Raw genomic sequence first — 71739 nt, 5'->3', positions numbered from 1 at the left:
TCATCAACTTTGTGGATTCTATGCGGCTGTTGTGTTTGGCCCAAGGTGTGTTCAGTAATCAGAGAACAGTGGTGTCAAGGACTTAACTTCAGCATCTGGCGGTTTGGATTGTATGGATTAACCGTTTTCTTTGGATTACCTCACTTACGTGGACACATCATCACTGCAAGGGACAATTGAGGCTATATTACTATGTCTATATAATGTCTTTGGATAGGGTTTTGTTTATGAAAATATATTTTCCTCATCTATCAAATCTTGTATTTGATTTATTCTGTAAAAATAACCAAGTTTGGTCGGTGGGTCCCTCTCTCTAATTATCTTGTAGCTCGTCTTTCTAGGGTGTTCGTAGGAAGATTGTTACAAGGAAGATACCCACGGTAAATGATGCAGTGCCAGACCTATCCATAGGGGATCCAGAAGTCAAAAAGGCACAAGCTTTGCAAACAAAAACCTCAGAAATAATGAGCCTTGCCGACCGTCTGTCCAAGTTCTCATCATGGTCCCGAGCTACCAGAGCCGTGGCCCGTCTGCTTCGGCGAGCTAAAAGGGTCGCATCACATGCTCTTTCTACAGTGAGCGAAAGAGAAAGTGCCGAGCGTTTCATAATCCGGGATCTGCAAAGGCAAGCATATGAAGAGGAAATCAAATTGTTGAGCAAAGGTAATCAACTACAGCGTTGCAACAAATTACACCATCTTGATGCTTTTCTTGACACAGACGGTCTCCTCAAAGTGGGAGGACGGCTCCGCCACTCGTCGCTCGCTGACTCTTTCAAGCATCGAATTGTCATTCCCAAAGAGCACCATGTAACAATGTTAATAATAGCTCACAACCATGAAAAGACAAAACACCAAGGGAAAGGCTTCACAATCAATGAAATCAGAGCCAGCGGATATTGGATTCCTGGAATGAGCAGAGCAATAGCGACATACATTCATCAATGTGTGAATTGTCGTAAACTCAGAAGAGCTGCAGAGGGTCAAAGAATGAGTGACTTTACCTGTAGAATGTGTCGAACCATCCCCCCTTTCACTTACTGTGGGATGTATTGCTTCGGTCCTTTCACGACTACACAGGGAAGGAAACAGCACAAACGATACGGCCTGCTCCTTACCTGCTTTTGCTCACGAGCCATTCACATAGAGATGTTAGAGGATATGTCCACTGATACCTTCATCAATGCTCTGCGATGCTTCATTGCTGTTCGAGGTGCAGTCCGTCAAATTCGGTGTGATCAAGGCACTAATTTCATTGGTGCTAAGAATGAATTCAAGACAGCTCTACAAGAGCTTGACATACAGAGACTGGGCACATTTCTGTCACAAAACCAGTGTGACTTCGTCATGAATGCACCCCACTCCAGTCACGCAGGGGGGGTGTGGGAACTCCAGATAAAGACTGTTAAAAGCGTTCTGAGCTCTACTCTGTCACCTTCTCAAGGCAGACTCAACGATGCTTCATTACGAACTCTACTGTATGAAGCCATGGCCATAGTCAACAGCCGACCCCTCACTGTGGATAACTTAAACTGCCCCGACAGCCTCGAACCACTCACCCCCAATCATCTAATCAACATGATCCAGTACCAGTCCAGTACAGCACTCCCTCCACCAGGCATGTTCCCTACAGAGGACTTGTATGGAGTAAAAAGATGGCGTCGTGTACAGTTTCTAGCAGAACAGTTCTGGAGTAGGTGGAAACGGGAATATTTGCACAACATCACCATAAGGCAGCGGTGGCACACACCGAAGAGAAATCTAATGGTGGGTGATATAGTGATGGACAAAGATGAACTGTCACCCAGAGGTGAATGGAGACTCGCAAGGGTCATAGAGACTGTCAGCGGTAAGGATGGATTTGTAAGGAGAGTAAAAATCTCAGTAGGAGATAAGAGACTGAGTAAGAAAGGTGAACGTCCTTCCATATTGGAACCCCCAGTGCAGAAGTTAGTTCTGCTGGTTGAAGCTCCTTAAACTTTTGGCTACACAAGGACAATGACATTCTTATTGAGAAAATTATTTGCAGTTCATATCACTTAATATGAAACACTCATAATTTTGGTGGGAGTGTAGCAAACCCGTTTTGTTATTGTGCTTGCTGTTTCTCATTTTGTACACTAGAGGGAAGTTGGCATTGTTTGCAAAAACAAATATCTGCGTTAGATGCATTTGTTCTTTTCGATTTAATTTCACTACATATAAATTTCATAATTTGGGGTTGGTTCCAAGAAAATGTAATTCCATCTGTTTTATATATATATTCTTGCCTGTTTTTGAAGGCCTGTTTTGAAGGTGGTGGTTCCGTTTTAAATTTAGTGACTTTTATTTTGAAAACCACTTCTTCCTACGTCAAAGGCTGAGTGTATTTTTTTTTTACAAAACCCCCGAGGAGTCACAAGTTCTCACGTAGGTTTATGGAGCTGATTTTCTAAACAGCAATAAAGATTAAAACCATCAGTCGAGTCTCTTACCATCTTTCGGAGGGTATGTCACACACTACCTCCTTCCATCCCTCCCTCCCTCAGTCACACACTCCCTCCCTCCCTCACTAATCTATTCATCTACTTAAATTGCTGATTGAGGAACATGGCATTGACCTTTAGGCCGTGTTTATCAATACACTATGCCAAAAAATGTTTCCATGTCTTCTTGATACTGAAATACAAACAAAAAGTCATCATTCGCCTTGGAAAATTGACCCCTCAGGACTTTTCTGATGACATTTTGTTGATCGTCCCTGTGCATCCGCAAAAATACAGGCTCTGGCACCTCCCCATGGAATAAGTCTCTGTGACTTTGTATTCAGTCCCATGCTGAATGTAGGTCTCTGACAATGGCTGGCTGCTGCACCTGGTAAAGTTAAGACACAAGTTTGTATTCATGTATGTATATGTGCATGCATGTATATAGGCACATATTCAGCATACATGCAATATGTATATGCAATATTCACTCCGCTGCCATGTTGAAATCGAAAAGGTGGGAAGAAAACCCGAAGGACAGATAGACTGCAATGGTTTGGACTACCATCGGGTGTCTGTTACATAAAACAAAACAAATGATGCGTTTAAAAACAGCGTTAGATTGGCTGTGTGCGCGTGAATGAAACCCGCAAATGGCAGTTTAAACAGTCACTAATATGTTCTCACTTTACCAACAGTGACTTTACAGATGTAATATTATTATCTTGGCTGGATAGTCAGTCAGTCAGTCATATTTATTTATAAAGCACATTTAAAAACAACAGCTGTTGGCCAAAGTGCTGTACAAAAATTAAAACATATACCAAAATACAAAGGTAAACAAAACAAAACAACAGATAATACACTACAGTTATGCCACTGTGCTTACTTGCGACCGTATGCAATATTGAATAAATACGTTTTAAGAAGGGACTTAAAATCAGTGTATGTTGGAGCAAATCTTATGTAAGTTGGCAAATTGTTCCAAAGCTGTGGGGCAGCCACTGAAAAGGCACGGTCGCCTTTCGATTTCAGACGTGACCTTGGAACAGTCAACTGAAGACTACTAGTGGATCGTAGATCCCTGGAAGCATTACAGTGAAACAGGAGATCAGAGATATATGACGCAGCCAGTCCATGCAAACCCTTATAAACAAACAACAATGTTTTAAAATGGATACGATGTTTAACTGGGAGCCAGTGAAGAGAGATCAGCACTGGTGAGATATGTTCCCTCTTCCTTGTTCCGGTCAACAATCTGGCAGCAGCATTTTGAACAAGTTGAAGACGTGACAATAGGGACTGTGAAACACCCAAGTACAATCCATTACAATAATCTAATCGGGATGAGATAAAAGCATGTATTACAGACTCCATGTCTCTTAATGTTAAGAATGACTTCATCTTTGCAATATTCTTTAACTGATAAAAACAACTCCTAACCACAGCATTGATCTGTTTATCAAAAGTCAGAGTAGAGTCAAAAATAACGCCTATGTTTCTAACATGTGAATGAAGATTACCAGATAGAGGTCCTAGTTTACTGGCCACAACCTCTGAAGAAGCAGGGGAGCCAAAAAGTAAGACCTCAGTCTTAGACTCATTTAACTGGAGGAAGTTGGCAGACATCAACTGTTTAACATCTCTTATACAATCAAACAAATGCTGCAGGCTGGAGCCATCCTTAGGGTGCAGAGGAACATAACACTGAGTATCATCTGCGTAACAGTGGTAAGAAACATTGTGCTTTTTAAATATGGCATATAAAGGAAGCATGTACAAAGAAAATAAAACAGGACCTAAAATTGAGCCCTGTGGAACCCCATATAAGACTGGTGCACAAGTTGAAGAATATTTGCCATTCTCTACTGAAAAAGTTCGGCCCTTTAAATAGGATATAAACCAATTTAACACACAACCTTGAATCCCAATTTGCTGTAGGCGATTTAAAAGAATGCCATGATCAAGAGTGTCAAATGCCGCACTGAGATCCAGCAGGATTAAAACAGCACAACTTCCAGAATCATAGTCTACAGTATATAGTAGGATAGTCTATCATACACTTGTTGAATGCACCACCACTGGCAAATCAATAGAACCTCCTCCTAAAACACACACACATGCACGAACGCACACACAGTAGTTTGATGGCATTATGTTTTCTTGTGTGAAAATCCAGCTTACCTCTGTGAATGTTAATGGACACGATGTGCAGGTGCATACTGTGAAACACAAAACACTGTAAGAGTTTGCTTTTATTATCTAACAGCTCTGACAAATGAAACATTCTTACCATCAGCATGCAGATAATTAACTAAGGCCTAGTCCTGGCGTAAGCTAAAGCCTTGTCTGTGAAACCGGGCCACAATAGTACACAGTAAATGTTGTCGTGCAGCTTCTCCTACAATCTTGAGGCAAGCATTTCCCACCTGAAATTAAAGGCAGATCGTTTACATCCTTGTGAAAGCTGCCAGGTTTAAAATTATGCATTGTCTCAGCTTCAGCTGCTGTCTTAGACTGCATGGGTTCTGAAATCACCCACTTGGTGTACAGGTCAGTCATGGTACGGACATACTTGTTGCTGTGTTCTGTTTCTAGTAGTGGTCCAATCAATCTAAACCAAGCACCTCCCAAGCTTCTTTTAACTGCATGGGACAAAATTAGCATCAGTCAAATGCTGGTAAAACTGTACACAAGCTTGAGACTAGCTTGTTAGTCTCATGAGTATGCACAAATATTGTAAGCAGTACCTTAATGGAATGCAAGACTGGCACAACAGTTTGATGGGGTCATTCAGTAAAGTAAAGTACCACCTCTGTAGTATATTACCCATTCTTTCACGTCGTTGATTATTGTGGACCAATAGTAGCCAGCAATAACCCACACCACTCTTGATTGCCAGTTCCTGGGTTATTGTGGCACTCTGTAAGATCAGATGTTTTCTCTTCCTCTGACAGGACAACTAGCCGTATGTACTGCCTGCTCTGCTAGGGCCCGTGTAGAAGAGTCTGTCATCTGTTTAAAGAGGAAAGGTTGCAGTTCAAAGTAAAGAAAAATAAATCATATTAATATCTGACTCAGATTAAACTATATTTATGATCACTTTTATCACTATATGATCACTAATATAATATTAATACCCTGCTGAAAAAAATAAGCAATTCTATTGGATTTAATGGTTGTAATAGAAATTGTTTTGGTTGGGATGGAAACTATGGTCTATGCACTGTGGCAGATGTAAACCTCTGAATAACCCCCAAAACAATACAAAACAGTAATTTTGTAATGGTTTTAATTGTAGAAAGAAAGCTAATGGTTCTGTTATCAAATCTATTTTTATTCATTAGGGCACCTAAGTACAAGAGAGAGCTGAACAGGTAATTTACAGTTAACATATAAATTAAGCACATGACATATTGTGTAACGTTAGACAGTCAGTTTCTCGGTATTTAGTTACCTTTGAGGGTATCATTCGTAGACGCCCGTTTTACCTTCCGACGCTCTGTAGGGCTGTCAGGAATTTCTCCTTTTAAGAGATAATATTTAAGTTGTACATCAAATGCAAAAGAGTCCATACTGCTATCACATATAGGCCTACTCATCACCAAATATCTAATCGAGCACATTCGCAGGACAAGGGTCGTGATGCGCTTTTGCACATGCACAGTACAAATCGAGCAACCCCTGAACGGATCAAGTCGACTGTCGTAAGAACTGGATTAACCGGAAGTGGCGTCACTTCCTGTCTGAAAATAAATCGAAACACTTTACGGCAGTTTCGGGTATGTAGGCTATACCGTGACTGCTGTTGTTTTACACTCAGAGTTTATTTTTTATACATTTTGTATTACATTTATTAATAAATGTATTTATTATATCTGTATAAGTTTCTTTTTTCTTAATTTGTTTCTTACAATGCTTTGAGATATTTCCTGGCTTGTTAAATTGTTGCTGAATTATAATGCATGTTTGTTTTAAGGTGGTCATAAAAAATAACTACCCGATCCATTTCGGTTAAAATTTGGTTAATATGTGGCACAAATTAACTTCATTGAATTAAATAAATGGTCAAATTAAACTGAATTGTTTAAATTTGCTATACACAATTTGGAAAATACAGATGTGCATACAGATGTTTTCTTTCTATTCATTTTATAAAGATAGGTTCTACATAACTGTTCTAGATATTTAACTGCATTTAAGAAACACACAGAATACAGTTATATATATATTCTTTCAATTTATTTATACATTTGTTCCATTCCTCACTCATGCTCGCTCGCTCGCTCACTCCCTCGCTCGCTCGCTCACTCACTCACTCACTCACTCACTCACACACGCGCACACACACACTCACACACTACATTTCTCTTTGTAGAACATAGCATTGACCTTTAGGCCTTGGTCATCAACACGTACGACAAAAAATGTTTCCATGTCTTCTTGGTAATTAAATATAAACAAAAAGGCATCTTCGCCTCAGAGAATTGACCCCCAAGAGGTTCTTGATGGCATTTTGTTGATCACCCCTGTCATCTGCAAAAAGGCAGGCTCTGTCACCTCCCCACGGAATAAGTGTCTGTGATTCTGTACCCAGTACCACGCTGTATTTAGGTCTTGGACAATGGTTGGCTGCTGCACCTATTGAAGTAAATGAAGTTTATGCTTCATTCTAATTGGTTGACTAATTAAATGGCCTATAGTCATTTATTCCTTACATAGTAAAATGGCACAACAGTTATACTATTTATTCAGCAATCATGCAAATGCTTCATGTATAACCACTACTGTATAATCATTAACCTTATCAATGTCCTTGTCATCCACAACTCTTCTGCTGGGTGACAGTTTGGTGGTGGTGAATTTCGACACCCTAAACACAGGCTCAACGATCCCCTGAAGGAGTTGGGATGCTTCTTCGGTCCAGTATGCAAACCTCTGTCCATGCCTTTGAAAATATATGTAAATGTATATGAACTCTATGTAATAGCTTTAGCTAACTTAATACAGCCAAGATACTGAAATTATATCTGTAGAATCTATCATACCCTTCTAGGCAAAATCTTTCCATGAGGTTAATGCACCACCACTGGCGAATCAATGGCACCTCCTCCTAAAACACACAAACACACAAAAAAAATGCACACATACCAGTAGTTCAATGACATACTTGTGTGAAAATCCAGCTTACCTCTGTGAATGTTAAGGGACATGATGTGCAGATGCTGAGAGCATACTGTGAAACACAAATAACACTGTAAGACTTTGGTTTTATTATCTAACAGCTTTGATAAATTAAACATTCTTACCATCAGCATGTAGACACCACAAGAATCCCCACTGGACTGTTGAGGAAAAAACTGGAAAAGGAAAAGTGCATCCACAGTTAGTTTAAAAAACAACTGCAATTTTTAGGTAAGGGATGATGTACAGGCAGCAGGTTGTTATCGCAGAATAAAGCCTGACAGTGTGATAAAGACTGGGTTACCATGTGTTATTAGTTTTGTGTGCTTGTTATCTGGGAATATCAAACCTTGGAATGTTGCAACTGGCCAATCAGAATCAAGTATTCCAGAGCACAGTGTAATTAACATGTTTTATATATACAGTGCTTGCAAAAGTATTCATCCCCCTTCATTTTATTCACATTTTGTTATGCTGCTGCCTTATCTTAAACTACTTTAAATGATTATTTTTTTACATTAATCTACACTCCATGCACAATAATGACAAAACAAAAAACTGATTTTTGACAGCTTTGCAAATTTATTAAAAATAAAAAACAAAAATAAGTACATTGCATAAGTATTCACACCCTTTTCTGGGACACTTGAAATTTTGCTCAGAAGCATTAGTTTTGCTTTTAATGTTTATACACTTCGAGTGGAGTTAACCTGTGCCAAATTCAATTGAATAAGTATGATTTGGAGCGGCACATACCTCTCTATAAAGGGTGCAACAGCTGAAAATGCATATCAAAGTAAAAACCAAGACATGAGGTCAAAAGAACTGCCAGTAGAGCTTTGAGACAGGATTGTATCAAGGCACAGATCTGGGGAAGACTTCTGAAAAAAATCTGCTGTATTGAAGGTTCACAGAAGCATGTAGCCTCCATTTATCCTCAATGAAAGAGGTTTGGAACCACCAGATCTCTTACTTGAGCTGACCTCCTGTCCAAACTGAGCCATCGATGAGGAAGGGTCTTGGTAGAGCGGTGACCAAGAAGCTGATGATTACTCTGGTTGAGCTCCATGATCATATATGGAGATGGGAGAAACTTACAGAAGGACAAACATCACTGCAACACTCCACCAATCTGGGCTTTATGGCTTAGTGGCCAGACTCAAGCCTTTGCTCAGTGAAGACACATGGAAACTTGAAATATGCAAAAACGTACTTCAACGAATCTTTCAAACTGTCAGAACAAGATATTCTGGTCTGATGAATCTCAGATTCATGCATCATGTCTGGAGAAAAACAAGCACTGCTCAACACCTGTACAATACCGTCTTAACAGTAAAGTGTAGTGGAAACAGCATCATGATGTGGGGTGTTTCTCAGCTTCAGGGACTGTACACAAAATACGGAATAATGATCATGAAAACCTAGCCCAGAACATTCAGAACCTCGGACAGGGCAGAAGGTTATTGGTAATGTAATGTAATTGTAATGGTTTTAATGGTAAAAGCTAATGGTTCATAGTAGTATTTTAATGTAAACCATTAGCATCTCTGTGAAGGTTTCTATCGTTTTCTTATTCTATAGGGAATTTAACAAGTACAGTTAATGTAGCTCGATATTTTAAACATAACTTTGTAAATTAAGCACATGACCCAGGTTGTAACAGATTGTCAGTTCTCCTTTTAATTATAAAATCGCTTAACGCAACTTAATTACCTTTGATGATAAAATTCGAAGACGCCCGGTTCACCTTCCGACGCTCTGTAGGACAGTCAGGAATTTCTCCTTTTAAGAGAAATTTTTGAAGTCTTTCATAAAATGCAAAGGAATCCATACCGCTGTCACACACATTGAAAGGGGTTTGGCTGCACGACGTAACCGAGCTGGTCCCAGGTCGAGAAGACTGTCGTAAAACGTCGGCGATAACAGGAAGTGACGTCAGTTTCGCGCATGCGCGGAACAAATCGTGTTTCCGGGACGGATCGGGTAGCCACAGCCACAAGCCACAGCCACAAGCGACACTTCGGTTACTTTTCGTCTTCTTCTTTTTTTTATTGATAACACGAACAAAATTTATTGTCCCACCTACTGTGTGTCTTACTGCTTCAATGTTAATGAAATTGACTATTTTACAGCCTTACATCACACTGATGTGGACGGGTTGGATCACACCGCAGCCCGCAGCGAGATACATATTTTTTTGAATTCACAGCAGTAATGAGCACATGGAATTAATTAGACACATAGGCTAATTTGGCTGGATGGGTGGGTCATGTCCCCACCACTTTTTGCCAAAGTCAATTTTGTCCCCACCACTTATTGGAAGAAATAAAAAATACGGAGCGTCTATTTACCGTGCAAGTAGCCCGCTTTGTAAGCAGAGGCTATTTATACTAACTTCGCCCATCAGTTTCAGATTGGAATAGACAAAATGTAAGAAAGGCACACGAAGCTTAACTGCTCCCCTGTCGTAGAGCGTAAAACAAGTGTTACTCCTTCATGTCGTCGTGGGTTCGCGACTGCTCTTTGCTGAACTTTTTCCCTATCACATATCAGATTGTAAAGGTATTTATTTTTAATAAAATGATGAAAATATTTGAAAATGGCTGTTCAAGTCATACATGTACCAAACATTTTGCGCTTAATTGCACTTTGGTGCTATATATTCGTCCTTATTGTTCTCGACATGCGGTTGCTATCGCCTATTGCAAAATTAATTACATTTTGATACTTGATAGAAAACTCCAATAAATGGAAAAAGTCACAACTTTGTAGTTTCATGAGTTCAAAACAAAATTTAGAAAGTTTGTTGTATATTTGTAGCCTATCAGGCAATGCCCGTAGTAATTAGTGAAAATAAGATTTTTTAAAGATATTATTTTCCATCTGTTTCCCCTGTATACTTGAATGTTTGTCCTTATTAGCAGGGGGTTGTCAAACACCAAATTTTTAACATGGGGAAAACACACATTCGTTTCAGTAGTTTTTGTTTCATCACGAATTAATACGTTTAATTACGTACGGCAACAGCCATCCTTACATATAATAAAGCACAACATGCTTTAAATTATATATTGATGAAAACATGATATAGTTTAAAAACAAATGGAAGCAGATCTGATATGTGAAAATTTAGAATAGTGAGATCAGCGGATTCGAACCTGCTTCACGGCAGCATGCGTCTTTCGCACTAACGTTACACCACTGAAGCCATCGACAAAGCGGCACAATTTTTATACTGTTTTCTAGAGGAGTCACCTACATGTTTCGCGCTTGTGATGTTCATGAATATTCCCACCGAGTTCTTACTCGAGTCTTTGTCCCCACCACTTTTCAAAACAAAGTTACGCCACTGATGAGACATACAGTATATACATACAAATATAAACTGGATTTATTTTACGTTTAACCACATAACAGCACAAAAGTCTCTACAGTTTGTTATAAGAATAAACCTTCTTGGTTTTGGGATGAAAAGTGTCCTTTGTTTTATTCAGAATAATACAGATTGCTTTTAGCTACAGTATAAGAAAGTAAAAGGTGCAAGATTCTTCTTTTCATTCTTCTTTTCATAGCATTGTATTGCTATATTCGTAAAATTATTATTAGATTTCTTTTCTTTTGCTTTCTTTGGTTTTTGAGCACCGCTTTGATACGTGCGCTTCATTGCGTATATCTGAATATATAAATCAAGCGTCAAATGATTTTACTGCTTGTAGCCACTAGGGGGCCCCCAAGCTTGCTGGCCGTACGCATTTGCGTGGTTTGCGTGGTGGTTAACAACGCTACTGGTCGTCATGGATATAGACATTTTAAGGGGATTAGGGAGAACAAAACAGCACATTTGATCTGAATACAGGAAGAGCTATTGGTACAACAATAACTTGGAAAAACAGTTTTGAGCAATACATAAGAAAATGCAGAATGAATATGCTTTTACAAAAAGTGTTTAAGGAAATAACATGCAGTGGTGTCAAAACACATGTGATATCGTTTCTAAAAACCTGAAAATAAACTGACATAACCTGATTTACATAATCAGGTTTTGTTAAGTATGCTGTCATTAAAGCAAATGACATATTGACATGTTTAGGAAATATTGAAATTAACCTTATTGCAAAAAGTCAAAATGTATATGACTATATAAAATGCCAAATTGTTTTAGCTATAACTGCGATTAAGCAAATTTATCCTGCTTAAGGCATCTTTGTTATCTATAGTCTTATGGACAGTAATGATGAAAGGGAAGGCAGAGGGCAGTTCCACTCTGCGACTGAGCTTCTGGTGACCCCAGTGCAGGCAGCGGAGCCTTTCAGCCAGATCACGGCGACCTGCTCGATCTAGACCATCCTGCAGCAACTTGGTTTTGTTTGCTTTGTCCCAGGAGCGTTCATACCTGAATTAGAAACCAAAATTAATTTGGGTAGCCCTTTTAAAGGTCTTATTATGACAGTTTTGCTAGAGTTATAAATAAAGTGGTAAATAGTTGCCTTTTTTAAGGTTATTACCATCAGCAAATGAATGTGTCAGAAGTAGTCCATCTCTCCTTAGTCAGTTTGTATTAATTTATATTTCTGAACTTTGAATCAGTCACCTTGTTCTTGTAAAACACAGCATTAAATTAATTTTACACACCATGATTCCAGCATTCTCTGGGCTTGAACCTTCTTGTCTTTGGATGTGGCCTGAAACTGTCTGACTTCATTTCTGGTGAAATCAAGTTCATATGCCAGAACCGTCCACTCAAACCCTAACTGTTTAGCAATCTCCTGCACATATTTCTTATTGATCACAGCATCCTAGAGGGCAAAGTACAATACATCCACATTCAGTAAAGAAACACGTTTTGTCAATTTAGGTACATCATGTAACAATATTTTTCATTGACTAACCTCTTGTGCTTTGTTTGCCATTTTCTCCACTTATACAAGGATGTTAGTGCTGACTCGTTCTATAAGCAAGAAACAAGAGCTACAATGTTACAGTATGTTATAGTTTAGTCAAAACAGCACAATTTCATGTATTGCATTTTAGAGTTATTATTACCTAAATTCAATAGTGTATTAGCAAGCATATATATATATATATAAGTATAAATATTTAAAACACTTACAAATTTGACCTGACCTGCGGCATATGTAGGTAAATATAAAAGGAGTGACCCATCATTGTCATAGAGACCACACAGACAACACAACTTGGTTAAATATTAAAACCAGATAGGTTGCTCCCACCCCAAGAATTCATTTAGTGGAGTCAATTTAGATGATGGGTTATTTTTTGAAAACATATAACATTAAACTGCCATTTTTCACTGAAATGTAGTTTAGAAAGATGAGAAAAGGTTCTCCTTGTTGTAAAATGACCCCCCACCATTAATTTTCTTTTGTACCACAAATTGTGCCAAATCATCTGATCGATGCCATAGAAGAACCATTTTTTATTCCCCAAACAACCTTTTTCCAATAAAAAACATTTCTTTCTTAGGTTTTCATAACCTGAAGACCCCTTTTCTAGTACAAAGAACCTTTTGTGAAACGTTTTGTGAAAACTAAAAGGTTCTTTGGATGTTAGAGGTTCATTAAGAAACCATTCAGACAAAAATGGTTATGGCATATAGTGAAACTACATTTTTTAAGAGTGTATGTTTGTTCATTGGAGACATAAGGGCAGAATAATTAACTTCAATTTGAGAAATATATATAGCTTAATATGTAGGACTATAGGTTGGATAAATACTAAGCAAGAAGAAAAATTAAAATGTGGGAAATGGTGTATGAATATTGATGTAAATGTAATTGTATTGAAATGAATCTATGTATTATTTAAAGTAGTTGTTTGCAATGTAATTGAATTAAGTGTTATTTTATTGTTATCTATTTTACTTTGTTGTTTAATTCCACAGTAAGAATATATAATGTATTATAAACTTCTAAACTAAGAAAAAACAGACTCATCAAGGAGTGCCAGTTCTCTGCTGCCACTTTAACACTGTTAATACTGTTTTAACATAAGTTAATACTGCTTGTTTACTAGCTGGCTGAGCAGCAGCAATCAATCTGGTATATCAACCGGCAGATCAACTGTCTGTAAATTTCAGCAGTTTTGTTTATTGGTCCATGCTGACTTTATCTGAAGCCATATCATGGTTTGATACTTCTGGCAGCATTTTTCTACAGGTGTTAGATAATCTGAAGTCTTTGTGGGAGGCTGGATCCAGACAAGAGCTGGAATAATTTCTAGTTACCTTGGGATGGGCATCCCTAAATCGGCCGAAAGCTGTCATCGAAAAGTTATCAATTTAATATTGTTCCCTTTATACTCTCTTTGTAAAACTTTTCATTAAGTCATTCATTACTTAGGCGTGATGGAACATTCAGGTCAGGTGCCATTTGTTTATTTGATATTTTAGCTATACTGTGCTAAATAAAAACATTGTATTGTACAAATGTAAAATAAGGCACAGTAGCTGAAACATAATTTTAAAGTCTTTATGTTTCATCAAATTTATTAAGTGATTATGCACTAATCTTTTTAGATCATGGATGTAGTGGTGTGATCACAGCTGGAAAGTGGGGTAACACTGCTGAATTCAGTCCAAGGGAGTGAATTTCAAGGGAATCTTTCATTCACGTAATAGCCTCCAAGTGCTATACAAATTTCATACATAAAACAGCAGGGATAAGGGATTATCATTATTGCACAATTTTGAAAAAGTTTAATTTTGATAATTTTGTATTTTACAGTGATGTATTCTTGATGTACAAAATTATCCATAATCTTGCTCGCCCTCCTCTTAGGGGACGCCTGGCCCATAACGGCAGTGCCGGTAGGACAAGAGCATCTGCTAGGGGAGATTTAGTACCACAGTATAGAAAAACCGCCTTTGGTCAAACAGTGTTTTCGGTTAGAGTAGTGAGGTTATGGAATTCCTTACTTACAAACATCCAAAGCATTGACAGATTTTTGAATTAATCTTAAGCACTGGCTGCTATCAGAACAAATTTGCAACCACTAATGACTGTGTTGTAAGTCACATGTTTTTTTATATACTGTTTTTATTAATCTTACATCTTTGGATATATGTATTGTGATGTTATATGTGGTGTATATGTAATATTGTATGTTACTTTATTTGTTTACCTGCCCAGGGACAGCAGATGTAAATTATTAGCTAACTCTGGTGCAATTACTTTTAATTGTGTATTGTCCCTGTAAACATAAACAATAAAGTAAGTAAAGCAGGATGTTCTGCACCTATTGCTTAAAAATATAAAATATGTCCCCAACTAGAGTCCCCTCAGTGAACCTCAGCCATTTCCAGCACTGGGTGCGATGTAATAGTCAAAGCTCATTTCTGAAAACATCTCGGTTACGACTGTAACCTCCGTTCCCTGATGGAGGGAATGAGACGTTGTGTTGAGAGACAGACTGGGGTTTGATCTTGAGAACCTATCATCTCCGAGAGGAATTTAAAACGCCAATGGGCTTTGGCGAATGGCACACGCATGCCAGTCCCCGCCCCGTGCATACGGGTATAAAAGGGAGGCGGCGGCGGTCATTCACTCACCCTTTGGGCTGAGGAACCTGAGAGACATCTCCTGGATGCTGCAGCGGGTCGGCAAAGCGTTGTGGCATGAAGACACAACGTTTCGTTCCCTCCATCAGGGAACGGAGGTTACAGTTGTAACCGAGATGTTCCCCTTCAGTCGGTCTCTCAACGTCGTGTTGAGAGACAGACTGGGGACCTATCTTTACACGCCATGGTGCTGAGCCGTATCACGACCTCAAGTGGAACAACACTGACTGGACTAGCCACAAGTAAGCGCTACTGCGAGACGTAATCTTCCAGTGGGATCAGCACTAGTAGCATGCTGAGAAGCTTGTACTGACGGCCATCACGGGCGGTGGTGTTCGTCTCTATAGCGAGATGCCATCTGGCGCCGTAAGCACAACGGGGGGGATCACTGCTCTCCTCGTTGAAGAGTGTGTTACGGAGGCAACATCCTACCACAAGGGGAGGTTACATGTGGAGACACCAACATGGTCTCACCAGAGGGACTGTCCGCCCGGACCAGCACGTGTTTGTCCTGCATGAGGGGCTGGAGCCTCCTGAGTGTCATAAGGACAGCCAGCAACTCTAGGCAGTTGATGTGCCACCGCAGCCGGGGACCCGTCCACTGCCCCGATACTGCGTGCCCGTTGCACACGGCACCCCACCCCTGCAGGGAGGCATCTGTCGTGACCACGATGCGCCTCAATCCCAGGGGTGAAGGTGCGAAGGCACTGAGGCGTTAGTAATGCGCCTGGTGCCGGTGTGCCACGTCGCCCTTGGAACACGACTCTGAATCCAGTGCTGAAGCGGTCGCATGTGCATCAACCTAAGAGGGATTACCCCTGTCGAGGACGCCATGTGCCCCAGGAGTCTCTGAAATGTTTCAGTGGGACCGCTGGAGTCCGCCTGACAAGTTTCAGACAGTTCAGCACCGAATGCGCACGCTCGTTTGTGAGACGCGCTGACATACGGACAGAGTCAAGTTCCACACCGAGATAAGAGGAGCTCTGAGCTGGGGAGAGCTTGCTCATCTCTCGGTTGACCCGTAGGCCCAGAAGGTCTAGGTGCCGGAGCACGGGGTCCCTGTGTGCACACAACACATCTCGCGAGTGCGCCAAGAAGCCAGTCATCGAGATAGTTGAGTATCTGCATGCCTTGCTCTCTGAGGGGAACTAAGGCAGCCTCTACGAGTTTGAAAACCCGTGGAGACAGGGCCAGACCGAAGGGCAGGACCTTGTACTGATACGCTCTTCCCTCAAACGCGAACCGCAGGAACGGTCGGTGCCGAGGGAGGATGGAGACGTAAAAGCATGCGTGCTACAGGTCGATTGCCACGAACCAATCTTGGTGAAGAACTGAGCCCAAGATGCACTTCTGCATCAGCCTACTGAATGGCAGCTTGTGTAGGTACTTGTTCAGGAGGCGCAGATCCAGAATGGGGCGCAGCCCCCCCCCCCATTTTTTTAGGCACTATGAAGTCTGGGCTGTAAAACCCCGAAGACATCTCGGTTAGAGGGACAGGTTCAATCGCACCTTTCGCCAGAAGGGCGGCAACCTCGGCTTGAAGAACGGGAGCGTTCTCCCCTCGCACCGAGGTGTGGAGAATGCCCCGAAACTTGGGCGGGCGCCTGGCGAACTGGATCGCATAACCGAGACGGATCGTCCTCTCTAGCCAGCGTGACGGGCTGGTGCACTCTTGCCAAGCGCCCAAGAACCGTGACAGCGTAACCAGAGGGACGATCTGCTTCACCGTGCCGCGGGAGGCTGGTTCGGTGGCTGACAGAGTGGTCACCTCGCACAGGGTGGGACCCCAGGGAGGTTGACTGCTCTGCTTACTTACCTGCTTGGTGTTACCGCCGGCCAACGCAATGTCACGTGGAGATTGCGGAAGGCAGCGAGAAGTTATGTCACCCGGTGCACCGTCGTATCGAGAGTACGGAAGCCCGGAGAGAGAGAAGCTCTTTTGAGAGAGAGTGGGCGCCCGGCCCTAAAGAGAGGCACGGCTTGGGTGGGGGATGTGGCAGGCGATGAACTGGCCAGGGGGGGCGCCCGCTGTACTGTCAGGGCCGCTCTGTCTTTAGGCGGGTTCCCAACGGGGTGGAAACCCCCTCTCGCGGGGCTCTGCATCTCTGGTGGGCTATCGCCTGGAGGACCCAGTACCAGAGGGGCCACCACGGGGGGGGCGGGGCTGCTGGGGGGCAGGCTGTGCTCAGGACCTCAGCGACCGATAGGTGGCTGGGTCACGGCGGAGCAGACTGCTTCTTCACCACGGAACACCTCCACGGTGTCACCACACAGCCCTGCTTGTGAGATGATCTAGAAGGTGGGCCTTCTGAGCGTCACCACGCAAGATTGAGCCACAGATGTTTCCCTTGGACCACTATCATGGACATCGTCCGACCCAGGGCACTCGCCATGACCTCCGTCGCACAAGGCGCGAGGCCTGTGGCGGTGCGCAGCCGGGTCGACCTTCCCATCAACCAGATCCTAACGCTTTGACATATGACCCAATGGGTCGCCATAGCATTATGGGCCTGATGGACCGCCATAGCGTGGAGGGTGGACGCAGTTTAACCCACAGCATCGTAAGTCTTCGACACGAGTGTCAAAGAGCTTACATGCCCTGGAAGGGAGCCTTGGTCGAGCCCTCCAAGTGGCAGCGTCTGCGGTGCACCACGACTGCACATTCCACATGGGGGGGTCGACATATCCCTTAGCTGCCCCACCGTCCAGGGAAGTAACAGCTCCTGAATCCATCACATAGGAACACACCGCGAACGGCATATTCCACGTCTTTGTGAGCTCCTCATGCACCTCCAGGTCAGCCTCGAGCGGCCCGGACAAGCATGGCCGTCATCTCTGCGTCACCTCATCTTGGGCTCGGAGGTGGGAGCTCCAAGGGGCTTCGCATCCGATGCCAGGAGGTAGCTGTCCGATGTTATGACAGAAAGTTCGTCCCATCCCGTTGTCGAGTCTGCCCGCTATGGGACGGTACACCGCGGCCCATCGGGGACGAGCCAGGTGAGCGTGCCGGGGCATGGATGATCTGCGAGCCGAAGCTGGCGGAGTGACATCCATGGGAATCCCCTATCACCCCCGCCGCTCGCTGAAGCGGTCGACCTCGCTGAAGCGGTCGACCTCGCCGAAGCAGCAGTCGAACTCGCTCAAGAAGCAGACAGGGTTGCGGCTACATTCCGGAGAACATAGCCAACTGTGACTGCAACACCTTAATCGACGAGCCCTGCCACTGCATGCTGGACCCCCAACATGCAATACACGTGTCGTGCCCATCAGACTCGAGGATTAGTCTGTCATACCCAAGAACACAGCTGCAAGAAATGCCCGAAGACAGTGCAGACTGTGAGAGGAAATTTGCTCTATTAGAAATATCTGCAGCTCGCTGCCGAGATGCCCAGGGGAAGTCCACCACCGAGAGGGAGAAATCCGCTGCTTCACGTCGTAAATCCAGCAGTGTGGAAGAAATCTCGAAGAGATGGAGCGCTTGACATGTACGTCATGCAGGTTCCGAAGAACAAAGGATGAGTGAATGACCGACACCGCCTCCCTTTTTTACCCGTATGCACAGGGCGGGGACTGGCGTACGTGTGCCATTCGTCAAAGCCCATTGGCATTTTAAATTCCTCTCGGAGATGATAGGTTCTCAAGATCAAACCCCAGTCTGTTTCTCAACACAACGTCAAGAGACCGACTGAAGGGGAACCGTAAGTTTATGAGTTCAAATCAGATAAAAAACAAGCCACTTTCTAGCACCATTCTGTAAGTGTATTCTAAGTTGCTTTGAATAAAATTGTTTACAACAAACACTGCTTATTTCTGATATTTAAGGTTTCAGATAATCTTTGGTGAAAACCATCCAATACCAATGAACCTAAGTTAAATCTCACAAAGATTTTTCTTGTGAGATTAATCTATGTATAAACATCATAATGATCTTGCAAATACTGTCTAATAAACTTCTTGAATACCATATTTCAGCTTCTTTTTATTGACATCGTCAACATTTTCAAGCAAATAGTTCAGTTCAGAAGCCTTTAACTTTCCTTCCGTTGTAAACCTGTTCAAAAAAAGTTAAACAAATTGTTCGACTGATGTGCAAATGCATTAACCACAGTGCTCTATATTATGAGCATCATGTAAACATTCTAGAAAGGCTGCATTGTTTTGCTGTGGGACCCTTATCTCCAAACCTGCAGCTCCAACATTAATAATTTATGAAACAATTTATGATAAATGAAACAATTCATGAAACATGGAGATATGATGTCTTCCACCCAACAGCAACAATTTATACCTTAATTTATACTTTGTTTAATCCTTCATGTAAAATGTAGTTGCTTTAACAAATGCAGTAGTTCACTTAATTCTCTAAATCTCAAACCTCTGATCACTTTATTTGCTTGTTGCAAAATAATTACCAAACATTATAAAATGGAATGCAACTATGCCGTCACAAAAACGGTAGAATAATCTTGCACTATAGCTTTTCTAATGTAATAATGCAAGTTAACAGTAAAAGTGCTATTTGGGGGACAGCTTTTTACTTACACTTATTAAATCATAACATCAACCCAGAAACAATACTGTCTTTTCTGAACATCAACCCAGAAACAAAACTGTTTATTTAATAATTTCACTGTCTAATCAATAATATCATTTGCGGTTTCAGTGGTTAAAAATTGTGCTAAGGAAATTATTTGCATGTAAACACTTGCATGATGCTCTGGATTTTAGACATAGGCATAATGCAGTAGTTTTGTATTGCATTATTAACAATTGTATTGTTAACAGTACTTTCCAACTTCACTTTAAATTACTGTAATGTTTATGTTAGTTTCTTATTTCCACTTCTGTAAGTCTATAAGCAAAAAGTGTGCCCAGCCAGCTGGGTCTGAAACATTTTAGTTCAGTGGCACAGCAGAATTTCCTCAGTTTAATAGCAGCCATTCCTCCAACTTCCATCACGCAGGGTGCTCAGAGCAGCTACACTCTTTGGGGGTGTCAGTAAACTGCAATGAAAGTAATTGTAATTAATAACAACAAAGTCTCTTTAAGGAAGTATAACTCAGAAGCCATCTTTGCAATACCTCCTGGCAACTATTTCAGTCATCCAAGACCAAAGTCCTATCTACTTGAATGGGGGAGCGGATATCTTTAAAATCGCTCATTAAGGTCACAATTAAACAACATATTTTCTACCAGCAATTAATCATGCCATCAACTGTACCATAAATTATGTTTTTTAAGCTTCAATTATTCTAAATAAGTTATTTTTTTTAAGTTCTTTTTTCTCAGCATGCACATTTGCAACATTCTGTATAGAGCCCCTCCCTCAGAGAATCACCAATCTTTACCTATTAGGTCTTTTTACTGGACTTCAGTTGCTGGAGCAGCTATTTTTATCCTCAAAGAAAAAAGCTATATTTAGTATAACCACAGGAGGTTGACAATCAACATTTTCTGAATATGCAGAAACAAGTGCCACCTTGAAATTATAAGGTTCTACAGGTATCTGCATTCTGAGCAGTTTTGAGATATTGGGCCTTAAAGTTTTTGCATTCCACTTGATTTTGTAGAAAAGTCCCAAAATGTACTCAACGTAAATAAAAAACATCACATAATGTACTGTATGTTGTCACAGAATAAGAATATGTGAATAACTTGTTTCAGGCTTGTACCCTATTCCTAGAAAGTAGCAAAGTATAGTACCAGGTATACTAATTGTACAAGTTATGAAAAACAAACAATAAAAAAACAAGAAATACATTCACAAAACACTGGGTACTCAAAATATTGAGTAAAACATTTACAAAATCAAAATAGAGATAACTGTAAATAATTACCTGCGTACAGGCTGAGCGATTTTACTGCGTGAGGCACTGCTTGTCCCAATAAAAGAAGCTGGTCGAGGTAGAGAACTGCGACTTGTGGTGGAAGTGGTGCTGGGTTTGCTGGGCAGAGGGATACTACTACTAGGAATACAGTTGAGGCTAACTGAGGAAGACATTGTGGTGGCACTCTGTATTGTTGGGCTAACATAGGCTGTGGCTTTCAGATGTGGCCGTGCTGTCATTGAAAAGTTACCCACACTCTGAACTCTCTGCTGTAACTGTCCAGGGGAAGGAACTAAAACAGAAAAGACAGTAATAAGCATGACAAGGTGAAACATAGATAGACTATCTGCAACATTTCATTTATTGTAACACAATTTCCCTTTCTGTCGGTCTCTCGACGTTGTGTCGAGCCGACAGATGGGGTTCGCTCTTGAGAACCTATCAACTTCTGACTAATTTAGAAAAGGCCAATGAAATTGGCGAATGAAATTTGCATGCCGGACTCCGCCCCCGAATATCCAGGTATAAAAGGGAGACGGCGTGCTGCATTCATTCACCTTTTGTTCTTCGGAGCCTTCACACTGATCGACTTCGAGAATTCAAACTCTACGCCGAATTACTGCTGGAATCTTACAACGTGGTACAGCGGACGGTCCCTTCCTGCAGCGACTTCCCCTGGGCATCTCGGCAGTGCCAGGAGTGTTCGAGTGTTTTTTTCTAAAAGAGCAAATTTCTCCAGCGTGGCATGTCCCACTGTTCTCATGGGTGCAACACACTCATCGAGGAGGGGGACGGACACGGTGTCTGCTTCCAGTACGCTGGGGCAGACGTTGTGGTTACGTCCTGCCCGCACTGCGGGCGGTTGACGATTCAGACGTTGCATCACAGGTGGCTGTGTTTCCACGGGACTCAGCCACCACCTCGTTTGCTCCCCGTTCCGTGACGGCAGGACTACGGCCCTGCCGCCCGCTACGGCAAGCAGCGAGGGTGATATGAGGATTACTGTGAGCGTTAATCCACCAGCCACTGGCTCATGGACCGTTCGCACCTCGTCTAGCTTGTCTGACTGTTCCCCAGAAGACAGTCCCACCGTGTTGATGAGATGCGTGTTGATGAGATGTCTCTTGCAGCATCGGGGGGTGACGTACTGTCATCCGACTCCGACGATTCCTCGGGCTCCCTCCCTCGGGGGGTCGAGCCTAGGAAGAGGCAAAAGTCAAAATGTCAGCCATGCTTTCCCGGACCGCCGTGAGCATTGGGTTGCAGTGCCCGCACTGCCTCTCCCAGCACTCGCGGCTGGTTACATGATGCCTCGGGTTTGAGCGCGGCTCCAGGCCGCGCCTGCCACCAGTGCCGTGTTTACCGGAAGTGCATGAAGAACTTAGTAAGACCTGGAACGCCCCTTTCCGGCACATTCACGTCAAACAAGTTCTGTCACTCTCTCTTCCCTTGAGGGTGAGGCAGCTAGAGGATACGTCGATGTCCCCCAGGTGGAGCATGCCGCCGCAGTGCACTCGTGCCCGCAGGCGGCGGCCACCTGGGGGGCTCGACCTGGACTCCCGTCCAAAGCATGGAGGGTCTCGGCATCTCCGGTGTCGAGAGCTTACATTGCTGCGGGCCAAGCTGCCTACTCTCTCCACGCTATGGCTCCTGCCAGGCCAAGGCATTGAGAGAGCTCCACGAGGGTAAGACCGACCCAGCGCTTATGCAGGAACTCCGCACCGCCACCGACCTCGCTCTATGGGCGATCGAAGGTGACCGCGCTGGCCCTGGGTCGGGCGATGTCCACACTTGTGGTCCATGAGAGACACCTCTGGCCGAACCTTGCATAGATGATTAATGCTGAGAAGGTCCGCCTTCTCGACGCAACCATCTCGCAAGGGGGGGGGCTGTTTGGTGATACTGTTGGGCCGCAGTTCTCGACAGTAAAGAAGCAGACAGAGGATATCAAGCATCGAAGAGGAGACCATCGCACCGTCAGCAGACACGGCAAAAGCAGAAGCGGCCCTCATGGGAAAACCCCAGGGAGATCGAGAATGCCATCGGGCTCGACACCAGCCATTCCATCGATGGGTGGTCGATCTGGGACGGTTCCTGCCCCGTCCCAACAGCCCACTCTCTTAAGAGTTTCTTCTCTCTCTGGGTGTTTATCACAGTCGCTCTCACCCTCTACACGACGGTGCTCGGCAACTCGACGTTGCGTCACGGCGAGACCCAATGTTGAGGATAATCAGTAGCCCTCAGCACTCTCAAACGACAGTGCGTTGTGCTACATAATCGCCAGGCAGGTAAGCATCAGAGCCGATCTCCTCCCCGGGGGCCTCCCCACGGCAAGGGATCCGCAATGCTCGACATCGAACCACCCCCTGGGAGGTCGATGAAGCAGATCATACCCCTAGCCCCTGTCTCGGACTCCCCAAACCATCACGTGGCTACGGGATACGATCCGTCTCGGCTACGCGATACAACTTACTAGATGCCCGCTCAAGTTCAGGACATGCTTTCAACCTCAGTCAGAGGTTAGGATGCTCCTGTGCTTCGGGCCAGGGTCACCACCCCTCTGGCAAGCAATCGTGCTCGTCCTTCTAGCCGGGATGTTCAACGGGTTTTGCAGCCCGTACTTCATCATCCCCAAAAAGGGGGGTTGCTAGATCTGCGTACCCTGAACAGGCACCTACTCAAGCTGCCGTTCAGGATGGTTACGCAGAAGCACATCTGGCGTCCTGGCAATCGACCTGAAGGACGCTTACTTTCATGTCTTGCTTTCGAGGGCGGGCATTCAGTACAGAGTCCTCCCTTTTGGTCTGTCCCTGTCCCCACGAGTCTTCATGAAGGTCGGGGGAGCAGCCCTCACTCCCCCCGGGGAGAGAGGAGTGCGGGTACTAACTATCTCGACAACTGGCTCATCTGGGCACACTCACGAGATCTGTTGTGTAAACACAGGGACCTAATGCTCCGGCACCTAGATCGGTTGGGACCACAGGTCAGCTGAGAAAAGAGCAAGCTCTCCCCTGTGCAGAGCATCCTCTTTCTCGGTATGGAACTCGACTCCGTCCCCATGACAGCGTGACTGACTCCAGAGCGTGGTCAGTCAGTGTTGAACTTCCTGAAGCACTTCAGGCAGTCAGCGGGCCCCCTGAAACAATTCAGAGGCTCCTGGGCACATGGCATCCTCGGTGGGGTGGTCCCCCTTGGGTTGATGCACATACGACCGCCCCAACACTGGCTACAGAGTTGGGTTCCCTGGAGAGCATGGCACACCGGCAGCAGGCGTATGGTCATCACGCCTCTCTGCTGACGCACCCCAATCCCCTGGTCTTCAATGACCTTTTTGGTGGACAGGATCCCTCTAGAGCAGCAAGGCACGTCGTGTGACGACGGTTGCCTCCCTGCAGGGGTGGGGTGTCGTGTGCAACGGGCACGCAGTGTCGGGTCGGTGGACGAGCCCCCACCTGCGTTGGTATATCAACTGCCTAGAATTGTTGGCTGTGCTACTTGCACTGAAGAGACTGCAGCCTCTCGTGCAGGGCGAGCACATGCTGGTCCGGTCAGACAGCACAACTGCCGTGGCATATATCAATCGACAGGGTGGCATTCGCTCACGGCAGCTAACACAACTCGCCCGATGCCTCCTCCTGTTGAGTCAGCAGGTGATCAGCTCCCTGCAAGCCACACATATCCCAGGCGACCTGAACCAGACAGCCGACACACTCTCACCAGTCGACGCCTCGCGGAGAGTGGCGACTTCATCTCCGCGCAGTCCGGCTCATATGGGAGCAGTTCGGCCAAGCACAGGGGGACCTGTTGCCTCCACGGACTCCTCCCATTGCCGCTTTGGTACTCCCTGACCGAGGGACCCCTCGGCACGGATACCTTAGCGCACAGCTGGCTGCGGGGTAAGCGGAAGTATGCCTTCCCCCCAGTGAGCCAAAATTGCACAGGGCTTGTGCAAGGCCAGGGAAGAGGAGCATCAAGTGGTACTAGTTGCGCCCTATCGGCCCAACCGGACTTGGTTCTCGGAGCTAAGGCTCTTGACAACAACTCCCCCCCTGGCCGATCCCCCTGGCGAAGGACCCCCTTTCCCAGGGGAAGGGTCACGTTATGGCATACCAGGCAGACCCCTGGAACTTCCATGTCTGGATGGGACGAGGAGATCCTGAGTGGCCCACCCCCAGGGGTTGGGACACCCCTCAGACTAGGGCCTCGGCCACTAGTCGGCTATACGCCCATAAGTGGTGCCTCTTCTCGTCCTGGTGCTCTTCTCAAAGAGATGTCCCACGGAGTTGCTCGATCAGGAACGTGCTGTCCCTTCCTCAAGAGAGACTGGAGAGTAACCTCTCCCCCCTCCACACTGGGAGTGTATGTAGCCGCTACGGCCGCTCATCACGACCCAGTTGCTGGGAAGCCTCTGGGACAGCACAACCTGGTCATTAGGTTCCTAAGGCCGCGCGAGAAGGCTACCGCCTCATCCGCGCTCTGTACCCTCTTGCGACCTAGGTGGCGGGCCTCAAGAGGCCCCCCCCTTCGAGCCCCTCGGAGCTGCCGCTCTTTCTCACCTCACGATAAAGACGGCTCTCCTGATGGCGGTCACCTCCAAGAGGGTAGGGGACCTACAAGCACCCTCCGTGTCCACAGATTGCCTAGAACTCTGGCCCGGTGATTCTCACGTTATCCTGAGACCCCGGCCTGGCTACGTGCCCAAAGTTCCCACAACTACCCCGAGAGACCAGGTGGTGAACCTGCAGGCGCTCCCCACTGGGGAGGAAGACCCAACCCCGTCCATGTTGTGTCCAGTACGCGCACTGCACCTCTACTTGGACCGCACGCAGAGCTTCAGAAGCTCTGAGCAGCTCTTGTCTGTTCTGGAGGTCAGCAGAAGGGGAGGGCTGTCTCCAAACAGAGGTGACACACTGGATCGTGGATGCCGTCGCTACGGCATACCAATCTCAATATTGCCCCTGCCCATTAGGAGTGAGGCACACTTCTCATGGGCACTGGCTCAGGGCGCCTCTCTGGCAGACATCTGCAGAGCTGCGGGTTGGGCTACGCCCAAGACCTTCACGAGGTTCTAATACCTACGCATGGAACCGGTGTCAGCCCGCGTCCTGCAGGGCAACGTGTAGGACCGGCAGCCGGTAGGGCGTATGCCTGCAAAAGCCCTTCCCCCTTCCTCTAGGGGGATCAGTGGCTATTACGCCTCCCTTCTTTCCCCACTAGGTAAAGAACAGGCATTCCATCCATCAATAAGCACCCTCCTGGGGGCAGGCTGGGCAGAGTAGCCCTGCTTCCTTAGGCCGGGGAACAGTTGAGTTATCTACCACATAGCTCTAACCGGACCTAGTGCTCCAGACGTGGTAAAGCCCACCCCCACCCCCCCCTCCCCGTGGGCGGTTCCGTCTGATGTATCCTCATGAATGGTTCCCACCTCGGCAACCCATGACCTCCCTAGGTGGACCTCCACCTTGCGGTTAACTCCTTCAGTCCGCACGTTTTCCCATGAGTTCTCCCCTGATGGTGAGACCATGTGGTGTCTGCACTAATTCCTCCCTATGGTAGGATAGTGCTCTCTGTAGCGTATTTCCCCCAGGGGGGAATAATGCTTACCCAGTGGCCCTTACGGTGCCGGGCAGCTTCTCGCTGTTAGAGAATCAAGGCCTCCGCCCGTGGCAGGGGCTTCCCACCTTTTTCCAAAAAGCTCTGGGACCCCCTACCTCTCCACTGGACGGTTACAATTTCGCGCTAGCGCTCACGTCTGACTCGCCCAGGCCAGTCAGCGTCGCTCTGCTAGAGATTGTGACGCGGCACAGCGCTGTGGCGTTTTCCATAGGAACCCCATCTGTCGGCTCGACACATCGTCGAGAGACCGACAGAAAGGGAACGTCTTGGTTACGGATGTAACCTCAGTTCCCTGATGGAGGGAACGAGACGTTGTGTCCTTCTTGCCACAACGCTGGCTGCCCGCCGCAGCGGTTGAGGGATGCTCAGGCTCCTCAGACCAAAAGGTGAATGAATTCAGCACGCCATCTCCCTTTTATACCCGATATCCGGGGGTGGAGTCCGGCATGCAAATTTCATTCGCAATTTCATTGGCCTTTTCTAAACTAGTCAGAAGTTGATTGGTTCTCAAGAGCGAACCCCATCTGTCGGCTCGACACAACGTCTCGTTCCCTCCATCAGGGAACTGAGGTTACATCCGTAACCAAGACGATTTTTGTATTGTTTGTCTTACTTGCAGAATGTATTTTGATTAGACCATTGTGAGAATCAAAACTCTGACTGTTTCGGAGTAAAATCAAAGACGAGTATGATGTTGCAATGTTGCCAGTCAGAGCAGAAACATTAGGTCCACTGAGTACACTGGGAACGCTGGGAGCTCGAATTAGGTTTGGCATGCTCCTCCGTAACTTGTCTGAGAATGAAAGACAATCTGTTTTGAAACATGCAACCTAATAGAAATTCATGTAGGAAAGCATTTATGAAATTAAATGATCTATCTCAATATATTGATAAGGAAATGAATTACATTAAAGAGAAAGGAAGGAAAAGAAGAAAAGGAAAATGCTTGCTATTGAAACATCAGTGTTATTATTATATTTTACTGACCTGTGTTGCCTCTGTAAATCAGGGGCTCTGCTGTGCTGGAGCTGTGGCTGGATATGTGAAGCTGCTGGTGGGACAAGCTGTTCAGATGCTGAGGGGTGGAGGGGCTGCGTCTGCACTCTTTCATGCTGGAGAGGTTCTGTGTGTGAGACGTGCTGCGCTGCATCGAAGCCGTACGGAAGAGTCGCGGCTGAGGAGCCGACAGCTGATCATACTCCTCCTCTTCTTCCAGGTCAATCTCACTTCTCATACCTCTACGAGCACCAGTGTGCACAGAAAGACTGCCGCTATGGTGAGTGGCTGTGGCAGCGCTGGTCGCATATTCCTGCCGTAGACCTAGCACACATACACCACGTCAATGTATCAGGCAGCTTACTTCCAAAATAATAGTACAGAAAAAACTTGTCACCAAAATATATTGTAAATCTCTGCTGTCCAAAGGAATAGTTTACACATAAAATCTGTCATTATTTACTCTTGTGTAGTAGGCCTACCAAACTAAATAATAACACAAAAAACAACTGAGCAGTTTCAAAAGACTTAGAATATAGAGTACACAAAATGCAGAGACTTTCAGTTTGCTAACTGACTGCTGTGGTCACTATGAATGTCATTGTATGTAAAGGAGCTAGAAGAACATTCTGAAGGTAGAGGTGCATCTGCAATAGACACGTAATAATTTTTACAGTTTATACAGAAATGTTCATGTCCATAATATTTCATGTACTATAATTTACCTGCCTTTATATCTTTTTTCTTATTTCTACACTATTATTTCTCTTACAGTATGTCTATTATCAAGTTTCAAGTTTACTTTTATTTCTAAAGCACATTTAAAAACAGCAACCAGGCTGACCAAAGTGCTGAACAGTATGGACAATGATAAAAATAAATATAAAAAAACCCTAGAGCAGTGATATACAACAACTCATAACAATAAAACAAAACAGACAAAGCATACAAGAGCAAAAGTTCATCCTTAATCAAATGCCAAGTCGAAATAGTATGCCTTTAAAGATGATTTAAAAGCGTGGACAGACTGAGCTGCTGTGATATACGCAGGGAGGCCATTCGAGAGCCGGGGGCAATTATGCTCTATCCACCCTAAGATTAAGCCGTGGTCGAGGGGTGGATAGAAGACCCTGTGCCCCAGACCTCAGGGATCGTGTTGGTGTCACGGTTTGCGTGGCAGAGAACCCAAATGCAGGCAGCCAGAGGGATAAAGGGGTTAACACCACAGACTTTATTTAAACAAAGAAACAAAACAAAAGACCCACAATGGGGTAACGAAGACAGGACTAATTTTAAAAAACAGAAACAAAAATACTTCCCTCGAGGGGGCAAAAACAGCAGGACAAAGCAACAAGAACTAAACACGACCAAACGTCAAAACGTCAAAACTTCAAAACTTCAAAACGCAAAGCTTAGACTGGATGAGACAAGGAGCACAAGCACAAGGTACAGGTATACGTACATACACACAATCCACGAGCACAGGACAAAGAAACATGAGGGCATTAAATAGGGAAGACAAACGAAGGATAAAGACACAGGGCAGGTGAGGGTAATCAGACACGTGGGAAACAATACAGGAAACGAGAGGGGCGGGGCCAATGACGAGACACTGGAGAGAACACATATTATTGTCAAAAGGACAATAATATGTTTCTCTCCACACATAATCAAAGGCTTTGTCATGGCTCTGCCACAGGACCAAGAAAAACATGACTAATAGAGGCAGAGCCATGACAGTTGGAGTATAGGGATGGAGAAGATCGGACAAATAACTCGGTGCCAGATTATTTAGTTACTTAAAAACATAAGGTAAAATTTTTAATTCAATCCTTAAATGGATAGGCAGCCAATTTAATGATTTTAAGTTTGGAGTCACATGGTCTGACTTTCGTTTCCCCGTAATGAATTTTGCAGGGAAACACAATTATATTTTGTGCTAATTGTTTTTTTTCTTAGTCTTTTTTCTACTGTCTCTACTATTTGCGCTTAAATTTATTTTTAGAAAAAGTCTTGCAAGTTAACAATGCAAAATTGGGAAGAGTGATATAGAAATAAAATCTAACTAAAATCAGGATTAATCTGAATAACATCTCCCCACAACATGATATTGTATTTTAAATGTATTTACTCTCCTCCTGCAGTCGAGCCATGACCTCCACATCTGTCATGTCCTGAAGCTTATAGCTCATAGAAATGGAGTCCTCCTCCAGCTCAGAGACGCTGAGTTCACTGTCAATGGAAGACTGAGGACTGAGAGGCCGTGGCTGATGAACATTATCTGGAAAAAGAAATGCTAAAATGGACACTTAAGTCACAGGTAAATTCACAAGACTGCAGCATCTCACTAAATGACTACAAAGATCTCAATTTTGTTTGCCATGGGTGACTCCAAATTTGCAGGATTGATGTCCTAAAATTCATCAGCATCACTGTTTTGTTTCAAGATGCACACCTCTAATGTTTTTAGTAGTGATACACCAAAATTTTTGCTGCCGAAACAGCGGACAGAAAATGACACGCAAGCTCTGTATGATGCGCGAATGTGTGTGACCGGCTTTATGTTTCTTTTTTTAGGAGATCACGCACATTGACTCGTGCGCGTTTTAAAGCCGAACTTGAAATGCAACCGACTCTTCACAAGTGAATGATCAGCGGAACATTCTGTCAGCAACTGATTATGTAGATCATGTGGGCAGTCATTTGGCAGGTGCTGATATCGCTGAAGCTCATTTTAAAGCAACAACAGTTTTTCGACCTTAAAATAATCTCTTTAAAATAAAAAAATTTAGTGGTAGGACAACTCTTAACTGGACGAATTTTACTACCGCTGCTACCTAAGCAGCCCTCTATCGGCTGAAATCACACTTGTAACTTTGGTGTGCGGGTAGGTTCACAAGCCCCACCCATCACCTGCTTTACAGCATACGTCTACATCTAACAATAAGACGAAACGATATAGTTCAACGCAAGCAGTGTTGGGTAAGTTACTCTGAAAAAGTAATGAGTTACTAGTTACTAATTACATATTCAATAGTGTAATTAGATTACTGTACAAATTACTCTCTCCAAAAAGTATTTAGTTACTTATTACTAATTACTTTCTATATCCTATATCAACCTTGATTAGTTAAATGATTCAAGGATAGACATGAAACGGCTCTTTTAATTCTGCATAAAGTAGTTTTAACTGCCTAAAGTATTACAAATGTGAGAATTATACATTAAAGCAGGGATTTTAAAGTTAGACTTTGAATTTTGATGTCAATTCCACCATTGCACACACACATTTTACACATTTAGTATTTAGTTTAATTACATCAAAAGTAACTGTAATTAAATTACAGAAAAAATAAGAGTAATCCCTTACTTGACTTTTCCAAGGGAAAAGTAATTAAATTACAGTAACTAATTACTTAGTAACTAGTTACACCCAACACTGAACGCAAGTCTCCAAACCATGGCAGAGCCAGCAAAAAAAAACAAAGAGGAAAAGAAAGAGAGTGATCGGACACGAGCCCAAACACGAATCAATATCTGATGGACTTACACTCGGTGGCGCGAGCTGGAAGAGTCAACGGGTTGCAAAATGGATCGAGACCTAACGTTAGCCTTCCTGCTACTGGATTTGAAAGTCTTATATGTACATTTTTTCTTACTGTCCTGTACTTTTGAGCTTATTAGTAATAGGCTGTGCTCAGGTTGTTTATTGGCGCAACGTAACTGGTTCACAATTTATAACCATAAGGTAGACTAGAGATTATGTAATGTTGCCGGGTCTCAATAGCTTACGTAGTATGATCGTGCCTCGTCACAAATTGAGTGTTATGCTTGTAAACAATGGCTACCAAACCACAATAAATGTTTTATGGTCAAAAGTTGCTGATTCCTTAGTTCATGCATGTAGACTAATGTTATCGGTATCTACAGTTACTATGCTATGCACATTCCCATAGCGAATTGAGTGTAAGGTAGTGATTGCACCTATTACACAAAGCACAACGCCTGGTCGCAAGTGTTTCCAAAAATATAACTACAGAAAATTATTTGCGTTGGTTACTTAACACATTCACGTCTATGCGTTGTGTTTTGTATGACTGCAAATGTGTTATGTAGCTAACGCTAGCACGTTAGCTGCTATGTAGCTAGCACACTATGCACTAACGGCTAACAACCAGCTGCTACCTCAGAATCTAGAGCTATTAGTATAGCCCAGTAGTATGCCCCGTGGGAGCCAAAAGTCAAAGAGTGCTTTAGTACATGCAGTTTATGAAGTGACATGATGTAAAAGCGATTTCTGCTTAGTCAACAAATTAATGTGTATTGCACTGCCCACGTGGAAGCTTATACAGCGACAGTATTTACGACATTGATAACAGACAATTGCGCTTATCAACCACATGGAGGAACCATACACCAAAGTTCTCTGTTGTTGCTTTAAGCTTGTTTACATGAACAGACTTACTGCTCCTCTGTGTTTGCCTGTTGTTTTCATTAAAATGATTCTGCACAATATATAAACTTCTTGTATTAGCAGGAGCTTCTGAGTTTGACTATAATTTGACTACTGATAATAATTCTAGAATAATTCTAGAACTACAATGTTTAGATGATTGGTAAAAAAAAGTTTGCTTGAGTTGCAATGACCATGAAAAAATAATATATTTTGTATTGTTTTAAAATATGGTCTCCTTAATTTTTGTGGTTTTAACGTGTGTAATTAATGCAGTTAAATAAAAACTACAGTATTTCAAAAAGTTTTTTAAAGTAATTTTCAGTATCAGTTTTCGGCAAAGTGCATACTGAATTTTCAGTATCGGTGCATCACTAGTTTTTAGCAAGGCATTTTTGTAAAAACTACTCAAATGATCATGTTTTTTTTACCATTTAGTACTCATGATAGGTAATTTTAAATGCTATAAAATCCTTGACGTTGAGTACAGCCATCAAATATACAGTATCATTACTGTAACATGCTAATATTGCATACTGTATGCGCAGTGTTTGTATACAGACAAAACAAATTTAAGGTTCTCTCGTGCAGTAGTAATAAGCATTGAGCATTTCAGAAATATAACTGTGAAAACTGTTAAAAACGCCTGAAGAATTTGTTTGCAAAGTAATACACAAGTCAGGACATTCAAGGTTCTTTTAAAACAGTTAGAAACCTTATATTTCTTCTTAAAGGACGCCCTCTGCTGTTAATTCGCATCAAGTAAATGTGCCGATTTTTGTGGCGGCACAGAAATCTCACCAGCAAATCATTGTTAGGATACACATATTTTTTAAACACAACATTGCAGAAGGGATGTGTATGCCTCTTAGAACATGACAGGAGATGGCCAGGCTTACTGTGTGTAGCTGTGTGATAGAGGAATGTGGGAGATCTCTCCGTTAGACTTGAGCAGTTCCTCACGGTGACAGACTGCTGGTAGTTTTGAGAGGGTGAATCTGGGTCAGAAGAGACTAGATAGTTTACTCATGATAGTAAAAGTCAGCAGTTGTCATTAACATTGAGAATGCATATTGGCTCCCAAGGGGTGAAAAAGATGTATATCATAAAAAACACCATTCATATATTTTGTTGCTAATGCGAAAGGTTGTGCTTCCAATTAAATTCTATTATCTTTTAACATTTTAGCAAACAATTTGAGTACTGTGTTCAGTCACTATACTGTAGTGTATGATGTATAATCTGGTTCTCAAGGCTCCAGGGGCCTCATTTATCAACAGTGCATACGAACAGATTCACGCAAAGTGTGGGATTTACCAACTTGTACTTATACGTAGAATTGTGTGTAAATATAAGCACACCTCTGAGCATGCTTACGCAGAGAATTTAGTGGAATGGTGATACTACAAAAAGAAAGTGCCACTGTGTGTTTCATGTGATCTTTTTTGCAAATACTCGATTAGTAATTTCATAGTTCGAGGTACACATTTGCGTGTGAAACGCTATAAAAGACAAATGGGAAATCATTTGAAATGTAGTTAGTGTCATGGCTGATCTCGCTTTGCTGGAAGATTTGGCAAACCTTCTTTTATTGAAAGCACAATGTAAAGACACATTTAACAGAACAATATATGAAAAAATGAATAAAAGAAAAAAAAACATTCAAACTAATTGAAAAAGATTAAAAAGAGGTTTGCACATTAATCATTATTATAAAATTATATAAATATGTTTTATTTACATCTTATTGCTTTTCTATAACATCGCTTTACCAAATCATAATAAGATTTAACCAATTCCACCAAAAATAACTGCAAATATTGTTTCTTTTCTGAACAGTTTAATTTAGGCTATGGAAAATAAATCTCCTATAAATAAATGTAAAATTAACAATAAAACCCAAATTGAGCAAACCATGCATTGCGCAAATAATGCGTTTTCAAAATCCACTAGGTGTCACCGCGCTGCAACGGAAGAAAACACATGCAAACCGAAAATCTTCTTTAGTTTGGCGACACATGCCCTGCAAATTCTCGCAACACAAACAAATACAGAAACGCGCTGCAAATTCTCGCAACACAAACAAATACAGAAACGCGCTGCAAATTCTCGCAACACAAACAAATACAGAAACGCGCTGCAAGTACCACAAACGACAACGGAAGTGTTTCCGGGGGACTCGAAAACTGATACACCATGGCTGGGACGCGTGTCATTTCTGTGAGATTCCAATCCGAAGTGAAAAAACATGTTCAGTTCAAAGGGCACTATGAACGGCGTAACTGTTAGGGAATAATAGGGGGAACATTTACTGTACATCACTTCGCTAGAAGTGGAGAGGGAAAACCACCCAACTGCGCCGCATCACGAGTCAGAAAAGCAACGGACGAGTTTACAAATAGTGATAGATGATTTTACTATTTTAAATGATCTTTAATTCTATGATTTGTTTTACATAAATCTGTTATTTTAATTTTAGTAGCATTGTTATTGTATTACAATCATAATTGCTAATGATCGTGAACAAGCATTGTACTTGCGCACATGTGGGATTTATCAACAGTGATTGCTTACTCGTGTGCATAAGAAGTGCGTGCGCACTTTTGATTAATATGGATTTTTTTGTACACGCATTCTAAATTTAATTCGTACGACAAAATATTGAACCTTTTCTACTCACTTTTGATAAATGAGACCCCAGGTGAGCAGTACTGAGCACTTTAAAGATACTAAAAACAACATGGTTTGATTTCCTTGGATGTTTTTTGTAACATAATTCCCATAGTTGTGCTGTTTCATAGTTTTAATGAGATTACTATTATTCTAAAATGAGAAAAATATAAATTAAGAATAATTTATTCTAAACCTTTGAGGTTTATTAGGCTTACACAGTTAGAGAAGGAATATGAAGGATTAACAATGTGAAGGTATTATCAATCTTGTGTCACACAAAAAAATGGCAGATGTGTTACCTGTTTGTTCAGTTAGTGCAGGTTTAGTAAAGGGTTTAGAACAGCTGGTTACAGATGAGATTCCATCCAAATGGCTGTAAAGAAGGCTTGAAGACACACAGCTCGAGAGGAGCCCTCTCCATGTTTTGGCTTGTGTGAAAATGTTAGTGCATTTATTAACAAAAACATTATGATAAGACTGGAGAGTTGAAGGTCACAAGAAAAATATACACTGTAAGTATAAAAGCCTCCTAAATTACAGTACTTTTTGTACATTCTTTTCTTCAATACAAAATACTATCATCCCATACTAAAAATATCAAATAATCAAATTGTTGTTCTATCTGATAAACCACCCTGGCCACATTAAGGAAAGGGTTCACATTACGATAAAGGTAGATTGTAACTAAAAGGTTAAACTTTGTTTTCAGAACACGGGTATATGGTGTTGTAGCTGAGACTTCAGAACTGAGGGGAGAAGACTTGCATAGTGAAAAATATTTCAGCTTCTGCATTATTTGTAGGTCAATAATAAAAATAGTTCAGTACTAAGTTATTGGTATTCAAACAGAGCACTTACTGACAACTGCAGATGTTGTCCACAACGTTTTTCTGTATCAGTTATTCCTTTGGATCAATCCATATATAAATTATGTATGAGGAGCGTATACAGAGATGTGTGTTCTGAATTTGCAGGCACTCTTTGCAGTGCTTTTGAAAGGCCAGATTCAGAAAGCCTGGCTGTCTGCTAATGGGGTCATGAATACAGCTTTGTTCAGACGGTCTCTGAAAACCTTTGTTTTTGTGGGCAATCATGAATGCTTCTTTTTTCCCCTCTTGGACATGCTAATTGCTAAAATCTCAAAAGTATCATGTTTTGTTTGACTACCAATAACCAATACCAATATTTAACGTTTGCCACTTGTTATTAAATGCAGATTTTACAGACAGGTTTATAAATATAGAAATGGTTTCTATGGTTACCATTTTACCTGCCAGGAAAAGAATGCTTACACAAGTAGTGAAAAGAATTAATTTGCTAACCTCCTTACGCTGAATTTACGACTTTGGCGAAACAAATGGCACACAGTGATGCACAATGTGTTTAAAGAGGTGACAACAATGTTGGGATCCTTATGGATCAGATTACCACATAATCTACATGTCACGATCGGGCGTGGCGGAAGAACCCAAATGCAGGCAGGCAGCGAAGCGGTTAATGAAACAAGACTTTAATAACAAAAACACAAAACAAAACACCCTCGATGGGGGAAACAGAACTGAGAGATTAATACACAACGAAAGACTTCCCACGAGAGGGCAAAATGAAAGCAAGAACAGTAAAAACTAAACTAAAGGACACGACCAAACGTCTTAAATCAACACACGACAAGGGTAAAACACAACACTCACAGAACACGGGCACGGCTAGGGACAGGGCATTTATAGGTAAGACAAAAGAAGGATAACGAGCGAGGGCAGGTGGGAAACATTAGACACGGAAGGGAAGCAATACATGAAATGAGAGGGGCGGGGCCAATGACGAGACACGAGAAAACACATGAGAAGTAAAAACAAACAACTCATGGCTTTCTCACATAAAACCCAAGGGCTCTGTCCCGATCCTGCCACGTGACTAGAAATTCATAAACAAGAAGGTAGGACCGTGACACTACACTCTAAAAACAGTTGTGTTAAAAACAACACATTTTGTGTTCAGTTAAGGACAACACATTATTGTGTTTTCCTCAACTGAACATATCTCTGTGTTATTTCTTGGGACAACACGTTTTGTGTTACTTTTAACACTTTAAAACTTGGATAACACAAACAATGTGTTAAAATTAACACATCCATTTTAAGAGTGTATTTTTACTTTCTATTTTTAACTTTTAACTCGCAAGGTCATGTTTGATTGTCAAAGAATGTACGTAAACTTAAAGAATTGAACACACGCATACACTTTAATTTATTGTGCCTAACGTGTAATGATATGAGAATGGTTGATAACAATGCTGACACATTCCTTAGGTAGGCATATGTACATGTAATTATACTGTAGTACACAGTACTTGGTACCTTGGTCCAGTTTGTAGCACAATGAGCGTTTGGCTAATTCCACCTCTGCTCTGGGGTTGTCCAGCACATGTCTACACCACTGTAGAGGGCTCAGGAGAAAATGTGGGAACAGCTTGGCTTTTGGAGACACATATAACCTGGTCATATAAAACATAAACTTGGTCAAACAAGCATTATGCAAACAGTTTGATTTTATTATTTTGGGGAATTCCAGTTGAATTATCAGTTAACTTTACAAAATTACCACTAAGATATATAAATGTTAGCAAAGCTCTACAAACTTGTTTACGTAATCAATAAGTGCAAAAACACAAGAAACCATCTCAATAAAAATCGAACCTCTGTGATAACTGATTAAGAGGTGTCATGCTATCCATTTTGCAACACTGACTGACAAAAACTGGTCTAGGATTATGATTCAGGATGTAAATCATGTTTACAAACATAGATCACTTAAATTGCCTAAATTGACAGATAGGGGTAATGGGTTAAAGGTCAAGAGTCCACATTTGTATGTGAAATATGTTTTTTAATATCCTGAGACCAGTGTTGGGAGTAATGCGTTACAAAAGTAATGTATTACATTAACATATTACTTTTTGCTGTAACGCAGTAGTGTAAGGCATTACTAATCAATTTTCAGTAATATTTTACTCGGTACATGTTCAGTAACGCTTGCGTTACAACAAACTTTTAGCCCGCGACATATTAACAAATCAAAAATCCCGCAAGTAAGTTATATTTCCTGTTTGTGAATAGACACGTGTGGTGTCATTCATCTCCCTCTGGCTGGTGGAACTTTGTATTTTGTATCGTAACGCGGGATGATTTCAGCCTCTGAGCTAAAGGTCCGAGGCTGTTGTTGGCCCCGCCGGGTTCACTGTAAGCCCTAGCGCCAGTGTTGCCAGGGTCGTGGTATTAATGGAACCGCAGGTTGTGGGTTTTTGGGCTACTTTCATAATGTACTGCAGCCGCCAATATGTTTATTTATATTCTAAGGATAAATGTTAATTGATGATATTCTTAATGTGTATTCATACTCAGATGAATACCTGGCAACTCCAGTACCGGCCCGTTCTCTAAAGCAGTGGTTCTCAAACGGGGGGCCGTGGACCCCTGGAAGATCCAGGGGGGCCACAGATGTTGTGGCATTATATGAAATATAGACATTTATCATACATTTTATATAATCAAACATCAGAAAAATAAGACAACCAACCAAAAGTATTGATGTCCCAGGATTGTATAACAGAATTAGTTTTTGGGTTTAATTAAAATGATAAGTTTAAGATAATTCGTTTTTATAAGGGAGCCCGCAAAGCGATGCACTCTACACAAAGGGGGCCGCACAACGGAAACGTTTGAGAACCACTGCTCTAAAGTGTGGGGAACGAGCGTCTGACAGGCAGGCTACAGTACAGGGAAGGACGCAGGAGCTCAGCTCAACCAAAAAGGGAAAATATAGCGGTGGTATTAGAAAATGCATTCGAATGATGTTTTTACCAATGTTTCGTACTAAGGTGCATGTCATGTTACACAATGAAAGAAATCACGCATGAGTGTACAACAGTTGATTCTTCCGGCTGCCAAATATCACGTTTGATCAGCGCTATACGCAGTCTAGAACAACTAAAACATTGAGGTGCTTGTACACATTATACATATGCAATAAATTTAACCATGCTTATTTCTTAAGCAAGTTTTTGCATGTCTTGCGAATAGAAAACACGTTTCTCGTCCATTTCCGTGCGTGGGCTCGAGCACACATGGGATCTTTTTTAAAGGGACACTCCACCCAAAAATGAAAATTATGTTATGGATTACTCCTCTAGTTGTTCCAAACCTGTATGCATTTCTTTGTTCGGTTGAACACAAAAATATTTGGTAGAATGTTAGCATCTGAAAATTATTTGGCATCATTGACTACCATAGCAGAAAAAAATATAATGGTAGTCAAAGGTGACCCAGAATTGTATGCTTTCCTAAATCCCCCAAAACATCTTTTGAGTTCAACAGAACAAAAAATATATACAATACCTAGGAAACCATTCAGATAAGTAAATATAGCAATATAAACGTCTTTTGGCAGGTATTAAGTTTGATTTGACACCGGAAAATAATTGGGCTAGTTTTCATTCCTTTTGGGCTGGTTTTGAGGGGTCATTGGGCTGCTTTCAGGAAGCTAGTTAGCAAGATCCCCGTGACCAGCAGCAATGAAAAGGTAAGCTAATGTTTACATGATGACTAGCTAGAATTCTATATAATCTAGTTCAGTGATGGGATGGGACTATTTTGTATTTAAGAACCTTTGAAAAAAATTAAATGTATTTTGTATTTAAATGTGTTTAATCTTAATTTTTTTTTCAAACTAAAATACTTTTTGCCAATCAACCTCCGTATTAGACATCATGGATGGGCAGTGTTTCAAATACATCCATTTGAAATACAAAATACTATTATTTTGTAATTAAATGCATTTAATCTTAGTATTTTTTTGTATTTATTTTTGTATATCCTAGTTAATTCAAGAAATCAGTAGTCTAGATGTTGAGTGGCAAAAAGTATTTTGTATTTTGAAAATACAAAAATACAAAGACATTTTGTCATTTTAGAATGTTAAGTTCTACTGTAGTTATTTTGGTGAAAGTAACTCAAAAGTAATACAGGAGTCATGTAACGTATTACAATTCTGAGACAGTAATATTGAAAGGTAAGGGATTACTTTTAAATAACAGTAACTAGTAATATGTAATGTATTACAGTTTGGAAGTAACTGCACAACACTGCCTGAGACATGCTGTATTAACTGGGTAGCACTTTATTTTCAGTCCTGTTTCCCATTTACATACTGTGTACTTATTACAGTAAATACAATAACTGAGTAATAACTAGGTACTAACCCTGAACCTACCCCTAAACCTAAACTTATATACCATGTAGTTACATTATACTACCCAGTACTTATTAGGTAAGTACACTATAAGTACACTATGAGAACACATACTGTAAAATAATGTGCAACCATTAACTGTATATGAGGTGAGTTATCACAAAGAGAGTGGAACAGATTTTGCTTTTTATGTCTCCCTTCATAAAAAGGCAAAATGCAACAGTTCAGTTCCTTTGTTATGGTAAAATGAAAACAGAACAGTGAAACACGTGTGCACCTTCCTGTTCTAACAAACACCAAAAAACATCTCTATAAATTTAGAGTATTGCTGTCCCCAACAAACAAAATAAGATATCCCCCAACCATTTGGGCTTTTCATACACATAACCCAACAACTGAGCAAGAGATTTAGTCAACTTCGCATTCTGTTTTTGCGATATTTGTCACATAAAAGAAACGGTTCTTGTAAACAAAAAAGACCGTTATACATCATTATCAATGTTAGGCTCTGTATAATATGAATGTAGATTCATATCCAAAATCAGTACCAGTTATGATCAGACTCTCCATCGCAGGGAAGAATAACATCAAGGTTCAAAATTTCAACCTCATCCAATACAGTACCATCATCATCCACATCAGCATCACTCACTGACGGCGGATGTAAATATGGATAGCGTTCTTCTGAGTTGCCCAGTCCAAACGAAAGTGTTGACAGAGGTGAAATGCAGCAATTCCCTGCGTAATACGAAGCAGTGTCTGGGCCGATGATACAGGCCGGTGATGGTGATGATGATAGTCGGGAGCTGGAGGTGCAGTTGTTCGCAGCGTTTGCTCTCGTTCGCAACTGTTCGTTTTGTCTCTCCAATTTTCGTACGAGCTCTTGCAGCTTTTTTACCTCCACCTCTGCAGTCATGATCTTACTGTTGCCGTTGATGTCCGCCATCATTCGTGGATTAAACAATAGTTCGTCCATTGAATAAAAAAGCATATGAACAGTAGTAAAATGGTGGCGGAGTGTTGTTTACCCTATACCGCTTGCACTGCTTTCAGTCGGTTTACATGCTGCCTCATTGCTCAGATGCTGATCTGTGTGTCGCTCACCCGCCCACCCCCCTCGAATCGATTCAAAACATGAACCATTCACAGTACAGTTCTTAAGAATTATTTTATTTTCAAATAAAATAGAATTTTATGTAATGTAACCGTAAAAGAATTTCAATCGTTTTTTATACATTTTTTATTAACGTTTTAGCATTGTTTACATATGCAGAATGACGCAGACACTCATCTTAACAATAGTCAATTTATATAGAAAATAATAATAATAAATGAATAAATAAAATTAATAAATAAAATAATAATTATTATAATAATTATGATAATACAAATAATAATAAAAAGTAATACTGAAGAGTGAATGACAGAAATATGCAAAGCCATTATTTAAAATATGCTGTATTTAAAGAAAAAAAGAAAAACTAAACATGTCCTGAAGATTATACAAAAGATATACAAAAAGATATATACCCACACCACAAACTTAACATACACAACCAGTGTACCACTGAAAAAAGTCTGCTGAAAAAAGCGCTGAAAAAAGTCTGCCTCAGTTGAAGAGCCAATTATAAGCCAAACAGGGAACCTTAAACATAACACCAAATCATTAAAGAAAAGAAAAAAGAAAAATAATAATAATAAAAAGCGAACCAAAGCAGAAAGAAAAAAACACCCCAGACCAGAGAGTAGGGGGGGGGGTAATCTCCTTAATTCACATTAGTAAACCTTTAAAGATCGCGTATCATATGCAGTTTCTGCCAATCTCATATTAAACTTGAGTGCCTACAGTAGTATTGCTTACATCGTATCTTTGAAGAGTATATGTTAAAATTTATAAAAGAGAGATACAGCTGTACGATTATTTCCGGAAAACCACGAGCTGCTAGAGGTGGGACTAGTGGGGAGAGTGGGACGGAACTACAGCACGAGCAAGCAACACATCATCACACACTCTAAAAAGTGATTTGTTGTCTCAACAACCATATTGTATTATGTTAAGTAGCTTCTACTTAAAAATAAATTATATAACATTTCTAGCTTAATTTAAAATTCTTTGTTTATGCAACACAAAAATATAAATTACAAGAAAAGCTCAAAAGTATGCATAAAGTGAATGGAAAAATTTGAGCTGTGCAAACTACAGTTAAAATTAAGTAAACCTACATTTCCACTGCAATGAACTTAATATTATCAGTACAAATGCTGTGAGGAATATCCATAAGCCATTGCGCATGAAAAGTGTGATTATTAGAGCTTTTTTAAATAAAAAGTACTTTTGGGGCATTTATAGATGTTAATAAGATGTATAACGAAATTTAAGATGTATTTAGTATTATTGATGTTGTTTTGTAGTGAATAATCGTTTTCTGTGAAGTTACCATTCAGGTGATTCGTGTTTGCTTTGGTAAGCATAGACCCTGTTCAACCCATCGTATTTCTCACCACAATAAGGAAGACACACATCAGAAATGCGGTATGTTGTGTGCTTCTGTGGAGAATCATTCAATGACTGACATCAAATCAGTCATCATTTATTTCAAAACTGTTTGTTATAATAATATACTTCACTATGCTATATGAACATTAAGGTAAATGAATGAAAGTACAGCCTACATGAGCACTGTAAGTTGATTGAACTCGTGCTACATAATTTTTTAAGTAAAGAAGGTCAAGCGAACTTATATATTTGTGTAAACGCAACAAAGATTCTCTTGTTATTTTGACTTAAAATCTCCTTAAGTTGAATTTACTTAAAGGGAACCCGGTGTATAGAGAGATGTATTGTCACGGTCCTGCCTTGTTTCTGTCACGATTCACGGAGGGGGAGAACCCAAATGCAGGCAGGCAGTGAAGGGGTTAACAAACAAGACTTTATTATACACAAAACGCAAAACAAACACCCTCAATGGGGGAAAACGAAACTAAGAGATATATATATAAAACAAAAGACTTCCCACGTGGGGGCAAAACGAAAACAAGAACAGCAAAACTAAAGTAAAGGACACGACCAAACGTCTTACACCACATCACGACAGGGTAGAGCACAAAAAAAAGTGCTGTAGTACTCGAGTCCGGACTCAAGATGTTTTTTTTATGGTCTCGGACTTGTCTTGGACTCATTGGTATTTGAACTCGGCCTTGGTCATTGGTCTCGCAAATGTTCTAGTCGGTCTCGTCCGAGTCCAGCGATATATGTTTTATTTTCTCCTTCAAAACAAAACATTGATAGAGCAATGTTCTTGTGATCCGAAAACTAATGATCCGGAAACTGTTGCCGACTCTCGACTCTAGAACGAGAGCTGCGCGTGCTCATAAGTTCTCTTTTCACACAGCAGTTCAGTTCAGTGTGTGCTGTTGTTGTAATTAAATAACTCCGGTATATTGGTTCAAGTCCGCGGGACTGTCATGCACGCCAGAAAGTGAATAACTGAATTAATTTGTGGATAATATTAAGTGTTTACGGGAGACGCTAAACGGGAACGATTCAGCTGAACTGGTTCGACCGGATCACTAAAAAGAAAGAACCGGTTCGAATGAATGATTCGTCCGCGGCACGAACCAGCATCAATCATTCATCAGGCACGATGTCAGCAAGCAGCGGCATAATGCAGATTGGTTTTACAAACCATAATAAATGAATCGACAGTGCGCTTAAAAGGAAACTTTTTGCACCAAAACTTTCCCCGAAACATGTGGGACAACATCAAATTTCGTAAGACACCTGCAAAGGCATCACAAAGAGAGGTAAGTTAATGCCATGTTTCAGAGTTAGCATTGCATTTGAGTATTTTAGAAAGTTTGGAAAGTAGGGCTTAAAGATAAGAATGATCGGATTTTTATTGTAATTGTGATGAACATGTTATTTAAGGATGGGCACCGACGTGCTTATAAACGTACTTATAAACGAGCCGTGGAGCCTCTGCTCTTTCTAGCGGCTCCTCTATCGAACACGCACCTGCACGGGCAGGCGCGCACACGCACGCACAAAAGTGTTCATTGCTGCACAACCTTGCTGTTAGGAGGGCTGATAAAAAAGTTCCTTAAAAAAGTAATAAACAGTTACAGTTCGGCTTTGTGACTTTAGTGCTATGCCTATATAGTAAAAATAAAATGACCTTATTTTATTTGCTTTTTGATCATTACAAACAATAATGAAAATGATTATCTTAGAATAGAAGATATGCTGTCTCTTGCATCACATAAATTATCAATAGTTAATTAAGTATGTGGTCTTGTAGTCATGATTTTTTTCTGTCTCTGTCTTGACCGTCTCAATTGGACTCGGTCTTGACTTGGACTCGAACGTCTCTGGACTTGGACTTGACTTGGACTCGAACCTCTTTGGACTCGGACTTGACTCGGTCTCGACTAGTCCTGTTCTTGGACTTGTCTTGGACTCGACAATGGTGGACTTGACTGCAGCCCTACACAAAACACACAGAACACGGGCAAGGCTGGGAACAGGAACACTGGACGAGGTACATAGCACATACACAGTACAATCCACGAGCACAAGACAAAGAAACATGAGGGCATTTATAGGCAAGACAAACGAGGGATAATTACACAGGGCAGGTGAGGAACATTAGACACGAGAGGGAAGCAATACATGAAACGAGAGGGGCGGGGCCAATGACGAGACACGAGAAAACACATGAGATGTAAAACATACACAACTCATGGCTTTCTCACATAAAACCTAAGGGCTCTGTCCCGATCCTGCCACATGACTAGAAATTCATAAACAAGAAGGTAGGACCGTGACAGTTTCTGAATTTCTAGTCGTGTGGCAGGATCGGGATGGAGCCCTCAGGTTTTATGTGAGAAAGCCATGAGTTGTTTATGTATTTTACATCTCATGTGCTTTCTCGTGTCTTGTCATTGGCCCCGCCACTCTCGTTTCATGTATTGCTTCCCTGCCGTGTCTAATGTTGTCTTCCCTTTAAAATGCCCTCGTGTTTCATTGTCCTGTGCTCGTTTGTTGTCTCATGTGCCTGTGTTCGTGTAGTCAAGTGTTTGAGAGATTCAGTCCTGCCTTATTCTCATTGTTGTGAGAATTTACTGATTGTGCTTCTGCTGTGCCTTGGATTATCTTAATCTTGTCATAGTAAATCAGTTAGTTTATTTCCAGTGTTCTGTAGTTAGTCCAGTCAGTTTAGTGTGCCTGTCTAGTCTGTTTATTATTTATCCTCAGTGTTTTACCCCCTTGTGGGTTTTTTGTTTTGTGTTTCTTGTTAAGAAATAAAGTTTTGTGTTAACCCCTTCACCGCTGCTGCCTGTGCTTGGGTTCTTCTATCCAAAATCGTGACAGAACGAACGAACCATTGCAGAACCCAGTAGGCAGCATGAACTCTGGACGATCCCACCTAGCTCGCCTCCTCTGTGGACTTCGCCAGGGGAGCGAGAGCGTGGACGAATATGTGGAGAGGTTCCTGGAGGAATATATGCCTTCCTTTTCTCCACTTTCGATATTGTTTTTCTTATCTCTCTGTTTTTTGTGCTAAAGCTGCTTTGCAACAAAGCCATATAATGTTTTTTTAAATAGATAAAATGTTTAATTGTGTGTCATACAGTCCAGTATAGAGCCAAATACTATAGGCAGACATTTCACATTTTGTTTTTCGAGGATGCTTCTTCAATTTTTGCTCAAAAGAGTAAAACCATCTGCTTCTAACTAGTAATGTCATATAAACTAAGACATGGACGTTTTCTTTAAAAGATGGAAATCCTATTCAGAATCAGAATCAGAATCAGAAGAGCTTTATTGCCAAGTGTGCTTGCACACACAAGGAATTTTCTTTGGTGTTGTAAGCTTCTAGTACAGACATTCAACACAATGACAATACAATATAATACGATTTACAGTCTAAAAGATTCTAAACGATTCGAACCTGAATGACTCCACAGTATCCACAGTGCTGTCCAGGATGGTGAGGGGAGGAAGTGATGGAGGGTTCCTTCTGAAATCCACTATCATCTCCACTGTCTTGAATGCATTCAGCTCTAGGTTGTTTTGACTACACCAGGCAGCCAGCTGAGCAACCTCCTTTCTGTAGGCAGATTCATCACCGTCTTGAATAAGGCCAATGACTGTGGTGTCATCTGCAAACTTCAGGAGTTTGACAGAAGGGTCTGTAGAGGTGCATTCGTTTGTGTAGAGTGAATATAGCAGTGGAGAAAGAACACATCCTTGAGGAGCTCCGGTGCTGATGGTACATGTGCTGGATTTAAAATTTCCCAACCTCACTAGCTGCTGCCTGTTCGACAGGAAGTTAATAATCCACTGACAGGTAGAGGTTGGCACAGAGAGCTGGGTAAGCTTGGGCAGGAGGAGGTCTGGGATTATGGTGTTGAAGGCCGAGCTGAAGTCTACAAACAGGATCCTGACGTAAGTCCCTGGTCTGTCTAGGTGTTGTAGGATGTAATGCAGTCCCTTTTTTTGGTGTTTACTGCATCGTCCACAGACCTGTTTGCTCGGTAAGCAAACTGGAGGGGATCAAGAAGTGGTCTGGTGATGTCCTTCAGGTGGGCCAGTACAAGTCTCTCAAATGACTTCATGACCACAGATGTTAAAGCAACAGGCCTGTAGTCATTAAGTCCAGATATTCGTTATTTAAGTTTATTTTGTCAGGGTCCTGTCCTTCCTATTCGGAGTTTTCGTGTCTTGTGGACAGGGTCGTGACAGTACCATGTCTTGTGTGTGTGTTTCGTCTTGTGTGGAGACATGTGGCGGTTTGTTTTGACATTTCGCCGCGTGTCCTCCTGTCTTTCGTTTAGCTCCGCCCCCTTGTTTCTCCGTTAGTGTTTCATCTCCCTCACCTGTCCTTCACCGTCCCTGTGTAATTATCCCTCGTTAATGTTTCCTTATTTAATGTCTCAGTTCCCTTTGTCCCTCGTCTTTGCATTGTTCCATGTTCCCCAGTATTTGTTTACCTCACCTTACCTTGCCCTCGTGTTCCAGATCCCTCATTCCTGTTTGCTGTGGACTTTCCTTTTTCGTGTTGGACTTATTATTTTGGATTTATTCTTCGTGTTTGTTTTATCCCCCTTGCGGGAAGTATTTTAGTTTATTCACTTGTTTTGTTTGTGACCGTTTTCCCCATCGTGGGTTTTTTTTGTTCCTATTTGTTATTAAAAGTTTATTATTTAACCCTTCACCTGCCTGCATTTGGGTTCTGTCCTCCACGTTCGTGACATATTTAAGTTATTGGTTGTCATATGTAGCCTATTGTGTACAAAGTACAATTAAAAACTTGCTTTTAAAATGTTTCTCCAAAGACTAAAAATAAAGGCGCTACATGATGGCATAGAAGAACTATTTTTGGCTGTATGGCTCCATAAAGAACTTTTCACATCCGAAGAACCTTTCTGTTTTACCAAAGGTTTTTTAGTGGAAAAGGATCTTTAAGAACTATTAAGAAAGTAAGGAAGAAATTGTGTTTTTAACAACCTTTGACAAGGGTTCTTTAGAAAAACAAAGTGGTTCTTTTATGGCATTGCTCTGTCTAAAAGATTATACAAAAGGTTATTCAAAGCAAATTTCACTAGTATCAGTCGATGTTTATCACAACGTTGGAATATTTGAGTGAATCATGCCATTTTGCCATCCCTGAATGCAGTGGTGTACACTCTTAAAATGGATCTGTTAATTTCAACACATTGTTTTGTGTTATTTATTTAACACATTATGTGTTACTTTCAACCCACAATGATTTTTAACAGAATTGTGTTGGAAGTAACATTTTTCCCTCCCAGCCCAGGGTTCGAATTGAGGGGGGGGGCTGGGGCGGTCCCGGACCCCTCATAAGCCTTGAGGGACCTCTCATAAGGTCTAAAATAGTGAACTTGGGGTCCCCTTGGTTTTTCATTAAAACTAGACAACTTAAAACACAAAATTATTTTTTTGTCAAATTATCATGCTAAAACAAAACACTTTGTCCATTATTTGTACAAATTTCATAAAACTAAAATGTAATTTTTATCTGAAAAATCCATGCATGCTCAAGCGCGCCACACAGTGTTCAATGAAGACATGTACAGAGATGCAAGATGCGTGCGGAACCTCTCATATTGAAAGCGTTTATCTTAAAACTTTACAGTTAGCCTAGTATAATTTTGATGTGCAAGTCTTTCTTTATGTCCGATGTTATCTCACATTGTCAAAACAGATGCGACGTGGTACTGAGCCACTAAAGGGACATACAGGTGGTGGAAAAATAGGAAAGGGAGTGAAAATATTGAAATATTTGCGTAAATAAGTGCGTTCCTTTGCAAAACTTTTGTTTTTCCCCAAGAATATTTTTTCTTTACCAAAAAAAATTTTCGCATTCCCCATAGATTATTTTGCGCTCCCTTCTGCAAACATGAGCTCCGACTTTGACGAGGCTTCTGCTTTTGCACAAAGGAATGACATTTGTTTTTCTTATTCTGCATTGGTTCATATGGATTATTTTCAAATACTTGATCTACATTATCAGGAGATGAATCACGCTTAAAACGCTCATATGCTTCTGCATGAGGTGACGCGTCCTCTCCCTCTCTGGCTCCAATGATTTTTTTTAATATTCCCAAAAAAGGGAACAGCACCGCATTACAGTAATATAAAGAACAAGAATGAAAGGACAAGAAAAAAATAAGGAAAATAAGAGGACATGAAAATCTCAATTAGTAAGAAAATGTTATCATACATTTTGAAAAACGTGTTATTCTTATTGCTTTAAATAAGTTTAAGAGATTTTACAATGAGTGAAATCTCAGCAAGAAAGACATCAAACCTAGGCAAAATCTTGTATGCAAAATCTACAATGCAAAATAAAAAAATAACAGCAAGAAACTGCAAAAAACAAAGAAAATTTTAATCTCTACCTCATGTGGATCTCTTTTAATGGATTATCAATATGTTAAGGACATTTATGCATGTAATGTGGTCAAATTACTACAATGATCCAAACTACCATGTGATTGATGCTTGAACTGGCAGCTCCGTCTGTTTTTTTTCTTTTGAAGACTGGTTAGGGGACCCCCCAAGAGCAAACAATTCGAACACTGCTTATACTTTCCCGTGCCAGATCGACACCCCATGAGCACCACGACACTCACAAATGCATACAGTATGCATCTAAGCTACATGTAATTAAGAGCAGTCTGAAAGACTGCTTAATATGGCAATTTATTGTAATCAGCGCAAGACTTTAACAGTCAATCAGAGCTAGGGAGACTGGACTGGTTTTGTTAATCATTGTCTAACTCTGCCAGGTAAAAGCTGCATTTAGCCTTAGATGTTATACAATCCCTAAAGCACAAGTTTTATCAGCTGGCAGTTTACAATGCATATTTGTCAGTGAAAACCCATCAAGTAATTTATTTCTATTTCTACATAAACCCACCCTACTAAAGGCCATGTCAAAGACTTACAGTAAACCAGTGAAATAAATGGTTGAAATCAAACTCTGATGCTCGTTTCACAGACTGGGTTACATTATGAGCGTAAGTTGTGCCTATTATTGACATTGACAATAATAATTAACAATGTTACTTTTGTGCAGTTTTATCAAGCTCCCGTTGCACTTTTCTGATTCCCGGTAGTGTCTCTAGTCTGACTATTACAAGGTTGCCATGAGTTCTCATCTCTCATCATCTAAAACAATTACGAACATTGTAGTACACACACAGTTTTACTTTCTCCCTCATTTATTGATCCACCACACAAACTAATGTTAGTGAAGTTAGCTAGTTAGATGCAATTTAATTTGCCAACAATCCCCATTGCGTTAATGACAACGAACATGCTCATTTTATTACAGGATATGCAGTGGTTTTAAAGGTGATCAGCAAAAAAAGAAAAAATATAATACACCAGCGAACAGAGAAATGCGTTCTCGGAACGCTGTCGCGACTGGACGGAGGGGGACCCTGTGTAGCCGGAGTGACGGAGGGGGACCCCTTGTCGGGCTAATAATTTTATGTAACATTAACGTTTGTGTCTGCTGCAGCTGCAGTGTCACCCAAAGAGGCAGAAGCTTCAGGGACGTTTTCTTTCATTTAATTATCTCCTTTTCATATCTAGTTCTGTCACAAAGCGATGTTGTTATCTCGTGTTTTTTTTTATATGGAAATCCTTGACATGTTCTAGTGGGAATATGGAGTATACCTTTGTATCACGTAGACCACTGCCTGGATGATACAACTTTGAGGGGAATACAACAAATGCAGAGATCAGTATTATTAACAGATATTTTTTTATTCTGGGATTTTATTGTGTGGTATTGGTTGCCTGATTCTAAAACATTTCATATATATAAAGACTTCTGCCTATAAAGGCACTCTGCCTATTTCCTATTTATTCTCAGGGTAGACAAAGACAGTCAAATCTGTCATAGGCTACAAGTATCTTTTTAGATATACAGTATTTACTCCCAGTAACAGAAGACTCCTCTGTGAGCTGTCCATCTACTTCAAATATGTCAGTCAACAGACTTACTTGTAGTTTTATAGGTTTTATTAATAACAATTGTCAAGGTTACAATTAATATACTTGTAACAAATAAAAGAAAATGAAAGCATAAGTCTGCAAATATCAATCTAATGCTCAAGGCAACCCAGTAGGCATCTAGCACCGGAGAGACTGTTCCGAAGAATCAGAATCTAATGAAATCATCTCATCTCAGTCTTTTATAGACAGTTTCTCAAGCCCCCACTCTTCTGATGTCATCTTGAGATTGGTCAACGCCTTTATCATTTGCCTATATAATGCCACCTGCTTCTTTATTAATCGTCTTCAGATTCTTCGACGCTGCCTTCTCCTTTGCTTGGCCTGTCACAGACAACTCCTTATGTGATGAAATTCTGCAATGCTGCTGAACAGGGTAACAGATGCCATTCTTGCTAATACATTATTTCTCCTTTCTTATATCATAAAACATTACTACAACAAGAACATTCTGTGTTTTCTTTCCTTAGAAGAAAATGTTCATATTCAATGTAATAATACTTAAATATGAATTTCTACTCAAAAGGTTATAATAGGTTTGGGTAAATATTTTCATGCAATAAACATAGTATATAGTATTCCTTAGCCGGAGCTATGGGAGGTTATATTAGGGAGAATACATACAAGGTAGGACAAGTGCATTTTTCTTATTTTACTCAACAAAACATAGCTCTTTATTTCCAACCTGCGGTATTTTGGTACTGTATGCCTGAGAGAAATATTTTCTTAATAATTTGAACACCTGAGCTTTGCAAGAACATTTTTCTGAAAGTCTGGTTTCCTTTCTTAGAAATACTTTTGTAAATAGAACAAAAGCATATTCATTTTTTTTCTTTTAAGAAAGAAAGAATTCAAAAAGTACTGCATAACAGGTATGACCCAATTATACTCTGGAATGACACTTAACAAGATCTAAACAATAAAAAATAATCAAATGAAAGCAAGAAATAAATAAAAATCCTTCTTATATAATCCTTCAAGTTAGATGAGATACATGTCACATCACCAGGGAATGACAGTTTTAAATGCATTTTTGAAACCCTCAATTCCATTATTTCACAGAAACCACCACCAAGAAATATTTTATGTACTTTCAAAATTTGAAAGTACATAAATTTAATTTCAAATTTAAAACCATGGGAAAGTGTTGATATAGGTTGTTGTAATGCAGAGCAGTGCATCTCTTCCATCCATCTTGAACCAAAACGTAAATATAGATTCAGCGGTGCCACTTGCCTATAAACAAACATATTTGTTAATTTTTTAAAATATTGGTTGCATTGTTTAAAGATGTTGCAAAGTATAGTAGAGTGTGTCTTACCCTTAGTGACATTAAAGCAGCCCTCACAGTGAACAGCATTGCGGTAGACCCACAGGCTGTCTCCTGCCTTCAGGTGCCCAAGAGAGGTGTTGCACACATTACACTGCATACACACGGAAAAAAAGAATTAAAAATATATATTTTCAAAATTAAGTTACGAGACATATGTAACATTTTTAGTACACTTTAAACTTTAGTACTGTATATTTCAATAACATTTAGAAATAACTCCTGCATTTAAAGAGACATATGACTAACCTTGAAACAACGTGCGTGGCAGTTTATATTCATATCATCCAGTATAATCTTTTCATCGGTGTACATGTTTTTACGGCAGTACGTGCAAAGGTCCCTCTCACTGACTTTCCTACAACAAAGTGTTTCGCATTTCACACGTGCACTGCACTTTACATTGAACTCAATGCTGGCATAGTTAATATAAATGAATCGTACCTCTCAGGTGACGTGTACACTGTTGTAGATGATTTTGATGTAATATTGTCAGAGAGGTAATCAGTAGGCCTGCAAAATACGCAAATAATTAAGTCTGTAAGGGTAATCAAAACAGTAATAGCCTACCGCTGCATTTTATATCTTAACCTAATCAAAGAAAGCAAGTGAATATTATGGGTACTGAACCTGGTTTCTGTGTATGATGTCCTGGTAGTGTAAGAAGGACTCGTAACACTATCCCACTCATGTCTATGCAGTTACACAAAAAAAAACCAAGTGTAATAAATCACATCCAATGTGTCAGACGAATAAGCTGAAATGAAAAAATGTATCTTACCGGTCATTTGATGAATACACTGTCCGAATGGTTTTGGATACAGCAATATCCTGATCCTCATGACTGTAAGAACGATAGAAGGACATTATTGAATGTAGCACTGCTAGACCCTTGAGAGTGAAGCTATAATGGAAAGTTGCGAGCTCCTGACAGCCTAAATGAAAAAGCACGGCTGCTTTTTTGCTTTCTGTGTCAGTCGCATGACTGGTTAAACTACTTAGACTGAATGCCGGAGTAAATGTCAAACTCGCCACAAATGTGTTCACACCTTAAAAAAATGCAAATACCACTTACCTGCTGTTAGATTTTGTGTAGGTTGTCTTGATTGATGTTGGTATGAGTGTGTCAAACAGTTGATCCTCAGTACTGTGGAAAAGCATGAAGTAATTTTTTTGTCCTTTCTTACTTTCAATGAAAAGCATGCGGATGCAGAGATTGTCATTGTGCAATGAAAGGTCCCACCTCTTTGTGGACTGGACAGAGTAGGATGTTGTTTTAGTTGGTGAAACATCTTCCTTTGTGTAGGTCTTGATGCTACAGATTAAATTGTTGAGAGGTTAGGAGAGAAGCTACTTTTCTTCAGGTTAGTTGCCAATCTGTGAGCAAAACAGTGGTTAATGTACCTAGTGGTGGTCTTGACAGGTGAGTTTGCCTCTTCCTTTGAGTAGGTCTTGATGCTACAGATCACATTGTTAAGAGGTTAGTAGAGTAGCCACTTTTCTTCAGGTTAGTTGGCAATCGGTGAGTAAAACTGAGGTTACTGTACCTGCTGGTGGTCATGACAGGTGAGGTTGGTCTAGACAAATGGATATTCTTGTGTTAATAGACACACAAAACTAAACCAAAACAGACAAAATGTAATAATTTTTAATAGGTTAGATTTGCATGTTTTCTTATACTCACCCATCAATAGTGTTCACTGATGACTTCACAGTAGTGACTTCAGACTTGTAGTCACTTTAGAGACAAAAGACATGTGCGGTCAGTTGCATTACAGTTACTAAATGTTATTTTACCTTTCATTACACTGCTTTTTAAAACAGTTGAATAATGACTGCTCATCTGGGTTACTTTACACTTGCTACTTTAATGTTTTATTAACTAATTTTATAAAATATTAACTAATAAACTATTTATTTTTTGATAAATATTTGTTGTCTAATGACTTAATAAGTTATGCGGCAAGTAACCCTAATAAGCAGCATAATGTACGGGATAAGTGAGTCATTATGACCATTATTTCCTGCACACCCTGTTGGGATTATTTTGTGATAATGTTCTAATGACTGTAAACATTAGCCATCCCGTACTGGTCACAGTGAATACATTTTTTTAATCTCGTAAATTTGGCACAATTACCCGATTTTTAGGTAATAATTAGGCACTACAAATTGTGGAATTACAGAATGCAGTGATGTTGAGACAATGACTGTGATAGTATCAATCTTTCAAACTGCTACTTTTATGCATTTTACAGAGTAAGATGTTGTTTTAGTTGCTGAAACATCTTCCGTGGTGAATGTTTTGGTGCTACATAAATTTATGAATAGGGTAATACAGTAGGCACATTTTCCAGATCCATTATCAATAATTAAACAAAACACTGTTACTACTGTACCTTGTGGTGGTCTTGACAGGTGAGGTTGGTCTACACACACAAAAAAATGTATTATTAGCTTAAAGGGATAGTTCACCCAAAAATGAAAATTCTGTCATCATTTAATCACCCTCAGGTTGTTATAAACCTTTATACATTTCTTTGTTCTGCTGAACACAAAGGAAGACATTTAGAAGAATGTAAGTAACCAAACAGTTTTCATCCCCCATAGTAAGGAAAATCAATACTATGGGATTCAATGGGGATGAGATCTGTTTGGTTATTGACATTCTTCCAAATATCTTCCTTTGTGTTTAACAGAACAGAAATTTATACAGGTTTGGAACAATCGGAGAGTGAGTGAATGATGACAGAATTTTCATTTTTGGGTGAATTCCTTTAATTTTATAATGCCCACGCTATGAAACAATGTGTACCTGTATGTAATGTCACATTTTCCCAAATGTTATTTAAAAGATTTAAAAGATGAGGAGATGTCATGTAACTTATCCACATGCCTAATTTGGTTACTTTCTACTACACAAGAATGAATTAACACGTAAATATGGTTGTATTTGTTTGAACTCATGACTTTTCACTCACCCGACAGCTGTGTTTGTAGATGACTTAACAGTAATGACTTCAGACATATAGTCACTTTTAAAAAAGAACAGTGAGCAACATTTTAGTCTCCAAATATAATTTTATTTCATCTTTGGTCACAGCTGCATTATTTAGAAGTTTTGGATAATAGAATCTTGTGATAGGAACAGATCATTGTGATTGGACAGAATACCAGAACTAAAAAAAACTGTTGGTGAAACATTTTACTTTGTGAAAGCTTTGATGCAATAAATTAATTTGCCACAAACCTGCTGTTAGGTTTTGTATTGGTTTTCTTAATTGACGTTGGTATAAGAGTATCAAACAGTTGATCCTCAGTGCTGTGGAAAAGCATGATTTGCCTGATAAGTCAATGATTTGCCCTCTATGAATGAAAAGCATGCTGATTCTGAAATGGAGATGGGATTAAGATTTCCCACCTTTTCGTGGATTTAAGAGAGTATGAGGTTGTTTTAACTGGTGAAACATCACCCTTTGTGTAGGTCTTGGTGCTACAAATATAATTGTTCAGATGTTAAGGAAGTAGGCTACTTTTCAGGTTTGTCAGTGGAAAATGTCAGCAAAATTACTGTACCTTGTGGTGGACTTGACAGTTGAGGTTGGCCTATTATCGGTTTAATAGTAAACACACAGAATTAAATAAACAAAAACTGAACATTCATTAAAAATTTTGGTAAAATGCATATACTCACCCATCGGTGGTGTCCTTTGATGATTTCACAGTAGTGACTTCAGACTTGTATTCTCTTTAGGGGCAGAAAATGTGCATTTACAATGATAACTAATATTTTAGATCAGAACCAGAAAATGTAATTTGTGTGTGCGCGTGTGCGTGTGGGAAGGGTAAACCCTACGGTATGGGTACAAAATGTCCCCACAAAGATGGCAATATCCAAAATCCTTGTCCTTGTGGGGACATTTTTTTGTCCCCATGAGGAAACAAGCTTATAAATCATACAGAATTAACTTTTTTGAAAATCTAAAAGAGCAGGAAGTTTTTTGTGATTGTTAGGGGTAGGGAATATTATATACAGTGTGTACAGTATAAAAACCATTGCGTCTATGGAATGTCCCCATAAAACATGGAAACCCAACTGTGTGTGTGTGTGTGTGTGTGTGTGTGTGTGTGCGTGCGTGCGTGCGTGCGTGCGTGCGTGTGTGTGCGTGCGTGTGTGTGTAAACGTAAATGCAAATTAAACTGAGCTGATTTACCCAGAACTCTTGGTCTTAATATCAGAGAGGTCTTTAGCAGGGATTGTTTCTAATTTACTGGATGATTTCCTGAGGACAGTAAGAATACTAAAGTTTTATAAAAGTTAAAAAAACATGTTAATTGACCTTGATATTTTGCAAAAAAAATGAAATTTTCAGTTGAGTAGGTTGATCTAACCTGGTTGTGGTGACAGTCTCAGTAACCTTTGTACCATCCTTGACTGTTGTTGTCGTTGTTGAAGTACTGAAAGAGGCACAATCATTCGCTGTAAAAGTTTGTAACAACAAATCGTTTATTCAATCATTCAACAGTTTTGAGAAGCTACTTACCTGCTCTTAGGTTGCGTTCTTACAGTTGATCTGGTTGTTGTGGTTCTGCTTGGTAGGGAAGAGAGTAAAGTTTTCAATTCAAAATTAATTTAAGAGGCTGGTTTTTGTATATTTGAGGAATTTTTTTAAATTATAATATTGCAGGCTTTTTTGATTCACACATGAACATTTCAATCTTTCAGTGTATTTCTTTTAAATGTCACCTGCTTTATTGTGCTTAATAATACATAGTAAAATAATTGTCAATTAATATCAATTAGTACCTAACAATTTAAAATAAGAAGTCTGTTTACCTGGTTTCATCCAACTTGTCCTGGCTCCCACCAAATCTAAAAATTGAAAAACGTTTAGATTTAGTTGTTAATGTTTTTATCTAAACTAACTTTCAAAAGTGACCATTTAATTCTGTCTTCTTAAAGCACTAATGATTAATAATTCATAATAATTCACTACATATAAAACAAAGTAGGTATTTTAGCTATGAAAGTTATATTATGTAAAATGTTGTCCTTAGCAGTGTATTAATGACCTCTTAGTGAGGGCTTGGACAGAGGAAGCTGATGTAGACACTGTGGTGGTTTTGCTCTCGGTTTTGCTGGTTGGACCTGTAGAACTTAAAGGGGAAAGATCAGTCAGTGGCACATAGTTTAATATTGGCAATGCTTGTGGAGGATTTTTTTAATGTTCACATAAGTTCACATATCTTAGATGCAAATGCAAGTGCATACTAGCTAATGGGATACAAATATATAGTGTTTTAAAGACATTACTGTAGCTACCTAGCAATGTTTTCTTTGGATCTGGTAACACTCAGAACAGATTTGCCGAAATTAACAACCTGACTGCTGAGAAAAATGAGAAGCACAGCACATATTTAGCTTTTATCTATTTTACATCTCATTTTCAGTTATATAATTAATGATGAATGCAATAAAAACTTACTCAACTGGCTCGTCCTCATCCACATTTTTCTTGATCCAGCTATTGTCCTTCAACAATGAAGTCTTTTTTTTGCTGTCCTCCAAAACTGTTCTAGAGGAAGCTGCATTGTGATCAAAAATTACTTGATTATGAATGTGTTAATGGCATATAGCAAGGTAAAATAGAAACCAATATTTAATTTGTTCATCATATTATAACAAAAATGTATGTAAGCCAAAGTGGTAGGCGTTTGTTTGGTTTTTGACTGGTCTTTATTTGTACAATGAACAATAGTTGTTCATCTATTTAACAACAAAATAATATAGACTGCGTGATGACTGAAGTTATGGAAAGCTTTAGCTATATTTTTCTCACCTGTTTGGATTTTACTATATGACTTTCCGGTGAAAGACATGGTTTAAGCTATAGAAGGAAATTGAAGAACACATTATTTAGTGTATGGAGTAATCACTTTAAAAATAATCATTTAGCTATTTCTAACGTGTCCACAAGATGGTGCCATTAGAAAACACATTAATTGCATGAAATGCATATTTTACAATACATAGATAACACAGTTAGTGTTTGGCATGGTATCTTCCTGAATACTTTCCTGACTACACCCAAAACAAGTCTGTCTCGATCCCTGTACACACACCCTGTTCAAACATCTGCCACCGTAACCTTGGCAACATTCTTACCCTTATAATGAAATGCACCTGCCAATGTACTGCATGGTTTTAAAAGGTTCCATTTAACCTGGTGCTTTTTAGCACATATTTAGTTCATATTTTAGGCATCATTATAATAACAATAAAGGGATCTCAGAAATATAATCAAAAGCAAAAATATTTGTTCCATTCAATGCATAGAAACAATTTTCAGAAACATTTTTCAAATTGAGCAGTAAATAGCAGTAACCAAAGTAACCAAGCCATTTAACTAATGCTGTTTGCATGTAACATTTACATCTACAGAATGGTTGTGAAAAAACAAACATCAATTTAGCTGTACACAATCATTTGGTTTTTTCACAACCATCCATTCCATTGAAATTCATTTAAATTTACATGTTTTAGCTGTGAACTATGATAAAAATAATGTACAGTGACATAAAAATGAATTACGTCCATACTTTGCCATAAAAAGACATTTGGTTGAAAACAAAACTCTATAAAAATGTAAACTGTGAAAAAATGTAAATTAAATAAAAGCAATTAAAATACAAAATGAGGCAAATAGAGAAAAATCACTATGTGTCAAGAGAGTCATACCTTGGTTTTCAGGTGTGTGAGATGTGATTAGTAGTTGAATGAGAATCACATACAGTTTACTGCTCTTCCCTTCTTACATATTTGACATGGGTAGGGAAGGCAAGGCCACGAGGTGTGGTTTCATATGACACATATGAGAGCAACTGAACCTGAACTGTAGCTCAGAATTTCACCACAGTTTTTACAATGCAGTTTTGTGTTTGTAGTTTCATTGGAGTTGTGCCATTATGAGGTCTTTCCCACCACAGGAATGATGACAAGTAGTATAAAGGTCACATTACCAGCCATTTTTCAGTCTTTGGAAACTATGTGAAATGTAGCATATGACCCACCACCAAGATGTCAAACTGAAAATACTTTATAAAAACATTGGGTGTGGTCTCATAGTTTAAAAGTTCAAAAGTCTGTGGACGTCAAAGTCTGCATTGTCACTGCTGTTTATGGCTGATAATATTTTGCCAACACACAATGTTCCTTTAGTTTAACTGGTAGAAGTGCAAAAGGTCATGGGTTTGATACCAATGAAACACACATAATGATAAAAATGTACTGACACACTGCAAGTCATTCTGGATAAAAGTGTCTGAAAGAGTGCATTATCACTCAAATTAACTTGTTTGCTAAATGTTGAACCAATGGTAATTCGACAAAAGAGCTGATCTGCAAAAGTACTTTTACATGCCTCAAGCCTTAAAATTCTTATCTTCAGGTCACGTAAGCAGGTGAAGTGATTTTTTTCCATGTGCAGATAACATATTCTACATTTAAAGTAGAGATGCAATTTTCTTTGCCGATTCCGATTTACGATTTTATTACAAGTGAAACCTGCCGATTCCGATTTTCTATCCACAAACTATAATTGACAGTATACTGTGTATATAAAACCATATTTTCATTGAATAAATGATTGAACATTACAATTTCCCTAAATGCAGTTCTCCAAGCTGCATTAAATTACAGAATCTTATCTTTCCCAAACAACTCTTAAATTGAATAACTCTGTGTAACAACGTTCAATAGAAGGGAAGGAAGGAGGCGGGAACCGGCGAACATTTAAACAATAAACTTTAATAAAAAATAAACAAACAAAAACACGGAAGTAAAAGGCCGGCAGCCACCTCACGGTCGACTGCCGGCCACACAAACATAAATAAAAACTTAACATTTCCGGGCCCGGTCCTCTCTCGTCGGCAGTCCCGTCGCTCGTCCTCTTATGCTCCCTAGCTCCCCGTGAGGCATGCGGGACCGGTGCGCGTACAGCTGATACTCATTATCACTCACGCCACCGGCCCCGCCTTCCTGCCCCACGGCTCTCGTCCCGCCTTCCTCGCTACACTCTGTGACTGAAAAGAAGTACAAATAATAAAATATAACTAAACATGTCACTTAATTTACCTTTTTCATTTTTGTACTCATCTCACAAAAGTCTAAGATAACAATAAAATACTTCAACTTTATTCTCTTCTGTTTCCGTTTATGAAACTAACATTGCTTTATTTCATTTTTTCTGAAATGTAAAATAAATTGTCTTTATTTTGTGTCTGTAGTATTAAAAGAAGTGGGTTGATTTTTGCTGCAACTTCAATAAAAAAGTTACAAATCTTATGAGTGAATTCTACTCTAAAGATGTATATGTATTTGCAGTTTTTTGTGTTAGTAAAGAACTCAATCAGATATATATCACATATATTGGTTGATTTATTCATTTTTTTTATATTTTGGATTTTTAAAAACAAGTACAAGTCGTGTTGAATGTCATTTTACCTAGGTGAAATTACCACAGTTTTAACGTAAGACAAGGAATCTGGTTGAATGGAATTTAGTGAACGACTTCTACATGAGTTTAGCATCACTGTTAGCATACATACCCCATGTAGACGGAGCAGCGAGAGATGAACTACAGTGCACCCTTTTGTCTGTACAGTACATGATGCGTGTGCACGCGCGTGCAGTCAGCGGATATGAAAGATGCGCGTCAGTCAGCAGAGACTCGCGGTCCGGTGGACCCACATGCGAGTATAAACGAGCTGTTAAAGACAGGCTGTGTGTCAAAAAACTTATGACACTTTGGAGGACATTTCTCCTATATTACTCTAATACGGCGTTTCCCAACCAGGGTGCTGCAGAAATGTTCCAACTTTTTTAAAATGCTAAAATAATATATAGTATCAATTAATAAGTAAATAGATTAGATAGATTTCTGATGTCTCAAATAAGTGAAACCTCTTGAAATAATAATAAATACACATAATAAATAAATACACAACAAATAATAAATACACACATGCATAATTAAAATACATACCATTCTAATCAACTTCATCCCCATTTAGCAGTCCAGAGCAGGCAGCTGAAGGGAGCAGCAAGAAGAGAAGACAGTACACGGACAGTCACTTGTCATACGGCTTCACATTTTCGGGGATCCGTTATGTCCTCTTCCTCTATGTCTGGTATGTAGGGAGTCAGTGTATACACACAAATGTTTTTAAGGATTGTTATGTAACCTTAACGCTATAGACCATTAATCATTTTGTATAGCCTATATACAGTATGCTTAAGCAAATAACACTCACAAGGTCAAGCTAGTTCTAACGTTATATCTATTTGATGGGCCCAGGGGGATCAGTCACAATGTCCGTCATCAAACATACTTTCACTGTTAGAGGAAGAAAAGGTACAGTGAGGGAAATAAGTATTTGATCCCCTGCTGATTTTGTAAGTTTGCCTACTTACAAACAAATGAAGGGTCTATAATTTTTATGGTGGGTTTATTTTAACTGATAGACACAGAATATTAAAAAAAATCAGGGGAAAAATATGTTATATAAAGGTTATAAATTGATTTGCATTTCAGTCGGTGAAATAAGTATTTGATCCCCAAGCAAAACATAACTTTGTACTTTGTGGAGAAACCCTTGTTGGCAAGCACAGAGGTCAGACATTTCTGATAGTTGGTCACCAGGTTTGCACATGTGTCCGGATACATTTAGTCCACTCCTCTGTCAATCTTTAAGGTTTCTTGGCTGTCGCTCAGCAAATTGGAGTTTTAGCCTCCTTCACAGAGGTTCTATAGGACTAGGGTCTAGAGACTGGCTAGGACATTTAATGTGCTTCTCCTTAAGCCACTATTTGGTTGTCTTGGCAATATGTTTTGCGTCTTTGTCATGTTAAAGGCTCATCCATGACCCATCTTCAGTGACCTAGTTAAGGGGAGGAGGTTCTCGTCCAAGATTTTACGGTACATGGGCCCGTCCCTCAGCCCCTCAATGCGGTGAAGTCATCCTGTATACCTGTAGCAGAGAAAAAGCCCTAAAGCAGAATGTTTCCAACACTGTGCTTCTCTGTAGACATGATGTTCTTGGGCTCATAGTCAGCATTTCTCTCCCTCCAAACACAGGAGTCCATTTTGGTCTCACAGCAGTGCCAGCACTTTCGCCAAAGCCTTTTCTGAATCATTTTTATGTTCATTGTCAAACTTAAGACGAGCCAGGCGGGCCTTCTTGGGCAGGAGGACCTTGCGGGTGCTTCAGGATTTCAGTCTACTGTGGCATAGCGTGTTACCAATGTGTTACCAATGTTTTGCTTGCTAACTGTGTTCCCAACTGTCTTGAAATCATTAACAGGCTTCTTCCGTGTAGTTCTGGGCTGATCTTTAACATTTCTCATGATCATCTTTACCCCATTGGGGAAATATTGCAGGGAGCTCCAGAACAAGGGCATTTGATAGTTATTTTGTATATCTTCTATTTCCAAATAATCACACCAACAGTTGTCTCCTTCTCACCAAGCTTCTGTCTGTAGCCTATTCAAGGTTTGTGCAGGTCTCCAATCTTGTCGCTGACATCCTTTAAAACCTATTTGGTCTGGACCATGGTGTTGGAGAGGTTGAACTGGAAGATACAGATTCTGTTGGCAGGCATCTTTTATATACATAACAAGCTGATTTAGGAGTACTTTCTTAAAGTGACAGGACTAATCTGTGGTCCATATAGGCACATAACCAATCTGTGGAGCCAGAATTCTTGCTAGTTGGTAGGGGATCAAATACTTATTTCACTGACTGAAATGCAAATCAATTTATAACCTTTATATAACATTTTTTCCCCCTGATTTTTTTTAATATTCTGTGTCTATCAGTTAAAATAAACCCACCATAAAAATTATAGACCCTTCATTTGTTTGTAAGTAGGCAAACTTACAAAATCAGCAGGGGATCAAATACTTATTTCCCTCACTGTATGTAGATTACTGGAAGAACAGATTAAAAATGACGCATTATTATTGAATGCTTTATTGGAAAGTCATATTTGTTTGCTTTTCCCACTGTATTCGTGTTTTATTCTAAAACTCTATTTAATAGTGCAGGCAAAGGAAATACAACAAAAGGGCATAATAATACGTCTAATGTACATTTGTGTGTAACTTTACCGAAGCGGCTATAGTGGGGCAAAAACTTTAACACGGAAAACAAATGGCTACCTTTTATGATGTGTTGCGAGGTGCTGTCGTGACTGGTTAGGACACTGTGTAAAAGGACATCAACAGAATGAAATATGAATATTCAAGTTGTTTCCCTCCTCCAACGCCCTGTCTATTTTATCTTCCGCGCAGTTGTCTAGGACAACTCTGTTATTAATGTGGTAGAATCGAGTAAATTATGAGAGTTTTTCTGTATTAATACGCTGTTTTCCCGTTATTCCCAAACAGATAAATGCATCTGGCAGCTTATGGTAAAGTCAGTTTGTACAATAAAGGTGATTTCAATCAAATAACATCTAATTTAATGTTAAATTAGGCGAGTGGTGCTCTGTGTCGCGGCAGGACTCAGAACAACATGCACACTTTACACTCCACTGCTAATATTTTAGGGTACATTTTACTAGATATTTTCTTGTGTCTTTATTAATGTTGACAAATAGGTAGGTGTACTCATTTTTACAAATTTAACTATAACTAATATCCTTAAGTGAAATCTAACTGTATAATGGGTTGTTTTCATCACCCTCCAGAACCAAATTTTGGGTATATTTAACTTTTTTAAGTTGCCATTATTACTCTAAACAAATAGGTAGTGTGGGTAAAATGTGACCATTCTTGTTTATTAAACTTGCCCACTAAATATACTTCAGTAAACTGAATTTTAATGGGTTGTATTTACCACCTTCCAGAATCATTTTTACCGCACATCCCTAGTCCACATTAAAATAAATAAATAATAAATCATTAGTTGATATAGGCCTTTAAACTGGCCTTGATTGTACTTTTGAATGACAATCTTTTTTTAATCCACAGATTGACAGAGATGTTATCTTTCTAATGAACGACTCAGATCTGGCCAGCTATATTCCCTCATATGGAGATAGACTTGCTCTTTTAAATTTTTGCCGCAGTCAAAAGCCTGCTTCCAAAAGGAAGTTGGGTCTGTTTGAAAGACTAAGAGAAAAGATGAAACTGAGAAAGCAATCCACAACTGAACCCCAATCTGAAGAGACACCTGGGACTTCCAAACTCAAATCCAGATCCAAAGCAAGTAAGCGACAGATTGAAATCGGCTGGATTCATATAGATAACAAAGAAACAAAACAGGTCAGAACAAAACAAGGAGGGGGTACTAGAAAGGTCACAATGGACATTAATGCAGGATACAATGACATCCTTAAAGAAGGTAAAGACCTTTTCTTCCCAGATGGAAATTCTAGTAAGGGTCACGAATGTGACTTTTCATTTGAAGTTTGGGACTTCAGACAAAATGTTCTTCCTAGTGATGTCTCAACTGGCACAATATATAAGACAGTGAAACTGCCAAATTTGCGTTTCTACATAGCTACTAGACCAAAGGAGTCAGATGCTGAGTCTGAAAATGATGATACTAGCATTATCTCACTACATAGTGATTACAGTGAAGATTTCGCAGACTTTTCTACAGTCGCCACAAACAACTCCACAGATTTATCAGTTGTCACAGATATTCGAGTGGTACCAGGCCAGAACATCCCATTAGCTGAGGAAGTTTTCATCATGGCAGATGATGTAATGAATGTCCCATTTAATATTTCTGACCCTGAAATCACTTTTGGCCCTAACCCAGTGGATGAATCTGACCTGGAGAACACATTTCACATGCCTAACCTCAACAAACCACTGAAATTCAAACAAAACAGATAATTATACATCATGGAAACTGCCTCCATGACATGATCAATAAATTTTCTGACCCGGAGACTTTGACCAGGCAACTGGCCTTTAGACGCTTGATGCCAGACAATTCAGAGGAAGCTGGCTGTGGGTCAGGGGTTCTGCGAGATGTATATACGTCCTTTTGGCAGGAATTCTACGATCAATGTACCCTTGGAACTACAATGAAAGTTCCTTTCATTAGACACGATTTCCAAGCTGACACTTGGAAAGCTGTTGGCAGAATTTTCCTTAAAGGTTACAAAGACTGCCAGTACATTCCAATAAAGCTAGCACCCCCTTTTTTAGAGGAGATGCTTTTTGGTGCAGTGTACAGTGACCTGACAGATTGCTTCCTTCAGTTTGTAGCACCCAAGAACGAGAAATTCTTCAGCACGCATCACAGGATTTCTCTTCGGTTGAACATGATGATCTGTTGGAAGTTCTTGACAGTTACGAATGCCGCAGAAAAGTCTCTGCTGATAACTTCTCAGAAATTCTGAAGGAGATTTCCCACAAAGAGCTTGTCCAAAAGCCAATGTTTGTGTTAGACTGTTGGAAGGACATCACACAATCACAGATCTCCCTGACTTTTGAGGAGCTGCAAGAGATGTATGCTAAACTCTTCCCAACAACTAAAAAGGTCACAGGACTTTTGAAGTTCCCTGATGATATGACAGCAAAGCAGAAGTGGCAAATCATCTGAAAAAGTACATAAAAGAATTGGATGATGAGAAACTAGGAAAGTTTCTGAGGTTCTGCACAGGATGTCACTTGATTGTGTCAGACCGCATCTCTGTTGAGTTTGCAGTAATGTCGGATTTTACAAGGCGCCCTATTGGCCATACATGTGGGATGTTTCTTCAGCTGTGTGAGAGCTATGAGAATTTTCCAGACTTCCGTGCTGAATTTAATGCTGTTTTGGAGAGCAATATTTGGATAATGGACATAGTTTAACATGTTGTTCTCAAAACTTGACTCAGAACGTCTGAAAGTCATTTTGATTTCTGGTTTCGGTTAGGTCAGACCTTCAGCATAAGTTAAAGACACACATTTACCTTTGTTTGTTTTAGAAATGTTGCCAATCTTAGCTTGAAGACAATTATGTTACGGTCTTGGTCTGGTCTAGGTATTTTTTGCACATGGGTTGTTTTGTGGTTTGTCGAGCATGTGGATAGCCTGTGGCTGATCCTGTGCTCGGTGTCTGCGTGTCTCTCCCCGCCCCGTGTCTCCTTAGACTTCCCCGCACTGGTGAATTTCCACTCCACACTCACACGCCTGCTGTCTCATTTCTCATTTAGCTTTTGTTCCCGGTAATTGCCCCACACCTGTCTGTTATTACTTCTCGTTATGTTTTCCCATATATTCCCTTTGTGTCTCTCGTCTGTTGTCTGACCGTTGTTTTCGTAACCTGTTCAGACTGACCCAGACGTTGCCGCGGCACGTCTGATGAAATTCTAAATCCTTGTCATAGTCACAGTCTTTGTCTTGTTCATTTGTCTGCTCACCTTGTCTGTTGCCTCAGTACCTCCTTGTCGTCTGATAGCTCCCGTGGGCATCCAGTGCAGCTACGGCCGTCGTCTGCCAGTGGTTTCCCGGAGATTTGTATATCCAGAGTCGCACCAGGATTGACTTCCGGATCTCCTACACGGCACCCGGGCTGGGTGAGGAAGCCCTGCTCTCATCCTTGGTCCTGGCCACCGTGCCCGACTCCTTCCGGGATCTTCTCTTCTCACCACCAGCATCCACGAACTGTACCACATCTTACCACCGCGGGCTGAAACGCTCGCGGTTGGGTTATTATTCCTTGTCAGTTGTGCCGTCAATAAAGTTTGGTTTACCGCATCTGGGCCGTCTCTGTGCTTCAATCATGACAAATTATGCAATGCTGTGAATTAAGAATGTACTGTAACTGCTTGATCACATTTAAAGCAGTTAATGTGTCAATATAATGATGATACACGTTAATACAAAACATGGCTAAAAAAAATTAGAACTTTATTGTCCAGCATCATACACTGTTTATACATGTATTGTATGCTAAGAGGTTTTATTGTTCGTTTCAGTGCAGAGAGTTATTTTAGTTGCTGTTAAAAGGCAAGGAGTTCTTCTTGTCAGTAAAAACTGGAGTTTTGTGCCAATTTAACAGCTTTAGAAATGTCAAGATGTTTAATGTTGCTCTGTGAGCAGTGCTGATTATTGGTCACGTTTTGTACTAAATAAAAATATTTAAAAAGATGAAAAGTGTATACTTCAAAAATCAGAGAGTTGACATTTGGGAGTGTAAATGTCTTGGTTTTGGATTACTAAGGATAATCAAACATTTTGCTGTATTTCTGCTCTTAACAATATGTAGAGATTAGCTGCACTGAATGGATCTGTAGGAGCATCCCATCCATTTTCTTCCATTAACAGACAGCACAGATCAAAAACTGTATCATCACAAGGGAACTGACCCTTGGGGGTGCACTCTTCCTGACACAAGGCTGCTTCTTCCATGTCAATTGATTTTAGTCTATCTTCAGCATTGTGCAATCCTGGAAGAGAGTACATCACTATTGGGCGTCCTGATGCTGCCTCATTTCCAGATTGTGCTCTGATTTTGTGAGAATTCCATGTATTTACAACCTCACCAACTTCGTCCTGTAAGGATAGAAAAATCATACATTTATAGAGAAACAAAGCATTCTGTAGGTAGGTATATGGCACATGATTGTGTTGTATAGATAATTATAAAGCTACTGTAATTGGAGTTTAGCAAGTGCTACTATATTGAAACACCTTCAAAAAGAAGTTGTTACTATAGTTCATTGTTTATCTTCACTGTGGGCAGTTAGGTCCGGATATGGGCTGCATTTCTCATCATGCCTGGTATGGTATAGGCTATAAAACTATACAAAATGTAATTTTTAAAGGAGACACATACCTGAATAAGGTTAAGGAAGCAGAATTGGATACGGCTTTTATCCAAAAAGTCTCCACTGAAGTGTCCATCACTGATTAACGTCTGGAAAAGGTTCATCCAAAACTGTACGCTCTGCTTACGGAGAATACCCCACCATCCCTCAATTCATTGGTTCGCTGTGCTTCTTCTGTAAATGAAACTGCTCTCTCCGGCAAAGCTGTCTCCATGGTTCCTTCGTAAAAATCTTTGCATTGCCGCCACACTACCGTTCTCGGTGCCCATATCCGCGTGGATCCTTTCGGCACACCCTCTTATGCTCCTAACCGTTTGTATAAAGTAACTGGCTATTACTTTTGGATCGTTATTGGTTGTGTACGCCTCCATCCAAAGAACAAAACGACTGTAACCATCTATACATCCATTAATGGCAATGCCGTACGGTTTTAGTTTATCATAGCTGTCCATGTGCCAGAGTGCATTTGGGCCAGCGCACCTGTACTGCCGTCTTCTCAAACATCTCGTTCGGCGATATTCCACACCCTGAGGATCAACAAGATTAATGAGGCGTCTTATAGTATCCTGGGAAACCTTGATGAATCGCACGTTGGTGAAGCCAGCGATAACCTTGCATTTGTCCACTGGTTGTCATTTCATGTTGGACAAAAGAGAGTACATCTTGCAAACTAGACTGGTTTTTTCCTTCTAAAGAGACCCAGCCGCTTGCAAATTCTCTTTAACGGTCGTATGCTAACTATTATGCTGTTACAATTCGCTAAAGCTGATAGTATTTCTTTGTTACTGAAGGAAAGCCTAAAGTATAGCTTGACTAAGTGATCCAATTCTGCCATGTCCACATTCAGTACTACGCAATGAACATGACCCTGATATAGGATAAACGTTTATTCTCAACATTTTATTTCGACTTTTTTCTCGACATTCAACAAGTTTTTTTTCTCGAAACACAAGGACTTTATTCTCAAAGTATAGTGAGTTTATTCTCGACATTTTATTTCAAGTTTTTTTTTTCTAAATTTAACGAGTTTTTTTCTCGAAACACAACGACTTTATTCTCGAAATTTATTGAGTTTATTCTCAACATTTTATTTCGACTTTTTCCCCGATAAACTGCGAGTTTAATTTCGCATTATAATGACTTTAATCTCAAAACGGTTTTATATTTTTTTTTATTGCTTGGCCCTAATACTCTTCCGTATTTAAGACTTAAGTCACGCATCTGCGCTAAATAGGCATGGCACCATGTGCGGGAATACCCCCACTTCAGATAAAAATGGTTCTGTCCTCCGCACTTTTTCGACACACCTCCGCCAACATTCCCGCCCATGTTATCTGGTTAAATTACATAGATTTGAGTGAATTAACATTCAGCCAATCACAACTGAGTGTCATGAGGCGAGTTGTCTTTCGTATACACTTTAATCTTCAAACAGATGGAAGCGGGAACGATGCAGAGCGCATTGTTGTAGCGGAGACTAAAAATGCGGGGATTAGCACTGATTAATAAATGTATGTATACATGGCATGCGTCAGAAATAAGATGTTATAGTGCCGATAATGTATGCTAATAGTACGTTGAGGTAAGGCCACTATTTAAGGCCCAAACCTGGGTTTTAAAGTGAAAGTGAAAAACGTTGTCATCACTATAGCAATCAATTCATATTCAGTCCGGATTTTAAGCCCCCTGTCCGGCGCGGCCTCAAGCCAGACGCTCATTTGTCCTCCTTTTCGAAGTTGCGCTGAATCGGCCTAAAAAAACCCACTCTAGAACCTTTATTGGGACGCAGCAGCATAGCGTATAATGCCGTAAGATCTCTGGGCAAACAAATGATTGGCCGAAAGCGGTGTCAACTAAATATCTGATATATCATTGGTTAAAAACGTAAACAAGCCTCCACGACCATTGACCGACATCCCAGCCAACATTTTTTTGTGGGGCCAATGTAGGCCCCATATGGGCTTGAGGCATGGGCCCCAAGTGGGTTTGTCCACGGGTTCCATGTCGGCCCTATGTGAATTAGCTGATATGAATCCTACGTAGAATCTGAGTGGGGCCCATGTGGGACCCAAGTGGGCAACATGCATAAGCCCCATATTGGTCCCACTTTATAAAGCCCATGTGGATTAAACCAATGGTTTAATGGTGTATAGTGCATAGTGCTATTTGCATAGTGTATATTTGAGTGGTTCTAGATTATGTTTTTTGAGGTTTCCTACCTGGACAGTACAATTCTTGTTATTGCTAAATTGTAATTGACCTTTTCCACTCTTATGCTCTACCAAATACAATGCAATTTTTACTGATTAAATGATAACTGCAGCATTTGGATGTTGCTTTCTTAGATGTTAGTCTTCAAAATGAATAATCTACTACTTTATATTTGCCTGTACATCATAAACATAATAGGCACATTCTGAAAATGAAAAACACATGGATGTTCAATATCAAATTTATTATAATTTTCTGATCCTTAACACAGAATATTTAACTCAACCTTAAAAACAGTCTTAAATGTTAAATTCATTAAAAATAGTTTGATAGATTTCAGATTAGAAAGGGTACTTCAAACTCAACTGAACAAAAAATATTTTGAACGCTTAAACTGCTGACAGTCTGATGTTTTGTGCCAGACTGCGTTAAGTGCTCTTTTTCCACCCCTGTCTCGTGCTCCAGTGGTTTCAGTCCACACCTGTAACAGAAGAACACAAATACAGTTATTTGATATGTCCACCATCACATAGTTTACAGCACAAATGAGTACTCTACATGCTATCAATTTAATGTCAAACAATTCAAAAATGCATCACCTCACAATAACAGAATTATTAGTTGACAAGTACAGTATATACAATATACTCTTATGAACAATCTGTTATGTGTAGTCTGCATAATGAAGGCAAAGATGCTGCATCTATGTGCAGATCAATCATTTAACCCCCCTGGGGTCCGAGTGGGTTTTAAATCCTGTTTTAGTAATGCACCCATATTTTAATACATTGTTATAAGTGGTGGAACATTATCACGTCGTGCTGTCAATCACTCTCTGGTAACGTTACACTGAGAACCCTCAAAGGCTTTTAATTTATAATTAGCACTACACGAACCAGAAATATCACGCAAACAAAGCAAATACAACAAATCCGTGTTATATGATGTACATTTTCAGTAAAAAAAACAAGGTTCTTGAAGAAGACATTAAAGTATTTAAAATGTAATGGGAACTAGTATTCTAGCACTACACAGGCAGCAGACAACGATAGCGCGGGCTGCATAAATCTGGTCTCAGAACAGATTACAATTTATGTCCTAACGTTACATCGTTTCTGACATCAGCCTTTTGAGCTTTAGACGTCTGAGGAATTAAAAAGAATGGCATTAAATATAGTAAATTAGTGTCACTCGTCATAGGCTGTGGTTAAGTCAATTAAATTTTACCTCAGGTGGAAAAATGGCAGGTACACGCAGGCTTACAAAATGCAAAAGAAAATGACGGTCAAAACAGGGTTCCCGGTGCTTGATAACACGGATAACAAAAACACGCTTAAGAAAATATGAATTTTACCTTCTTATTTTTTATTATTTCCAGTCCCGACTCGATAAACTTGCTGCTTGGTGGAGTTGCCAGCGCGCCACTACTCTGCCAAAGATATCCTTCCGCCGATAGAGAAACTCCTCTGTAGTTTATTTATTTGATTTAAATCATAGCTGTCATTTAAACATTACACATTTTCAACAAAATAATATTTAATTATGTGATATAAGAAAAATCTACCGAAACTCAGGAGAACTACTTTGTCAAGCGGAACAAAGTGTTCTCGGTCAGGTTTGTGCTCGACACCATGCATCACCTGCGCAAAGAAATCGGGTTATGACATCAAGATACTGCGACATCGTTTCTAGGCAAGTGCTTCCTGATCGATCTTGCGGTAGTGTGACGTACGGCGGTCGATCTGCGCAGCTAAGTACGAAGTCGAAAGTATCTATCACAT

General features: G+C 40.3%; 4 protein-coding genes and 1 long non-coding RNA gene across 17 annotated transcripts; 1 reads left to right on the top strand and 4 right to left on the bottom strand.

Annotated features, from left to right (window-relative positions):
- Positions 1 to 3214: 3214 nt before the first annotated feature.
- LOC130550378 (uncharacterized) lies at positions 3215 to 6141 on the bottom strand. 4 transcript variants are annotated; one of them, XR_008962403.1, is made up of 5 exons: positions 5922 to 6141; positions 5215 to 5479; positions 5040 to 5109; positions 4758 to 4893; positions 3215 to 4686 (listed from the first exon to the last, which is right to left on the bottom strand). It is a non-coding gene; the product is annotated as an uncharacterized LOC130550378 (long non-coding RNA). The 4 variants fall into 4 exon arrangements; XR_008962402.1 differs by having other exon boundaries at positions 5040 to 5479; XR_008962401.1 differs by having other exon boundaries at positions 4758 to 5109.
- Positions 6142 to 11040: 4899 nt separating this feature from the next.
- Positions 11041 to 15076, bottom strand: wu:fc50b12 (uncharacterized protein LOC103911624 homolog). Of its 3 annotated transcripts, none has more exons than XM_057327831.1 (4): positions 12759 to 15076; positions 12538 to 12616; positions 12281 to 12444; positions 11041 to 12041 (listed from the first exon to the last, which is right to left on the bottom strand). In XM_057327831.1, the coding sequence occupies exons 2-4, from the start codon at positions 12556 to 12558 to the stop codon at positions 11807 to 11809; spliced, it is 420 nt and encodes a 139-aa protein (XP_057183814.1). In that variant the 5' UTR covers positions 12559 to 12616; positions 12759 to 15076; the 3' UTR covers positions 11041 to 11806. The 3 variants fall into 3 exon arrangements, with proteins under 3 accessions (XP_057183814.1, XP_057183813.1, XP_057183812.1); XM_057327830.1 differs by having other exon boundaries at positions 12538 to 12596; XM_057327829.1 differs by having other exon boundaries at positions 12538 to 15076.
- A 3834-nt stretch (positions 15077 to 18910) lies between these two features.
- Positions 18911 to 41138, bottom strand: slain1a (SLAIN motif family, member 1a). Of its 7 annotated transcripts, XM_057327824.1 has the most exons (10): positions 40586 to 41138; positions 37148 to 37284; positions 35090 to 35218; positions 33017 to 33130; positions 29796 to 29945; positions 27656 to 27988; positions 27282 to 27461; positions 21062 to 21344; positions 20573 to 20622; positions 18911 to 20227 (listed from the first exon to the last, which is right to left on the bottom strand). In XM_057327824.1, exons 1-9 carry the CDS (start codon positions 41026 to 41028, stop codon positions 20586 to 20588), a joined length of 1806 nt encoding a protein of 601 aa, XP_057183807.1. In that variant the 5' UTR covers positions 41029 to 41138; the 3' UTR covers positions 18911 to 20227; positions 20573 to 20585. The 7 variants fall into 7 exon arrangements, with proteins under 7 accessions (XP_057183807.1, XP_057183810.1, XP_057183804.1 ...); XM_057327821.1 differs by lacking the exon at positions 20573 to 20622 and having other exon boundaries at positions 18916 to 20227; XM_057327823.1 differs by lacking the exon at positions 20573 to 20622 and having other exon boundaries at positions 18916 to 20227; positions 33017 to 33115.
- Positions 41139 to 43698: 2560 nt separating this feature from the next.
- Positions 43699 to 66953, top strand: LOC130550382 (uncharacterized). 2 transcript variants are annotated; one of them, XR_008962404.1, is made up of 3 exons: positions 43699 to 43841; positions 60989 to 61105; positions 63948 to 66953. XR_008962404.1 is itself a non-coding variant. In XM_057327833.1 (2 exons), the coding sequence occupies exons 1-2, from the start codon at positions 43788 to 43790 to the stop codon at positions 64818 to 64820; spliced, it is 927 nt and encodes a 308-aa protein (XP_057183816.1). In that variant the 5' UTR covers positions 43699 to 43787; the 3' UTR covers positions 64821 to 66953. The 2 variants fall into 2 exon arrangements, 1 of the variants encoding a protein (XP_057183816.1); XM_057327833.1 differs by lacking the exon at positions 60989 to 61105.
- On the bottom strand, positions 50578 to 58775 carry scel (sciellin). The gene is given in 26 exon segments (XM_057327832.1): positions 50578 to 51822; positions 51908 to 52010; positions 52166 to 52274; positions 52361 to 52429; positions 52547 to 52609; positions 52698 to 52760; positions 52992 to 53063; positions 53160 to 53241; positions 53244 to 53374; positions 53464 to 53493; positions 53601 to 53654; positions 54316 to 54345; positions 54898 to 54951; positions 55167 to 55238; positions 55338 to 55409; positions 55493 to 55522; positions 55611 to 55664; positions 56131 to 56199; positions 56309 to 56374; positions 56461 to 56508; positions 56754 to 56789; positions 56990 to 57073; positions 57240 to 57302; positions 57403 to 57502; positions 57757 to 57804; positions 58656 to 58775. Coding segments are annotated over 25 exon segments (1611 nt in total). The 5' UTR covers positions 57797 to 57804; positions 58656 to 58775; the 3' UTR covers positions 50578 to 51805.
- Positions 66954 to 71739: the final 4786 nt, after the last annotated feature.

The sequence above is a fragment of the Triplophysa rosa genome, unplaced genomic scaffold (assembly GCF_024868665.1).
Source record: "Triplophysa rosa unplaced genomic scaffold, Trosa_1v2 scaffold29_ERROPOS563055, whole genome shotgun sequence".
Classification (NCBI taxonomy): Eukaryota; Metazoa; Chordata; class Actinopteri; order Cypriniformes; family Nemacheilidae; genus Triplophysa; species Triplophysa rosa.
This window is presented reverse-complemented; position numbering and strand designations above follow the sequence as displayed.

Excerpts from the sequence above, each read along its gene's own strand:
- wu:fc50b12 (XM_057327829.1), bottom strand. The coding sequence starts at position 12,558 with ATGGCAAACAAAGCACAAGAG. Across the intron at positions 12,445-12,537 it reads TGGCAAACAAAGCACAAGAG|GATGCTGTGATCAATAAGAA; the intron begins GTTAGTCAATGA and ends TTTGCCCTCTAG. Across the intron at positions 12,042-12,280 it reads CAGAGAATGCTGGAATCATG|GTATGAACGCTCCTGGGACA; the intron begins GTGTGTAAAATT and ends TTTCTAATTCAG.
- slain1a (XM_057327821.1), bottom strand. The coding sequence starts at position 41,028 with ATGCTTTTTTATTCAATGGACGAACTATTGTTTAATCCACGAATGATG. Across the intron at positions 35,219-37,147 it reads GTGCTACAAACTGGACCAAG|CCAAAACATGGAGAGGGCTC; the intron begins GTACCAAGTACT and ends TTTTCACACAAG. Across the intron at positions 33,131-35,089 it reads TGCACTAACTGAACAAACAG|TCTCTTCTGACCCAGATTCA; the intron begins GTAACACATCTG and ends TAAACTATCTAG.
- LOC130550382 (XM_057327833.1), top strand. The coding sequence starts at position 43,788 with ATGTGGGACAACATCAAATTTCGTAAGACACCTGCAAAGGCATCACAA. Across the intron at positions 43,842-63,947 it reads CAAAGGCATCACAAAGAGAG|ATTGACAGAGATGTTATCTT; the intron begins GTAAGTTAATGC and ends TTTAATCCACAG.